The following is a 72,089-nucleotide window of genomic DNA, read 5'->3' on the forward strand; positions in this document are numbered from 1 at the left end:
GCAGCGTCCGGAGAGCCGACGACGGCGGCCTAGTAAGCTTGGAATGCGGGAGGGGGTATCTCCGCTTTGACAGTTGATAATGGGACGTAACTTCGTGGAAGGTGCCAAGTGGGTCCCTGAAGCTTCCCGCGAACCCGCCTCCGGACCCGCCGGCCGCGCTGTGTCATTTAGTATCAGCATCAACGTCAGCCTGACTAGACCCGCTGCTGGGCAAAGACCTCTCCCATGTTCCGCCGATCAACCCGGTCCTGTGCTTGCTGCTGCCACGTTATACCTGCAAACTTCTTAATCTCATCTGCCCACCTAACTTTCTGTCTCCCCCTCGCGTGTTTGCCTTCTCTTGGAATCCAGTTAGTTACTCTTAATGACCAGCGGTTGTCTTGCATACGCGCTATATGCCCTGCTCATGCCCATTTATTCTTCTTGATTTCCACTAAGATGTCCTTAACACCAGTTTCTTCTCTGACCCACTCTGCTCTCTTCCTGTCTCTTAAGGTTACACCTATCGTTTTCCTTTCCATTGCTCGCTGCGTCGTCTTCAATTTAAGTTGACCGTTCTGTGTAAGCCTGCAGGTTTCTGCTCCTTAGGTAAGGTAAGCGCGCTTTAGATCTACTATCGAGTGTCTAGACGTATTTTTGTGACTTTTGTAACTGTTGTAGCCGTAATTATTTTTGTAACCTATTTTTGTGATTCATCATCATTGTCGTCCCTTTTTAGTGCCCACCCTTCATGTAACGTCTCATTGGAATCCTTGAGGTATAAATAAATAAATAAATAAATAAATAAATAAATAAATAAATAAATAAATAAATAAATAAAAATTGCACTTATATCATTGGAGGTATCAGAGGCATGACCTCAACAAAAGTTCTGGTTCCATACGTTCTTTTTTTTTTATTGCGATATAGACCTTCCTTTAAGGCATAATGATGTGTGCATATGTGTATTTTATGCGTGCTGTAAAATTCGGAGCACATTTTTCAGGAGGCCGCATGGCCCCTAAAATGGCCTGCAAGGAGTCCTGACGCCCAGCCACTTGTTCCGCTATGGGTGGGCTAGAGAGATAGTTTATCGCAAAACACGAAAACCGTGTTAATGGATTCCAGGAGCGAATTCAGCAAGTTTTTGAAAACGCACCACATTATCGGCAGAAGTGTGCCGAAAACGCCTCCAATTGTTTACAAAAAGATTAGTGAATAACAGTGACGCTTACACGGAATTAAGCAATACATAACAATTCTTCGACCGTAAGGAACAAACTGCTTTATGTTTCATTTAAAATCGGTTAAGCATTACAAAAGTTATAAACAATTCTTAATGGGACGTTACCTTCCGCCCAACGTGTACATCTTGGTTTTGACGTGTAAGACCCCAGGATTTAGCTGCTTCAAAGACAGCTCAGTCTAAATCAGATTGCTGACGCGAACGTGAGATTCGCAAATTTTTAATCTTGCTTTCATTACTGTTCCACGTCTGTTTCAGTGCCGTTCCTCGTGGCGCTGTTCGTCAAGGCCGGCACGGCGTTCTTCAGCTGCTTTTCCTCCCTCGCCCTTTTCTTCGCCCTGTGTTCCGTACGTATAACTGCACGGGACGATGCCACTTCCGCATTCTATATACATGTATACTGCGAGGAGCGATCACGCGGTGCTCTTTTATCTACTTTGTTTGTTAGTATACCACCGCTCTACATATGCAGTAGCGAACAAAAGGGCAGAAAACTACGTAGCTATAATGAATATTCGCAGTGGAAGGCTCGTTACTTGCGTTTCTAAAGCATGACGAGCCTAATTCAAGGTAAACGGCTCGATCTCTTGAAACGAGAAAATGAAACAAAAGGAAATAACGAGTACAAGCATCGTTTTCATTGACTCCTATGTCGATTTCAAGAATAGCACATACCTCAGATTATGAAGAACCAAGTATAGCTCAAACATTGACATTACTAACTCAAAATGCGCTGTGTTTCTTTTTTTTTCTTTTTCTAAAAATCATATAAAACAGTGTGTACAGCGATGCAGACCAATACACCAGAAGCATAGCCACAATTATTTTCCTCTTGTTTTTTTGGGGGGGTGGGGGTGGTTAGGGAGGGAGGGGGTAACCAACCGCTATGTTCGTGCGTGTGTTTGTAGTTGTGCATGTATATGTACACATGCAAAATTTAAAATTTTCCTGGATTTCTGAATACCCCGAACCCCCTCCCTTGCTACGGCCACAGGTCGGCAAACTCGCTCATGAGTCGACTCATTCAGACTCAGATCGGCCGTGAGCCCGAGTGAGTCCGGCAGAGTAATATTTTGGCGAGTTTGAGTCAGAGTGAGTCCGGTTGAAGACAATATTAGTGAGTCTGAGTCCGAGCGAGTCCAGTTGAGGAAAATATTGGTGAGTCTGAGTCCGAGTGAGCCTTAAGCTCAAAATATATTTCTTGAGTAAGTCCGAGTGAGCTCCACCTTTTGTTGCCGAATTATGGTTCTATCTACTCATCTTCAGCATTACTATCAACCTTATATCGGCTTACGCTTATACTCAAGACATATCTCAGCACACTAGCATTCATGCGCCACCTCAATATTTATTGATCAGAAGTGCGAGTAAGGGGAAGGGGTGGCATGACCTCCCCCCGCAAACTCTTTCATGGTAAGTTTTTGACAAAACTATCTCGTGTGAGTCGTGTATTTTATAAAAATGTCCTTACTGGATTCATATATGATAATGACTATATATGATATATAATGATAACTCGTATTTGATGATACAAGGTCAAAAGGCGTATCGTAGATCACCGATTATGTGAGTATTGGCGTTAAAGAGGATTGACACCATGATCAAAAAAGCTACTTTTACGCCAACGGACTCATGAGTCGACTCACTCAGGCTCACTCAGACTCAGGTGAAGCCGTGAGTGTGAGTCTGAGTGAATCCGGCTGAGTAATATGTTTGTGAGTTTGAGTCTGAGTGGGTCCGGTTGAGCATAAGTTTAGTGAGTCTGAGTGAGTCCGGCTGAGGAAAGTTTTGGTGAGTCTGAGTCCGAGTGAGCCCTCAGAGAGAAATACATTTCTTGAGTGAGTCCGAGTGAGCTCCAATTTTTTAGCCGAGCTATGGCTACGGCTATGCAAAACACTATAAAGGGCTGCTTTAGATATTGCGCTAGGGTTCGCAAGTAGCCAAGCGTACAAAATAACTCGAACCGCTACAGGCGCCTTGTGCGGAGCAATCCACGGTTGACTGCGGCGCCACAACACATAGCAGTGAATGGTGGCAGGAAAATTGGACAGACTGTGGCGGTAGGCTCCAGAAGACGTGATGCACACTTATCGTGAGAGCTCAGATCGCTTAGCGCAAGGGAAGAGTTTCCAGTGCTTGAAGATTTTCCAAGGACGCATGCTCCGCATGACATTGGACAGGTTTCACGTCAATAGGAAGCGTGAACATCGCTAATCTTGAGCGTAGCAAAGCTCGGCGCGTAACGATTAGACGAGCGTTACCATAGCTCTCTATAGCGTGTTCAATGTCGATCCTCTGATACTATTATAGTGCCATGGATATAACAGTATATTCTAGGCACTATAATGTTATACTCTATTGCGGTCATGATGATGATGATGATGATGAATTGCAGTTTTGCCTCTTGTATCGGGCACGCAGGTTTCAAGCACGCTAACCAAAAATTAGAAAAGAAAAAGAATGAAGGGAAAAGGGGAAGACACACGCACACACGCACAGGCACACACGCACACACACGCACACACATCACACACACACACGAACGCGCACACACACGCACGCACGCACAAATTGTCTGCTCTTGACTGTCGGCCACTGTCTCCTTGTAGACAGATTACACTGTCTACACTGTCTGCGCGTAATGCGGCACCATTTCAAGATAAAAGCGTCGTAGCGCCGTCTATAGCTGGTGCAAAACGACTGTACTGAACAACGCAAGCACGCAGACGCAATGAACTGGGGCGCGATATATAGTTCTTGTATCAGCGGCAACGTCTTACCGTCAGACTGTCCGTTTCGTCTGTATGTTTTGTCGTTTGTATTCATTTTTGCATACTGCGGACGTGCTGGTCTTACAGAAGCTCGTGCAGATGCTTCATTTTCTTCTCGCATGACTGGTACAGAAGCTGCTGCTGCCCATGGAAATATTCTTGCTGTGGAACTTCATAACGGTATCCATCAGCATTCCCGCCAGCCTGATCATGTACGCGTTCAAGCTGCTGTACAAGGACATGGATGTCGATAAGTACCCGTGCATCAGGGGCGCGTACGTAAGTCAGTTTTCTCTCTCTCTCTCTCTTTCTTTTCTCTCTCTTTCTTTTGTTCGTGTTTCTGACAATTCAGTTCGTATGTGTTGGACTACGTTAGGCTATATACATTGCGCTAATTTTACAGCAGAGATGTTATTCTCGAGGTTTGCCGTGTGTCGTAGAGAGAAAATTATCATCATGAATCGGCCCGCGCTCAATCACCGCCCAAGCACTCTGTACAGATGGCTAACAATAGGAGCGGAAACGGGCGGTCCCTAATAGTATAGTATAGTATAGTATAGTATAGTATAGTATAGTATAGTATAGTATAGTATAGTATAGTATAGTATAGTATAGTATAGTATAGTATAGTAATGGGCCCGAAACGGTGAGGTGCTGGGCACCTATAGCTGGTCCTGGCCTGTCCAGGCCTATCCAGGCCACGACCAGCTAAGTGTTCACCAGCTCTGCTGTGACCCAGCCTGGCGCTGCTTAGTGCAAGCTGCGCTATTTTTTTTCTTTTTTTGCCTTTCAATTTGAAAAAAAATCACGGGGGTGAAAGGCCCGAGTGCAGACAAGTTCGAGCACATTGAACTTTTTGATGTATAAACGTCGGCGAAGCCTCGTGGTTATAACCAGTTTGCTGATTGGAAGGTGAATCGCTTACGTGAAATAAGAATCCTCAAAAATGCTGTCGGCCCGCTCGTCTCTGGACATAAGACTTCTATTCGTCGCCGTCAAATGCACAGAAATCAATTTGGATCTGGACGCCTATACACCGTGTGCCGTTCTTGTTTTACTGTTTTGCTGTTGCAAAAATAACGAGAATATCCGTTCTCTCTCTCTGAGAAGTCTTGAGCGAATAATCGATTCATTTTTCTTTAACGTTCGAATAGTCAATGCATTCCCGACAATAGGAGTGCGCACATGGGAGGAAGGGGGGGAGGAGGCACCCCCTGCACTTCTTACCCCCCCCCCCTCCAATGTGCGCTGCAGTGAAACATGGCCCACCTCAGTGGCGTAGCCCGGGGGGGGGGGGGAAGGCGCGTGCCCCCCCCCCCCCGAAATTTTTTTCTGCCATAGTATACAGAGCACAAAATGACACTCGACCACACTTACCTGCCCGGACCCCACGTCGGATCAAGGGTGTGCCCCCCCCCCCCCCAAAAAAAAAAAAAAAAAAAATTTATGCTTACGCCACTGGCCCACCTATGTTCCAGACTGATTGGAAACGAACGCGATAGTGTGTTAAACAATAATAATAATTGTCGAGGTTTCACGTCCCATATCCACGGTATAGTCATGAGAGACGCGATAGTGAAGGGCTCCGGAAATTTCGACCACCTGGGGTTCTTTAACGTGCACCTAATCTAAGCAAACGTGTCCTAGTAGCATTTTTCACTAGATTGAAATGCGGCTGCCGTGGCCAGGATTCGAATCCCGCGACTTTCTGTTCAGCAGTGCGATGCTGTGTTAGTTCAACACGGGCCAAGTGTCGCGCTGCTAAAATTTAGGAAGCCAGTTCGATTCCCGGCCACGACGATCGCGTTTCGATGAGGGCGCAAAATGCAAGAACTCCCGTGTACTTCGATTAATGTGCGTGTTAAACTGAACACCAGGCGTGCCTCATAATCGATTGCATCGCGGTTTTCCCACGTGAAAACTCCATAATAACGACACAAGGTGAATACACGAACACAATAAAATAATGCATACAACTGACACCAATCTTCCTGTCAACGAATAACTCACGTAGTTTATGATCGCTAACACGCGGTCGTCTACCTTTGCTTCTTACATTTTTGCGCACGTATGTGCGTGTGTCATGACCGAACTGACTCGCACAATTTTTTTTAAGAATCGGAACTAGGCATGCGTGAATGTCACTTTATTGGTTCGAAGTGGAAGCAACTTCGAATAGAATAATAATAATAATAATGTCTGGGGTTAAACCTCCCAAAACCACGATATGATTATGAGAGACGCCGTAGTGGAGGGCTCCGGCAATTTCGACCACCTGGGGTTCTTTAACGTGCACCAAAATCTAAGTACACGGGGATTCGATCCCGCGACCTTCGGGTCAGCAGTCAAGTGCCATAACCACTAGACCACCATGGCGGGGCCAACTTCGAATAGCGGTGGGGTGCAAGTTATTAGTGGTACAAGACGTTACATTTTAAATTTTACTATACTTCGCATACAAGCCCATATAACACATTTTTCAACTTTAAAAAATGACTGAGGTAAATGTACATAACATGTACACTTAACCTTCAAGTGTGGCATCCCGGGAGTGCTTATTTCCCCTGTATGGGTAGTTTCACGGCATGGCATTTTCATGGTGCAGTGAAACAGCCTTTACGGGGATGTTACATGCGGTTAACTATACATGCATTCGTTCACTTCGAACAACTTGTATTATTGTCGAAGCGAATTCGAATAGTGTAATATTCGTTCGAATATTCGAAGCGCTCGAATATTCGCCCATCCCTAATATATACATTTCATGGTGTCACGATGGCGCAGTTGTAATGCACGTTCTCTTAATAAATTTGAATATGAAAAGAACAGGTGTTGCCGCTCCCGCCGCAAAACCGTGTAGTTCCACTTGAAATTCCCTGAGTATCACCTCTGCAAGTTATTGCGATGCCTCAAATACAAGTCTAGTGCGAGTAATACAAATCTTTTCTACTTTTTTTCTTTCTTTTTTAACAGGCCATCGTCAGTCTCGCCGAGGGGGCAGCGATGAAGATGGGTGTAAGCAGAACAAGAAAAATTGAATTGAGTGATATCTTTGAACGCCGTAGAAAGTGTATGAAAACACAGATTTTAGAAACACCTCTAGGTGGTCTTTCAGTGTGCGATGTTAACCGTTGGTAGTATGTTTCTATGTATAGCTGCTAAGAGTTTGCATACGTCTGCTAAAGTTTTCTTTTTGTTATGGTTCGTTTCTGTCATTTTTTGTTATTGTTGCAGGGCTGTTATCGTAACCCATATGTAATGCAGAACTCAAACGGCCTAACAATTTTCGCCAATAATATGTAGTGGCGATAAGGGCTTCTTTCAGGAGCTCCTTAATAATTGGTTTTATCATCGAGCTCAACAATGCCATTCTATTAGCATGGTCGACTGCGGCGCAGTCTCGTTATTTTCAAGATAGACATTCGCGTTGGCTAAAATGGCTTTTCGGCTCGGTTACGTTTTATGACAACTGTTGGTGGCTTTGGAATATTATTGCCAGAGCGATTTCTACTGCGCCCGATGTCGAACCCATCAGTGTATACACGGAACACCTATATACTTGTCTAAAATTTAGCGAGCTTGCACTATAGTGGGGGTGAGCAGAGCGAAGCACAGAAGCGCGGAAGTACACAGGCAAGGAAGGACTGAGCAAGCGAAAGAGCGACGAACACGAGCACCCGTGTTCGAATCGAGACTGCTTCGCTTTCACAGTACTAGCTTCCTTGCCTGGACTTCCGCGCTTCAGTGCTTCGCGCTCCTCATCTTAACCCATATATGCCCAGTGTCCTACATATAATAGGATGCTTCTTTGATGCACTCTAACATCGTTATTTCTTTAGCTGATGACTAGCGCCACCTACAGCACATCAAGCAGGCATCATTCTCAACGCGTGCAAGCCTAGACATTGCTTGCTTTTCATGCTGCCACGTGCCGACCGCTTTCTCCGGGAAAACGCGTGCTTTGTGTGAAAGACGTCATGGAGAGGAAGAAGTGCAATGTCGGTGTGCATGTGAAATGTTTCAAGGCTTACCACACCCGCACATAGAACCCCTAATGCCCAGTGTCCTATATGTATAGGACGACTTGAAAAACAGTGTTGCGTTTACCTGGCAGTAAATAAAGAACTTGTGCTTTTTTTTAGGGTAGAAGTACAGTTTCTGTGAAAAAGAAATATTTGTTTCGTCATTTTTTCTGAGTTTTGGCATATACTTTCGGATTATTGCTTTAGATAAAAACACTGCTGTCGAGAACCCTAAAAAGAATATTGTGGTGCATGGGAATGCTTCAAATATATTTTTAATACCGCTGCCCCACTGCCTTAAAAAAACGCTTACGGTTTCCATATCGAGGGGGCGGCTTCTCAGTGACGTGTCATTGAAGTGTGACGTCACGGGGAGACAGTAACTCGCGACGTACTAGCGGCAGATCTGTCACCTGTTCGTGATGCACGCTATTTAGCAACGAAGAGTGAATTGCCGCGTCTAATTGCCGCGTCTATTTCTGTGATTTTGGCTGCATGCAGGGCGCAGAGTTCGCAAACTCAGTGGAACTTCTACTAGAAACTGTGTTGACTAACTTGACTCGTCGGGACAATGTCCATTGCGGCAAAGCCGGCTTGCAGAAGCATGCCCATTGACGAAAATATTAAAATCAAAGTAAAATATTATGTACGTGTTGTCTGACTCCGGTGTGCGGCGAGCGTTAACACTGCGTACTGAGGAAACGAAAAATGTCCCTTTTTCGATGTCTCAAAATCGTGTCAGTACTACTTTAACCACGAACTCGCCCGCATCGTTATTCTTGAACTATAGTTGTCAATCATTGCTCTAAATGTTTTACGGGTGTTACGCGGATGTGGAATAAATAGGCAGACAAATATACGCAGCCACCTGAACGATGTGACGATCGTCCAATATTGGACAATGTGGGAAGGCGTTTTCTTGCGCGGTCAACAGATGGACATACGAAAGCTCATCTAAAAAATGCAACAACCATTAAAAACTACTCTAGCCTTTTTGAGTTATCGCTTATGAAATAATATACACTCAAACCTCGATATAACGAACACGAATATAACTAATTATTGATTATAATGAAGTAAATGGAAAATAGTCTTGTCATAGATACAGTGTTACAGATAAACGTTTATAACGAATTTTCGGATATAACGAAGTTAATATCGTGGCAGATGTGACTTATAATGAGGTTTGAGTGTATACAGACAGCCGAGCTCCTTAGTGCGCATAAATGTTTGTCCGTGTTGGTGAACGTGTAACTTAAGGCTAACTGGACATGGTAAGCTAGATCATATGAAGGATCTTACATTTGACACAAGGGCGCCGCCACCTTGGACTGTTAAACGAATATTTTCTTATTTTGTATCTCGGGACGCGAAAGAATAGGTCATGAAACGTCGAACGCAGCAATCCAACCTTTTTCGTTCGTATGCGTCTGCTGTAGCACTGTGCATTTAGTTTTTTTTTTTTTTATCAGTTTCGCCGCAACGGCGAAGCAATGAATGCGATAGCAAGCTAGATCATATGAAGGATCTTACATTTGACACAAGGGCGCCGCCACCTTGGACTGTTAAACGAATATTTTCTTATTTTGTATCTCGGGACGCGAAAGAATAGGTCATGAAACGTCGAACGCAGCAATCCAACCTTTTTCGTTCGTATGCGTCTGCTGTAGCACTGTGCATTTAGTTTTTTTTTTTTTATCAGTTTCGCCGCAACGGCGAAGCAATGAATGCGATAGCAACAAACGGAGTGTTGTACGAAGTAAGGAGGGCAGGTAACGCTTAAGTTTTTGTATCCGATCTCATGTAACTCTACAAAACACTGGTTAAAGCTAATGCGGCCTCTCCAGCGAGCGAAGCGGTTTTCGTGCTGTCTGCCGTCTCAACAAAAGCGGTGACAGCACACCTTATTTATTTATTATTATTGACACATACTGCAATCACCATTCGGCGATTTCAGCAGGGTGGTACATAAGGTTAGTGTTGAACAAAATGGCGAGCACATGGACGTATAATATATACAGGTTATACAATGCATACGGCAATAAAAATACAATAAAAAGTGGAAGATTATATTTATACTAGCATGTGCAGTTGAATGCAATACATTTCAACTGGTAAGTGCACATTCTAATTCTGAGAAAAACAATGCCAATGAGGGTGCTGAAACAATTGCATTAGTTAGTTTATTCCAGTCGACTACATATGGGGCGAGGAAAGAACGAATACGAGCCTTCTAGCGGTGTATATCGAGATAGCGCGCGCTCGCGATCGCGCCCTTACGGCCAAAGTTCGCTGTTGCTGCTCGAGCGACGCGGCTCACCCTCCCCCAGCGGCACCGAAAGACGGGCGCGGCGTTTCCTATCTGCTTGACGAGCCATCGACGCCAGGCCTCGCACGCGGAGTGATGTTATCGCATGTGCCCTTCGTGCGACGGAGGCGGCCCGCTCGTGTCATTTCTGCTTCAGCCGCACTCGTCCGCAGCGCTCGCGCGCTTTTACTAGCGCGTAGAACATAGGATGCGCGGGCCGACGTTATCGATTTGGACTTTATAACGGAGCATGACGGCGACGGCGACGGCAGAAACCCACTGAGAGTGTCCATATAATTGCTATCGCAATAAAATACAAAACGTCAAGGTTACAGCGCAATATGGCTGTACCGAAATTCATGCGTAAGATAGTCTATAGCTGTGGTCGGAGGCGCAGATTTCCCCATCTGCCCAGAAGGGATGACACAGCCTGTATGGCAATGACTGAAGAGGCGGGGGTGGGGGTGGGGGTGAAGTCAAACCGGGCAAACTGCGTTGGGAGTGAGGCATACACGAAATTAAATGTGTCATTTTTGTGACCAAAATTTAGAAGCTTTTGCGTGGTTCATTGCGGCCGTACACAACATGTCTAGCACAAAATAAGGCCCCGATTAGGGTTGCTAAGGTATAGGTGAGACGCAAATTTCGTTCAGGGTTGTCATGAGCGCATGAGCTCATGCAACATCGTGTACTGTTGCAGAGGACCTTCTTCATCGCCAGGATGATATCTGCCGTGATCATAAGCCTGTCGCAGGTGAGAGTGAGCGGATGCATATGCGTTACATGTTAATTGGTTGGTTAATGTCACTCAGTTAATTATGTTGGCCTTGCTTAAATGGTAGGGTAGTCGAAAACACAAATCTTCACGAAGCTTCGTGTGCGGCGACGCCAGATGAAAACTGTCGACACTGGCATTGTCGGCTATCGTTAGGTTAAGCTGGTTAGACCTGAACTCTGTAGTGTAACGGTAAAAAAATCACCAGCTCGGTGATTGGCCATTAAATTATTACATTTATAAGACGCAATGTTTTCGCGGAAGATAGTGGTCAATTTTCTTAAGGACGTTCATTTTTAATACGCATATTTTGTCGACCTGACCCGTAACCCAGTCCTCCACGTTGAGGCATGGGTCAGCAGAAATTAAACTGTCGTCGTTGCAGCCTCGTGACACTTGTCAGGCAAGCATATATACACGAGGCTGTCCGACATGTCTATGCACACTCCACTATTGCTTTTATTTTACGTAAGTTTTTACCTAAGTTGTTAAACTTTGCCATGACCATCGAGGCTCTGCACTCCTATTTTACATTCATTAACCCCCTATACGATACAATCTCCCTTTCTAATTCCTTTTTAACCCTGCTCTATGGTACAAAGAAACTTCATGATAGTGTTTAATATCATATAAACACTCCCAGAGCATATGTTTTAGTGTAGCATTGCTTCCGTTAAATATATGGGGCATGTGGCATTGGGCAAGGCCCTTATACATGTAACAAAGCCTTTGTGCCATACAACACTATCAATCATCAAAAGTATTACTCATTAATTTCTATTTATTTATTTATTTATTATTATTTTATTTATTTGCACGCAGCTGGTGCTTATCAGGCGCATCAACGACTTGTACGAGAAGAGCCTGACAGACCTAATCAGAGAGTGCGAGCAGTCGTTCAAACACGTGAAGGGCGCCGTCAATATACCTGGCAACTCCGAGACGTTTCAGTCGTCGTCCATCCCGTCGGCTATTTCGACGTCCATTGCCCCATTGCCTGCTCCGTCGTCAGTGACGACGTGATACGTCTCGCAAATCTATTGACTGCGCAAAGATTTCTTGTAATAATTTACGACGCATTTTTCCCTCTTTACGTATAGATGTAAGAATTTATTGCCTTCCTAAAGGCTATTACGAATGTACTAAATCGCGCGGAGGTATTTTTTTGGGGGGGACATCATATTATCGACAAGCTCGTACGTATGGAAGACACAAACAGGTGCGCGTTCAACTTGCATACGCATGTGGTGTAGCAAAATAAAAACAATTATGCATCCAAAAAGCCTGTGAGGCGGCGAGGAGACAGGTTCTTCGGACTTCCTCGGGAGCGGCCTAAGCGCAGGCCACGAATTTGCCGGAGTTTCCAATAAAGTTGTTACCACCAGAACCAAAGGTGTTGCTCGAGCTACGTGGTCACACATACTTAGGCAAACATTAGGCGCGAAATAGACGAAGAACCATAGGCGTGCGTAAAAGATAGAGACTATTGTAACATCAATATTGTACTAATTCATTTGAACTCTATGGAATTGTTGAATTGCCCGCCACTATTTATCAGCAACTTGCTGCCATCCGAAGTGAGGAACGCGAAGGACGGCTTTTATAGCTTATTACGAAAAATCATAGATTCAAGGCTCATGTTCAAATGTTGGAGCCTTTGTGGAGCGAAGGCCTTCGTAAAACATGCAATTGTCTTTATTTAGGCGAATGCCTTAAGTGCCCCATCAGACGCTGGCCTTGAAAAAAGCAACATTCGGTACAAAAACTCGCGTGACGTTAGCGAGTTTAATAAAAATCGAGGATCGAGCCGGAATCGACTGCGTGGCAGTAAGGTATTCGACCAGAAAGCCACGCCACTGCTTGAAATCGCTTCGAAAAAATACCCTATACAGTCGCCATGTCGGGCATGAAGTCGCGTTAAAAGATGTAATATAGCGTAGCAGGAGCGTAAAATCGCGCATGGCGTCACGCCACGTAAATTACGTAACGATATTGGTATAGTTGAAAGTTGCAAACCCATCCCAAATGGCTGGGCTATAATTCATCATGATCATCATCCACAACATCAACAAGTGCGCATCTACTCACGTGACCTCTCAAGCTCCGATTACGATGATGATGACAAAATAGCCACACCGAAAGGCTTTTGCATTCCAGTCGTCATAGGCGCATGCATAAAGTACCCTGTGATTTTTTTTTTTAAATCCTATGCTGCGTGTCATATGCAGTGTTTATGAACCGCCCAGGCCGTGCGTATCATGCAATGTTTAAGTTCGTGCAGTTCATGCACAACTGCGCAGGGAAAGCTGTTCGAATTAAAAATACACACGTTGGCACTCGGTAGAGTTGCGCAAAAAAAAAGAGAAAAAGATTACCGTTTTCTGTGAAATGCACTAAGTATCGGAGAAAATAACAAAAAAAAAACATGAAGCGTCCTTAGCTTAATTGCAGGGCGATATGGTTGGAAGGAAGCAGAGAGAGGAGGCTCATATTTGAGCATATTTGCCAAAGTCGATATAGAAATGTGACAAGCACGGAGAATGTACACCTTGTTAAAGACCCGCTGCATATTTTCTACATCACATGGTATGGTATACTCTACTCTTCCTTGACAAACGCGATATTATTTAGAACTTACAGACAAGAATTTCAAGGAAAGCATAGGGGTTATTTGTAGTAATTATGATGTAAATGTGATGGAATGTGAAGATTTTAAAGCAGCCATGGCTACTAGCGGCGCTAACTAACACTCCTAGGTTTAAGTGCACATACAGGCTTGTTTTTTTTAGACAATACAAATTTTTTTATAAAAATTCTACGACAGTAAGGCTCCTGCCGTTTTCGCACACGCACTCCACGTCGGGGCGGAAAAACTTTGCCGCAGTGAAAATGACACTGTTACCACTAATTAACGAAAACTAGTTAATTAACTTTTAATTATTGACTTGAGGGCAGGTGTTTATATTAGAAAGTTGTAGTGCGCACCAATTTACGGCATACTTATTTTTTTACAAATCACAAAAGTTGCACGTATTTCGAGATATTCTTCACGCGACTGCTCATACGTCAGCCCGGAACTTTCCGTCACGTGGGAGGGAAGAAATTTGAATGAAGGCGCTCCGCGGCCGTATGTGTTCCTGAAAAGCTGCAAGTCATCTCACTTGTGCTCGCGCATCGCCTTATTTTCGCGCGCAGTGTTTGGTGCTTATCCGTTTCTTTCGAACTGTACAGTACTCACGAATTGAAACAGTACAATTTAGTGCTATAAGTAACGCGCATACGTCAATCTCCGCCGTCTTCAGTTCGGCTCATGTCGGCGTAATTTGGACTCGAACGCGTAGATCAGAGCAAACATTATCTTTAGAGACTACATTCGTCACGACGTGACGTGGTTATCTCGAGCAGTTGCCCATACCAGTCGTTATACTAAAAATTTCGATGTCTCATTTGAATCCGTGAGCACTGTACACAAGAAAACCGCGATATCAAGCTTGTATTGGGTAAGCATAAAACTCAGGGGCTGCCACTTCGGCGCTTCTTCTTGCAGACACGGGAAATAGTTATTCGCGTCGCTACATGGTTTAAGAATGAAACACATAAGCACCACCCATCGCACATAAGCATTAAGCTGTCTACTCGTGTATTTCAGAATGCTTGCCGATTTTTCTGGCCAGATTCTGCTTCTGCGCGCCTTCATTCGAACTTCGTCACTTCCCTGTCATGGCGTGTCGTCCCGGTGCTCCGCCGCGCTTTGTGCGCGCCGGGCGCGATCATTTTCGATTTCACCCTTCAATATCGATGACGAATATCTCGAACTGCGGGCAACTTTCGTGATTTTAAAAAAAGAATGGTGTGCCATAAATTAAACACCTGCCCTCAAGCCAATAATGAAAAAGTTAATTAACGAGTTTTTGTCAATTAGGGGCAACAGTGTCATTTTAACTGTGGCAAAGTTTTTCCGCTTCGACATATAGTTCACGTGCGAAAACGGCAAGCGGATTACTGTCATAGGATTTTTTATTAAAATGTGTATTGTCTACAAAAACACACTGTATATACCCCATAAAGTGGATCGGAGGATGTCCGCCGCCGTAGCTCAGTAGTAGAGCATTGGACGCGTCATTCGAAGGTCGCAGGTTCGGTCCCTGCCGGCGGCCCTTTCGTCCTCTTTACTTTCTTCGCACCTGCATCGTAATTACTACAAATAACATCCCCTATACATTCCTTAACTTTCTTGTCGGTTAGTTCTAACTAATATTGTGTATAGCAAAGAAAAACGAGCCCTTAATATTCCCCTTATTTCGTTGACAAATGCGAGAATGGTATACCTCTATAGCGGTAAAAAAAAATATTATGGAATATTCGCATAGTGATGCCAAGCCTGAAGGAAGTGCGGAGCTGGGAAGCCTTCCTTGCTTCACTTTATGTATCTCTTTCTTTCTTTTTCTCTCTGTTTTTTTCTATGTCCTTTTTGTCTCTGTTTATTCTAATTATTTCTATCTCCATCAGGCGGTGCACAACTGAATCAAATAATCTTGTGCGAATAATGTAGGGCAAAAAATGACAGCCGACGCTCAACGCTCATACAAGAAATTTTCGCTGACCGAGAAATAATGCGCGCGGTGTAGGAAAAAATATTTGCGCTCACTGATATAAAGCAATGTCGCCTTGTCGCTGGCTCATAGTACCTGGCCAACGCGGTAGGTAGCAAAGCACGGCCCTACGGAAGACCACGTTTGGTCACCCGAGCATTGGGTGCCGACTCTTTCCCTATCATTTGCCGACCGTTGGCTGAACGTCTTCGGCCAACTAATAGCCAGCGTAATTGGTTGCCAATCAGGGCCCCACTTTGGGCCGCCATTGGTCGGCCGACAATACCGGTTGCCGAGCGCTGCCCATTTGTTTGCCAACCATCGGCCGTCGGCCAATTTCAGTTGGGTCTTTCTTTCTATCTCTTTCTCTCTCTTTGATTCTTTCTCTCTCTCTCTCTCTCCGTATTCGTTCTCTCGCCCACCAGATTTGTTGCATCCCTAACCGGACAAATCAGTGCACGTGTTCTGGGAGCGAAGCAGATGAAGAAGAGAACGAAGAGGAAGAAGGAGGGCGAAGACAGCGCGTGCCGCTCCATGATAATTTTTGTTCGTGACTAAAGGAGTTTCTTCGAGCTTAATTCCCGTCTTCCTTCCATTTATTTCTCTCGTCTTCTTTTTTTTCTATTTCTTTCTCTCTCCCTTTCTTTTTCTCCCTCTTTACTTGTTCACATCGGCTATCAGTGTTATTGAATCCGACGACAAAGAACAAACGACGACAAAGGATAGTTCTCGCCCTTAACAAGCCTGCACAGAGTTCTTCAATAAGGGGGGAGGGGGAGGCGAAGTTTCACTACAGCAGCAACAAATAAGGAAGCGGATTTGCTTTGAACGGTGATTAAACTGATGATTGCCGTAAAGAAAGGACAAATGCCGTTCTTCGATCACGATCATGCCAGGAATATTGTGAAAAATTATATCGCCGAAGCACAGTTGAGCGAAAGCACAGGCGTGCACACGAGGAGCAGTGGCGTATCCCCCCCCCCCCCCCCCCCGATGGGAAACCCTGCGCACGCCGATGAGCAAAAGTGATACGTACTGTGGCATTTCAATGGAAAAGTGCGGCCTTCGTGCAGAAAAACATGTTTTAATGTAAAAAAGACTGGCTCGATCAGCGCTAACTTGTGTAGCTGGCACTTCAGGAACAACGGAATTGGAGCAGTTCGCAAAGTGCTCCGGCAGTAGTTCTTTTTTCTTTCTTTGTTTCTTTCCCGCTAATGTAGCTGTTAGTGTTACTTGGAATCCCTGGTTCCATTCGAAGTCTTTCACTTACATATATATACACGTCAAATGAGCTTATGTCGTACAGATTTTCTGCAGCAGCTAAATCCTCAAATGCCGAACTCAGTTATGGAGATATTACATTGAAGTTCTTTGATTTGGTCCCAAATATTTGCTAGATGCGTCTTGGCATCTTTTGATGATACTTTGATGTGACCATCTGATAGAGCTGCTATGAGTCTCTCTGTGCTACTTTTAAAATGAGCGCGCTTGAGCACTTCAGCCTCTTTGACTTGAGTCGTTGCAAGCCCGCAAGTACCGCAAGTGCCAGAGTTGCATGAATAATAAGAAGCTTGATGAAAAAAGAATTTTTTGGGAAGAGGATTTTGAATCGGGAATAAAAATAATTGTAGCCTTACTGTTCAGTTGTCCTAGCGTGCAGAAATGTCAAATATAAATAAAAAATGACGTGATAGTCCTCGTTGCTCACGTTGCTCACATAATAATTTGTTCGAGCCATTCCGCGGTCAAGCCAAGGCGGGAACGCGGCCAGTCGTCGGCGTGTTTGCGGAGCGCTTAAACAAGAAGCATGCCGAAGGATTCAAGAAGAAACTGTGGTCCCGAAACTGCCAAAAGTTACGTGCTTTATCAAAAGCGCGAGATTACATTGGTAAGAATGCTTATTGTCCGAATATTTTAAGGAGGTTTAAATTCTCCGGCAGTTTTGTGTTGTGTGGTGTGCTATCAGGGGTTGTCATCGGTATTGGTAGAGAAACCGCTTGATGCGTTCAAGCAGTGTAATTTATTTTGTTACTTTGCCATTGCAGTTAGATAAGTCGGGAAAGCGTCATGATGGACGGCAGTTCGGCGACGTGCGTCCAATTTGTGAGTTGCGAGCTCTGCGACTATTCCATACGTCAGTGCATCTGCTGTACCGTTGACTTGTGAACTTGATTTCATGTATCCCGCAGTTTTGAAAACGGGAGTGGTCAGCCAAGCCAAAGGGTCTGCCTACATCGAAATGGGCAATACAAAAGTTGTTTGCTCAGTGTGAGTAGAGCTTTCCTTCTGCTTATTTGCCAAGGCCCAGACGATTTCGGCCATGCATCTGATACCAGCGCACTGTGAAAGGCGAGCAGCCGCTTCCTGCACAAAAACACACTCTGTCAACCGTCTGTCGTCGCTGATCTGTGTTCTAAGCTGCTCTTAAAACGTACTGCTAACACATGATGGTGGTGCTGCTCTAACTGCTCCAAAAAGAGAAATGCTGCTCCATATTGTAATTTTGAATATATAGCTAATTTCACGGCGCATTCCATAACCAGCCATCGTTTTAATTGTTAATTTCTTGCAATTTACATTAATTGCTTTCTGTGAAATACCGTTCATAACAAATATTAATATTTATGAAACGCTCCGGCGATGCTTTGAACTCTAGGAGTTGTATGGCATATTTTGCCATCTGCTCCTGAAACACCAATAGCTACTACAAACTACCATTTTTTTTACTGCTCCGAAAACACTCATGGCTGCTCCAAAGCACTATTTTTTCTGCTTCGAAATCTGCTCCAAAAAGTAAAATGTGGTTTCTATCACTGCTAACGTCTCGGACGGAAAATGTCGAGCGTGGCTTATTACCCTATTAACCTTTTGCAGTCTGAAACCTTTACCCACCTTCTGTCCATTCCGGTCCGAAATGAAAGATATCAAAGATCAAGTAAAAAAAAATTGGCAGATCCCACTCATTTGGGGAGTCGATGTCATGCGAAGCGGTAGGCGATTAGTGGCTTATACCGAATATCTTTATTGCTTTGAGTAAAGCGTTGTGAGTTGGGCCGACTTCTTTGTGCATTTTGAGTAGTTATGGATATATCGTGAGCAGGCACGTAGAGAACAATTTTTTTCGGGGCGGTGGGTAGGGAGCACTTGCTGAAGAGCAAAGCACGTATTTTGAGGAATGTACAGTAACTATTTGAGGAAGCAACTATCTTGGGGGGAGGGGCCTCTTAGAGCCCACGTGACTGCCATGCAGAACGCCTGGGTTCAATTGCGGCTCTGTTACTTTCAATCTTTCTGTCCCCCTCATATTTCCCTCAATGAAAATGCTGCCGAAGCCTGGCCCGCATTTTCTGGGAAACAACCTCCATAACGCGATCACGTAAAGATTTTCGAAAGTCTGTTCTCGCTGTACCTGGGTTGATACAATTTGTAAGTCACTTGTGGCTCATACCCGCATTTCATGGGCCGTGCCATATGGGTATGTGCCATATGTGACAGAAGGAAAGGGTTTCACGGCGTACGCGATAAGTATTTCATGCTCTTCATGTAATGACAACAGACCGCAAAGGGTTAAGGTGGCCCATGATGGCTGTGCCTCAGATAACACACAATGTGAATAGCTTTGGTTTAGTTACAGTTGCTCATACCTTTTTGTCTAGATATGGCCCCAGAGAAATTGCTCGCCGGAAAGACTTCACCTTCAAGGGCCAGATCAACTGCGAGTTCAGATTTGCACAGTACTCATGCCCGATTCGCCGTCAGCACCTGAACGACGGTGAAGCGCTCCACTACTCACAACTTTTGGAGAAAGCGCTGGCTCCAGTTGTGTGCCTGGTGAGCGGATTGTTTTCTAAGGCTTTTATATATTTTTTTCTGCAGCCAGCAGACCTTTCAACCCTTTGTAAAGAAGAAGAGCATGCCTGATAAAAAATAACATTGTTTCTGTGAGAAACTTTAACACAGTTTCGTGATTCAATATGGTCCATCTTGTCGATGCTGATCATATGAATAGAGAGATAAGGATGAATGAAAGCAGGGAAATTAGCCAAAACTGAGACAGGTGGCCCAGTCTTGACATTGGCAGTACTGGCGTAAATCATGGGCCCCCCTTGTGTTCAGGCTGAGGGACATCCCTTGCAACAGTGTGTGTGTGTGTGTGTGTGCGCGCGCGCTTGTGTTTGTGTGTGTGTGTGTGTGTGTGTGTGTGTGTGTGTGTGTGTGTGTGTGTGTGTGTGTGTGTGTGTGTGTGTGTGTGAGAGAGAGAGAGAGAGGGAGAAGGGTTGACAGTTACATATAACGCACTCTTTATAAGACCAGCTCTTAAATCTGAAGCCCTTCCAAAGCTCACAAACGAAGTCCGAAAGTGAAAGATACTTTTCGTTTCAAAAGGTGCTCTAGACCACAAGCTTTCTGAAATGCTACTGGTTGACGTGCCACAAAGCTTTGATTATGCTGGGCTTCAAAACGTAAAGTCAATAAAGAATCCCCAATCATCTGCCATCATTTATTTATATCGACAGTTTGGTAGAAGCCACTGACAAGGAAGTACGAATCTGGTTACTCAACTGTGATCGTGTTATTTTAAAAGATAATGTTCATTTTTTATTTTATTTCAAAGTGCAATTTTAATTTTTGTATCATTAGAAATAAGACACATTTATAAAAACAAAATGACCGCCATAGCAGGATGTGTCCCCCCTTGTGATTTTCCTGGATTTATGCCACTGGTGGGCAGCATAGTGGTATTCTCTGCTTAGTACCACAGACCTTGTTTGCTGCGTTACCAGCCATTCCAGTCAAGAAGAATGAATATGCATTGTTTGTTGCATGAAAGGCCCAACTGTAAGCGATACAGCATTGTTTGTTCACTCCGTGAAAGATGTGGTAGCGGGCACATTTTCATAGTAGGGTTTAGTCAACACAGCTAACGGTGGGTGAGGTCAGACGTGGGCCATTTCTGGAGTGTCAAATAATAATCTAGCTTGTTTAGGTGCTGCACTGAACAATTTCTTGGGAAAAGTATCGAAACAAAGCTTATTTCTTCATGTACTTTTCTAGCAGCATTGTTGGTGAGGTTGTTGTCAGAATGATGTGGCAAACCCCGAAACATGATGTCGTGTTGTTCGTGGGACCCATGATGAATAGCTGACAAAAGACACTGTAGTCTTAGGATGTTAGTGTCAAAATATCACCAGACTGTCACCCACGGTCTCAGAATATCACCCATTCTTAGGCCAATCCCCAGAATGCAGGAAACCCCAACCACATTAATGCTGCAGGGAATTGAGCAGCACACTCAGTCACACTGCATAGTGATATCTTTTTCTACACTTACACTTGCGACATGGTGATTGGCGAGAACGGCACATGTTGGACGCACCCCACGTTGTCGTCCTCTTCTTCTTTTCCCAAGCCAACGCATGGAAAGAAGTAGGCGCTGCTGGGCCCTCCGCCTAGTGACGAAGCCTTGAGGCCGCTGAGCAGTACTAAGAAATGAAGTTCAATGGACACTGTACCTTCACGCCTGTTGATCAACACTGTAAAGTGCTTCGGTGTGCGATGTAGTACCCTGAAGGGGCCATCGTATGGTGGTTGTAGTGGAGCACAGACTGCGTCGCGGCGTATGAAGATTTGTGTGCATTCACTGAGGTGCTGGCTGACAAACGTCTTCTGACGAGTCGGGCGAATAGGTGGACGAACAACGGAGTCCATCATTGCTCGAAGCCGACTTGGGTAGTTGGTGATTTCGATGGGGGCAGGTGATGACTTTGTACAAAAGAACACTCCGGGCATGCGGAGTGTTGTACCAAAAACAAGTTCTGCCATAGAGCACTGCATGTCGCTCTTAACTGCAGTCCGGAGGCCAAGGAGGACAAGAGGAAGTCGTTCCGTCCATGTTGTAGGACATAACTTGCCTATGAATGAAGAACGTGGCCGAGGAATTGAAGTACGTGGTGCGGTCGCATGTCAGGTTGCAGTTCCAGGTCACCACTTGTAGGGAATTGAGTAACACACTCAGTCACACTACTACATAGTAATATATTTTTCTGCTCTCACACTTGTGACAACATGGCGATTGGTGAGAACGGCACACTTTACGCACGCGCCACTTAGTCGTCCTCTTCTTTCTTTGAGCCGATGCACAGAAAGAAGTAGGCGCTACAATGCGTTGACATGTGAAGTGTGTTTAACATCTTTAGCCACTGTACTTTCTGTGCCTGATATTACGAGACTTGAAAAATTCTGGCAGGGTAACACTACTGTAATGGAGTTGAACTGCAACAAAAACATCTTCCATGAGACTTGATGAGGCATTTAAAGGAAGTGTTCTAAAGAGGACTTGCTTGTTTATGAAACTAAGGCATCATACTGTCGACCAGTGTTGTCAGCTACGCAGTTTCACAAGAAATGTCTGACAATTGTTTTGTGTTGGTGCTCCTTCCTAAAGTCACATTGTGCAGCTAAGTGTTGAATGTGCGGGGTATCGATCCCCGTACCTCTCGTGATGTGAGCGTCAGCCACAGCAAACACTTTAGGGGGAGCGCGGTCGTCGAGGTCAGGGCACGCAGTCGATAGTGTAAGTTCAACATGTGCACAGTCTGCGAGGGCCTGATCGGTGGAAAGGAAATCTCATTCCAGGAGGATCGGGGAAGTACAACAAACTTGACGGCATACTTGACATTTTGAATAACAAGAGTTGTGAATAACAAGAGCTGTGAGTCGTAGGCTTGATATGATGCAAAGTCGTCGTACGCAGGGCAAGATTGGTAAGCGGCGTGGTTACTTTTCCCAAATTGCTGCACAGTTTTTCACTAATTACAGAAATGATGCCTCCTGTGTCGACAAGTGCATGTACAGCGATGCCTTCTACTAATAGATGATTTTTTTGTTGGTAGGGTGAAAATGAGGCCAGAGTTCAATGGCAACGCAATTCTAAAGATATTTATCTGGGCAGAGAAGTGAGCGAGTTTCGTTTCTTCATTTGTGACACTAGATCATGGCTTTCTGGTGGGCTCACAAATAATGATAGAGTCAATGACCAAATTTTATGATGGGCTTTGATAATTTGGAAACCTTCGCAGCATTTCCACATAGCCCACAGAGCCAGCATATAAGTCCATCTGAAATTGTTGACGCTGTAACTCATTGCCACATCGGACATTGTGACGTGATCACAGGTCTCAAATGGCCACCACAGCTGCCATGTTTATCAATTTGTGACCTCAATCCAGCGCTCTTGTGCACAAATTCGCTTTTTTGCCATTTGGAGTTCCCTTAAAGTCGGCTTCACTGCAATTCGGGGCTGTTATGCGGTCAAGCACATGGCAGTATTACAGTGAAGCATAACAACTACTGAAATAAGCCACTGTCATGGGACATAGTGTGTGTTCCTTAATAAGGGCAGTGGCAGTTGTTCAGAGTCATTTCAGACGTGAGAGCAGCAATCTTGAGCCCTTTGGGTGCAGTCAAAAGGCATGCATTCGTTGCTTCGAACTACCAGATTTTTTGGATGATTTTATGGTCTTTAAGTCCATAAATTGACGTTAACTGTAGTCGCCTCGCTGGTCATTCTGCACCCTTGCTTGCTGTTTGTTATTATTTAGGGCTTTGGAATTCAAAGTTTTAACATGACACTTAGATTACTTTTTCTTTCCTTTGTTTGACAGCACAAGTTCCCAAAATCAACGGTTGACGTGTTTGTCCTTGTGATTGAAAATGACGGTGGAGGTAAGGACCCAGCAATGAGGCCAGGGGTGGAATCTGGTATACATTCAGCCTTTGTTTGTTTTTCAGTTGTTTAGTTCCCACTCAAGCGACGACAGCTGGCTTCTGGTCAAGTGCGTCAGCTGAAACCAAACAAAGACCAAATATGTACATGATAATGCCCAGAGTTATGTAGCGCTCCCAACGAGTGTTATAGATGAAACCACATATATAAAACCCACATTATATTGAATTGTTCTGTATATAGAACAGTTGTAAAATTCCCTTGAGTAAATTTCTTTATACAGGGTCTGTTTGTAAAGGAATGAGACAAGGTCTGGTAAAAAGAATTTATTGATCCAATCAGTGCATATTACATTAGGACTGATGCAGCCCTAATGCGACCCCGGCAGACTTCGTCCTGTTCCCATATCTTAAGAGAAGTCAGAAAGGTCACCGTTTTGATGGTGTTCCCACCTTTCAACGGGCTGTCACGGAGTCTCTGAAAGAGGTCATGGCAGCCGACTTTCAGGGATCCTTTGCAGTGTGGGAATTGCGTTGTAATCGGTGTCTTGGCGCCTGAGAAAACAATTTTGAGGAATTTAAGTAATGTTTACTGATCAGTTCTTTTTGCCAGACCTAGTCTCAATACTTTATAGGCAAAACTTGTATAAAATATTTTATATATGGAATAACCTCTATATAAGACTTCATTATGATCCCCTTCAGATTCAATATATTCATGTTCAACTGTATTTGAAGGCGTTGTGGCCTCAAGTTAACTTGCACTACCTTCTCCCTCTCCATGCAGCCCTGGCTTGTGCAATAACAACAGCTGGACTTGCCCTGGCAGACGCTGGTATCGACATGTACGATGTTGTTGTGGGCTGCAGCTTGGTGAGTAGTTTTACTTGCTCTACTTTACTTTGCAGTTGTTTTCTTGTTGTGTTTGGGCTTCATACTCGAAAGAGACAATAAAGGGAAAACGATTTCTTTTGTATTAGTAGGTAACCCATAAAAAGCCATAAAAAGTGAAAAAATAAAATACAGGTGGTGACGCCACCGCGAAGTTCCCACACCAGCTCAACGTGACGTCATAGACTTCATTGGTGTTTGCTATGGCCTGCTTATTTTTTTATCAGTAAAAAGGAATGACATCGTGTTCCAAGAGAGCTAGTGTCATAGCTAGTGTCAGGAAGTCTTATTGAGCCAAATTGGCCAGCATACAAAAAATCTTTAAAGTTCGTGATTTGAAATTCTATACAATGTAGTCATATGAATACAGAGCTGAAACATGGTGATGCTGCACATAAACGGCCAACGAACAAAATAGATGTTTGAGCCACCAGAACAGCGCTCTGTAGATATTGAGAGAGAGAATCACACTTTATTTTACGACCAGAGGTGGGTGATTTCCTTATTTTATATATATATTGAAACAACACTTAATTCATTTGGGTGTCTATAGATGTGCTTACCTAAAATTTTGGGGAATTAGTGCACGCAAACTGAGTGTGGTACACATTTCCACTGCTAGATGTATCTATACTCCATCTCACCACTACCGTTTGGCACTACCAAAGCTACGGGGGGCAAGCAAGCCACATGCTCGCGCAGCAGAACATACTTCCTGATATAATTACCTTACAATGGGTCTTTTTCGGGTAGGTAGTCTGCGCATGTGCGCCGGCGTTCACGAGGCACTCGCCCGTGATTTTTGGTGGCCAAAGCGCGACAGCAGGTGCGGCTCAAGCGACATCTGGGCACAAAGTTGCAAATCTTTCTCCCCAAGAAGGGCACGAATCCAGGACTCGGAGATTTCCTACCAACGTGCGGCGGACAATTTCGGAGGCCCATGGCCACCAGTTTTGATTTCGACAATCTCCACTGGAGGCGCTGTTTGGACACGGGAAAGGCCCATTGGCAGAGTTGAAACATTTACACTTGTTTGGCGCGTGTTACGTCACATCGATGCGTGATATATTTATTCTTCTTCATATTTACTTCATATGCCTTTAACTGCTGTATGAGTAACCGCTGGTAACTGTGGTTACAAATCATCATGTCAGCGCCCATGCAGACACGACCGTCCACTTCGATCCGAACTTGCGCTTGGTACTCGCCCACTGCTCTGACGGCAACAAATAAATGGTGAAATGAGCTATTGCATTGTGCATTGTCACGCTGAGGGCAAAGCATCAGGTACATTTTGCCGTTATTTGCAAGATGAACTGTTTGTTTATCCACACCTAATACGCTGAGAATTTTATAACGGTTCTTGGAAACGATGCGATATAGTCACGAATACATTGCTGTTGAAGTGCCAACACATTAATCTAAAGCGAACACAAGCGTCAGTTTGTAACTTACAGATCACAGAGCACACAATGACAGCTTGATAAATTCGAGGCGGAGGGCACCAGCTACGATGTGTGCAGCCATGTTCTTTTTTTTTTTTTTTTTTGGCGATGCCGGTTGTTCGATTTACTCACCTGAAGCATGCGTGCATACGCCAGGGAGACGCCGAGCAGACGCAACATGGATGAATACATGTGGAGAGGCTAATTGCCCTTCCTGTTGGCTAAGGGGCCCTGTAGCCTTCCCAGTGTTGGAAGGAACTTCTGAGATGGAGTATAGCAGTATGCTTTGAGGTTCAGTGTGCTGAACAACTTGCATCTGGGAAGAAATACTTTTTTGCAAAGTGAAATCCGCAAACAGGGTATCTGTGCTGAAGCCAACATTTCGACAAGTGGACTTGTCTTCTTCAAGGCTTGAACTGATTTCCTTAGCGCTTGTGTGTATTATGTATATGCTTCGTACCTTCTCCTGCAATCCAAACAAAGGAGGAAGAGAGTGCACCTGCGAAAGCGAGGATGGGGGTGAGGGAGAGGCTGCCGTGACAAACCGGGTGAGTCTAAAGGAAAGAGGTATTCTGTGAAGAATGAAATAGAAAAGAAATAAAAAGGGGGAAAACGGTGGGGGAGGGGGAGAGGGGTACACATTTCGCTGAATTATGGTTGTCAGACAAAGCATCATTTAACAACGGCTCCTAGAAGAAGGGCTTAACTCTCATTGGTTTTCGTTGTGTATGTACCATATCAGATGGATTCAAGAGCCCCCTTAGAAATGTTTATACCTGCTGGCTGAAGTGTATTGAACCTGTGAATAAGGTATGACTGTATATTTTCTGTCTCATGGGGACCGGAAGTTTGCCTTAAGTAGTATGTAAATTTTCAGATTGTCAAAGTTGTGGCCGGCTACATTAAAATGCTGTGTCACTGCTTTTGGTAATTTCTTCTCTCCCCCACCCTCTCCCAGTATTTCTTTTCTTTTTTCTTTCCTTTCTTTCTCCATCGAATACCTCTTTCCTTTTGACTCACCCAATTTGTAACAGCGACCTCTCCCCCATCCCCGCTTTCGCAGTTGGCCTCTCTTCCTCCTTTGTTTGGATTAGAGGAGAGGATGCGAAGCATATACACACAAGTGCTAAGGCAATCAGTTCCAGCCTTGAAGAAGACAAGTCCACTTATCGAAACATCGGCTCGAGCACACACCCCCTGTTTACAGACTTTTCATCCCAAGCTTCCATCTTCTGTTTTCTGCCGTTTTTCGTTCTGTGAAGTGTTTGTAACACAATGTTTCACTGATATTGTGCATTTCTTAGCAACCAATATGACAAACTGCAAATAGCAAAGGATTTGCTTCAAGTTTAGTATTAAATTTGGCAAGGCTGCGGCAGAAACTCGTAGTATGCTATAGGACACTATTGGAGTCATCAGCATGACCGAAACTAGGACATTTTTATGGCTTAAACGCCTCAAAGAGTGTCGAATGTGTGTTGACAATGATGAACGTTCTGGACCCCTGTCAATAGCACAACCCCTGAAATAGAAGTTTCTAAAGCTATCCTTGGAAATCGCAGGCTAACATTAAAGAACGTCTGCAACATTGTAGGACTATCGTAAGGCACAATTCAGCGAATTTTGTTGGATGTTTTGAACATGAGATGCGTTTCTGCAAAAATTCATGCCAGGACTGCTCACTGATGAACAGAAGCTGCACCGTGTTTCTACCTGTAAGAACTGAAGCAACAAGTCAGCAACAATCCCACATTTCTCTCCAGCGTAACAAGCAGGGATGAGATGTGGGTTTTTGACTGCGTTTCTGAAACCAAACAGTAGTCGTCACAGTAGAAGTCTCCAAATTCCTCGCAGCCGAAAAAGGCATGCCAAGTTTGTGGCAATGTGATGTACATGCCGATAGTTTTTCTTTTTTACCCACGTGGAATTGTTCACAAGGAGTTCGTGCCTCTATAACGGACTGTGGACAGCAAGCTTTATTGTGAAGTTTTGAGGCACTTAAGAGAGAGCATTTCTTGCAAACATCCGGAGCAGTGGAAGAGAAACAGCTGGCTTCCTTGTCACTATGACGCGCTCTCTCACACATTACTTGTGGTTCGGCTGTTTCTGACTTCCAAACAAATCACAGTGCTTCTGTATCCACCTATTCACCTGTCATCACCCCTTGCGAATGTTTCTTGTTCCCAAAGTTGAAGTTGGAGCTAAAAGTACATTGCTTTGACACTGTTGAAGAGATTAGTCAGAATCACAGGGTCGCCAGTAGACTTCCACAAATGCATGGATTCGTGGCAGAAATGCCGGGATTGGTGCGTACTGTACATGCTCAAGAGGACTGCTTTGAAGGAGGCAGTGCTGATTAGGTCTTATGGTGAACATATTTATTTTTAAGTGCGAATGCACTTTATAAGCGACCCTGAATCCGCCGTCATCCGCGCTCCTCCTCCTCCCCCTAGCAACGGCGCGAGGAGGAGCGTCTGTAGCAACGGCGCAGCGACGTCACACCCCACGTGACTGCGCGCGCTCCGCCCCCTCACCGCGGTTTGCGCGGGCGCGCGCCGCTCCCCGCACCGCTCTTCTAGGTGGCATTGGGTGCAGTGCTTCGCCGCTCCTTCTCTCGCCGTTCGCTCTCTCTCCTCCCTGCGCCCCACTCTGCCGTCCGCTGGCTGGGCACCTCTCAAGAAGAAATGTGTGCTCGAGACGCCGCTGTGAAACGCCAACGGCGACCACAAGGCTGATATTATGGCCGTCAGGTACAATGACAACACAAACAGGTGCTGATGAATGTGTAAATAAATGGTTACGGTACAAATCCTCGTCTCGTCATTAATTTACGCCATTAAAATTACTGCGCCGTGTACTCTCGGCGCAAGAAATGCATTCGCATTTCCTCACGATTTCCTTCGGGGAGGTGGAGGCATTTTTTTACGACTGGATTCCCAGAGTTTATGGATAGCACCTCATACATGCCTGGCACTGCAAAGGAGGAAATTTTTCTTCATTTCTTCAACTCAGTAGAATTTGCACATTTTCTCTCCCTTTAAGTGATCCACCGTGGTAGTGTAGCAGCTACCTTATTGCACTGCTAAATTCGAGCATGAGGGTTTGATTCTCAGCCACGGTGGCATCATCTAAATGGGAGGAGAATATTCCCATGCTCTTAGATTTGTGTACACACTAAAGACTCTAGGGGGTCGAAATTAATTCGAAGTTCCCCATTATGGTGTCGTGCCTCATAATCTTGTGATCTTGGCACGTTAGACTCCAGAATATTGTTTTTAATTTTAATTCTTTGCTGACAAGCACTATGTATCAAAACTGCATTAGAAAAATAGGTCATTATAACGAGAGAAAAAATACACGCATTGTAATGGAAGCAATACACGGAAATGGGGAAAAATGTTTGTTGCGTAGCGAACTTCACTATATTGAGGTTTGTCTGTAATTTGCAATCTGTTGCCCGGCCATTTATTTAACCAGATACTATTACAGAATGGGATATTAATACCTTTTAAAACACACCTTGTTGTGTTTTTGTAAGTGCCATTTTCTGTAAATGCTTTCAACTAAGGAACTATGTAGTGACGCTTCACTGTGCTGTTCATAATTGGGCCTTTCCTTCCTATATATGGGTTGCAGTCATATTAGTGCTTGTTAGAGTATTCTCACTGCATATGCTGCAGTGCATTTAACACAATAAACAGTGAGAATGGTTCTTGAAGTTTGCACGCCTTTAGGTCTCCTTGCAGCTGGTTTTTGTGAAGGTGCTCTTTACAGTTGTCTGCCTGTCTTGACTTGTAATCAGAGGTTTTTGACAGAGTGTTCACTGGTGCCATATGGCTCCATATTTACCTAATTTGTTTATTGGAGAACCGAGCCTGGCATCTAAGTTGGGTCAAAATGGCTCAGCCAAGTTATTTTTTTTATGGCCGCAGCGTCAAGATGGTGGCACGTGCCTGATTGATCCCACTTACAATGAGGAGGTGGCTCCTCTGGTGAGTTACATCCAATTTTTAGTTAGAACTTTGGTGTGTGTACATACAGTGGAAACCCGATTATACGACCTTGAGGGTACCACACAAAAACATCGTATAATCCAGGCGTTGTGTAATTGAAAGACTAAGAATATATAGGCAGTGACGCTCAGTCTTTTCCGAAAAATGAGCGCAGACTGCCTGAATAAGCCTGCGGCATGAACTTGCGCTGTTCCAAGGAAGGTATATTCAATTTATTTTTTAGAAATGACACCCAAGCATTTAATTGGAAAGGTAGGGAGTGAATCATTATTCTCACCTTTAACCCTTTATATTCCACAGCCAATCTAGTTGCGTAAGTAAATATTTTTTTTGTGTATATGCAATAACAATATATACGAAAGTGAGAATAAACCAAAAATCTGGAAAATTTAGCATTAGTTCTAGAAGAAAACGTGTCCACATATGAGGACGCTGGGAACCACCAGTTACACTAGGTCCATCATACTTCTTCATCGTAGATGGAAACTTTGGTTCCCGACAGCTCTGTTTCAATGCATTAATCATTATCATCATCATTTACCATAGTAAACGCCTTCGTCATCAGTTCAATGCATTCATCATTATTAGCATCATCATCATCATAAACTTTCACGTGGCCACCTGCTAATGGCTCTAATTCAACACTTCCATCATTATCGTTTATTGTCGCCATTATCAATGCGTTAATCCTCATGTTCAACAATTTCATCATCACCATCACTGTCGCCATTCCAGGCCCATTTTCTTGCCCACAGCTCTACTTCAACATGTTCGTCATCATCTTTATCATCGTTCATCATCATTAACAGTGCGTTCATGACTATGTTCAAACTGAATGCTTTCATCATCAGTAGTAGCATTGTTCAAGAAGGCTTTGCTTGTAAGTGGTTCTGCTTCAACGCTGTATAATTATCGATGCTCACCAAATCTGCACATTCGCTTCCGCTAGTCAGCTCGAAAATTATGGCAATTATGTCTTCATCACTTAATCCATGTCCCGAATAAAGCAAATAAATTCTAACTATAACTTCTAAAAGGCATATTTAGCTATATTACTGATAATGTTTTGTGCATAGCTGCACGGCAACTGAAGCGGGTCCTACTACCATGTGGCATTCTATCGGCTTCTTACACGAACTCGGTATGACACCGCAGCGACAACACAACTTACAAAACTTTGGTCACTGACAATGCAACAAACTCCCACAAAAACAAGATAAACCCTTCCTTTTCTCGAGTAAAGCCAAATAATTTAAAAACTCTTACAAATTTAGAGTGAACTTGGAAAAAAAATGCAGGCATGCACCTCTATAGGTAACTTGAAAAGAATGCCATTGTTCTGTGCGCACTTACCGCTGTTTGTTCGCAGAAGTGGACAGTATATGGATGTTTTTATAAAATGCTGAAGTAATGCCAACACCTCAAATCGATTTTTAAGACAATGCATTGGCTAGTCTTATCCCACTTCACTGATATGTTTTTTTCTACATATGTGGACGCTGGGTACAAAGGGTTAAAGAAAATCTAATCAAATGCGCGCCATCTTTCCAATAAAACTAGTACGTAGTCCAAAATTTGCCAGCTTGTTAGAATCGAGCTCAAAACCAAAATCGCATTGGCAACAGCCTCCCATCAGACAGGTCAGATACGGTGTTATCACCATCACAAAAAAGGCGATGAAGCACATCTTGTTGCAAGTATGTTGCCTTAGTTGTAAGTGCACAACTGCGACCTGTGTGCATAGTGTCTGTTTCCAATGAAGTGCAACTGCTGGTGTTGCACTTTCATTACAAAAGTTCACATCAAGGAAAAGGAATTTCTGTAGGCTGAATTTTTGCATGCTCCAGTCCTGTGACAGCAGTGAAAACAAAGGCAGATCTTAAGCTGCATATCAGCTGGGAAAAATTTCTGCGGACCAAAAACAGGAAAATATCCAGACTTGAAAGACTAAAATTTAAAAACAGTGCTAGGGCGGGATACAGAAAAGAGGTGACAAGATAGGGCACCCTGTCTTGGTGCCTCTTTTCTGTGCGCTGTTATCAAATATCAGTATGTACCAACAAGCCAGGAAAACTGGATCACAGAAGTAAATGAACTGACAGGAGAATAAATTTTCCGTTCTATGATGTTAGCTTGCACTTGTCTGTCTCTTCCTCTCTCCTTTTCTAATCGTCGATATAGGGACACACCAGTTATATATTACGAAGCCCGTATTACATTCAGGTACACTTTTATTTTGAAGCTGCGAAAATTGGGAGGAGCTTTAGATTCAAATAAATACGGCATTTTTTTTTTCTCGGACGATGCCAGATAGGTGTTGTACAAGCCAGACTCGGTGTCAAATTGCGTTGTATAATCAAGGCTTTCATTGCATTATTTCTGTGGGGTTGTTGCTGGGACCACACCGAATTGTCGTAAAATGCGGGTCGTCACATGATAGCGGGCCGTAAAGTAGACGTTCCAGCGTACCAGTAAACCAAATGGGGAACCCTAACTGTGCTAACACTAGGCAGGGATAAAAGAAACAAATGTGATAACATGGCCAACACTGCCAGCTGAATTATTTCAAGGACAAAGCTAAGAATAATTACAGTAGAACCTCGTTGATACGTTCCCACTTAGTACGATTTCCCGGCTCCTACGGTCGAAATCGCAAAAATTAAAAATAACCCAATACAGCTGTGTGTAATACGTTACGGTTAATACGTTCCTGGAAAATACGATTATTCGGCAGCAACGTTCAGCACCGCGGAAAACTGCGGTCGTATGATACGTTTTGTACTCAGAAACTCTTATTCAGGCGCGCAAAAAGGGCCCTCTCGTGTACTTGTGAACCGCGAAGTGGCAGACAGCCGCCGCGCGGCGACGGCAGCTTCTCTGCAGTGCCTTTCCCCCTCCGCGCTTTCTCTGCTTTGCACAATTGTCCCCTCCTCGTCTCTTCCGAATTGCTCGATCGTCCCCTCCGTGTCTTCTCCGAATTGCCCGATTGCCGCTCTCTGTCAACCACACACCGACCCGAAGGCAGGCGGCGACGCTGGCCGTCAAAATCTTGAAACGGCTTGCCGCGGAAACGCACATGCCGCCGCCGCATCGCCACCGCTGCACAACACGCCGCAACCCGTAACCATAGAACGCCGCCATTGTGCCTAGTGAATATGGCCGATAATTTCCCCCACACTTTTCTCCCGGAGCGCATTCGTTTTTGGGTTGCTGCGCCCGGCGCAATTCCAGTTGGCGTACCTTTCTCTGGCTGGGCAATTCTGCCTACCAGCGGGTTGTCAGAAGCTGCCAGAAAAGATTTGTTCTGGAAGATATCTGGAAAGGTTTTGGTTATCACACGCCAAAACGAGACGATGCGCGCTTGCCGCCATCTTTTTGAAGACTCGGCAGATTAAAGTGCGGGTGCATGGGGACTTCACCTTCGGTTGCCATTACGCCGGGCGTTATCTTTTAAAGCCCGTTCCGCCGTGCGAGATGGTGCGATTACGAGTGGAGGCGAACATAGCACAGGTCTGAAGTTAAGACAGAACGCAAACTGATCAGCACGAGGATGCGACGTAGTACGCGATTGCCGCGAACAGCTGTCGCTTTCGGGGACGCTTATCACTTTTGCGAGATTTCGCATATCGTGTTGTACCACGATTGTTACGTGCACTGCGAAGAGTTGAGCTTGTTAAGCCTTTAGCGGGGTGGATTTTTCTTCACGGATGGGGCAAGTCACGCGTGATCTTGCGAACCTACGTTATCGTACCTCAAATGCGTATGCTCGAGAATATCACTTCTGCTCTTCGGCAAACCTAGCCCCATATTTCCAAGCGGCAATGCAGAAAGAACAGACGCTCATGCGGCGCAAAGTTTCGTCTGTTGACACGGCGGTAGCGTTTCTTTACGTTTACGCTGGTTGTCACAGAGTTCGATTTTGCAATATTCAGGTTGTCTCGGGATTTCAATACACGTGACCACGACTTTATTTTCGGTCACGACCGGAACTAGCTGGCTGACCTCTGGCTGCCAGCGAGGTGCCAAGAGCTCGAAAATCGAAGAGTCCCTCCATGTCTTTTGAGAAATAAACGTTTTTTGCCCTTGCACCCCAATATGGCCTTGTCAGCCTCAATTTTTACTGGATTCGGATCGTTCGTTTTCCCGGATCATACGTTTGTTTTCTGCGTTTTTTTTTTCGGAAACGTATCAACGAGGTTCTACTGTATATGTTTTTAATTGCACACGCAGAGTGATGCATTGCCAGTCACACCCCCACAGTCGTTAGTCCCATGTGCACAGGGTGTCCTTGGCTCTTGACTATCAGTGTTATGGTTTGATGTGTGTTGAACACAAATCTATTTAAAGAACCTATACAGCACTCAGTCAAAAAATTCTTCTCATAAATGGAAGAAAACATACAGGAAAGCCTCAGTGGTTTGACTTTGTTCACATTCGTTATTCTTACTATTTCATGTGCATAGATCATGTCTAAAATAGTTCGCCATGCACCTTTGGTGTCTGAAACTGGTACTGTATTTATTACTTTATTGTAACGTGAAGGGCGACTTTTCATTGTGTTCACAAGGATAAAGCCGGCAATGTATCACAAGGCTCTATGGCTAAAAAGCATTGCCTTTATTGGTGAAATACCACAACTGAAGAAGTCCACTTTTTGAACAGCCAAATCGCTTCACTGGTCTTCACCAGAAGCTGAGCGCTTGGCAAAATTTTCCTCGTTACTGTCTACTTCCGAGATATCATCTTCAGTTCCATCGCATACCTGCCAAGTCTCTCGATTGGCCTGGAGGACTCCCAAATTTGGGCAATCCTCCCGACTGTACGGGCGCAGTAATAGTATATCTCTAGAAACAGCCCTAACCTCACTACACAAAGAAAATAAATACAACAAAGGAGAGCAGTTCTAAGATTTTCGGGCCTTGGTCTATCGTGTGTCGGATGCTTGTTAGGTCACTTTCGCTGCACTACAGTGCTGTCGTGCGGAAAAGCATACAAAGGTTGGGAAGGGGCTACTAGCTGTCGAAGGAACACAGCGCACCATGTCCATTAATTACACATGCGTGCACATGCTGTATAATTACAAGTTCGAATAGGATCGCTGACATCTGAGAACTTCACTGGTGATCATTCATAACCGTCGATGACATTGCTGTGGCCCTAAGAAACACATAAAGACGTACGCCAGTTTTATCTTTAATTTAGCTGAAGTTCCTGTAATCAGCAGTGGTACAAGTGGCTGTTAGCTGTGGCCTGTAACACTAGCTTTTTTTGTTTTTTCCACATTACAGGAAGCAAAGGATGACCTCAGTTTTGGTCGTATGACTCTGGGATTCATGCCTGCACTCCAGCAAGTCAGTGCTTTAGTGCAGGATGGTGAACTTGATGCTGCCTCCGTAGTATCGGTAAGTGTAGTATCATCCAGCAATTCGACGATGTTGTTCTGTCTTCTGAACAGCATCCTCTGCTCAGTGTTGCTCCCTTGTCACCACCAGGTTTACAGCAAAGTGAAAATATTATGCGAGCATTTTATAAAAATATTAAAGCTAGTTCTCATAGGTATTTCGAACTAAGTTGTTTTCTTTTTTCTTGCACTTGGTGCAAGCCTTACAAGTGGATTAATGCAATTCCTGTACAGGCTAAATTCAAGGCTCTGTTATTGAGTGTTCTACGCAGTGCACCCACTGATCCCTCACAAAAGTAATTTTCCTCTCTTTTGAAGCTGACGGACGTAAACGTTATAAGTAAGCTAAGCAGTGCTGGCACTTCATTTCGTTTCTTCATTTGCTTCCCATTCTAGGGTTTCCAGATTCAGACCTTTACAGGTCTGCAAAATGGAATCTTAGACAAATTAGTTGATACCCTTTTCATAAGTCAAAGCCCTAAAGTGGAAAATTCACCACACGTTCACAACCCGGCCCAAAACACGAAAGTTCCCAACCATGTTCCGCAAAAAAAGCAATCGAAAAAAAATACAAGCAGCTCAGTGAAACAATAATGTGCAGTCCAAAGTATGATGGCAACTCGTCTGGCTGGGGAAGAACATATTGAAGAATCACGAAACTGTACAGTGACCAAAAACTTGAAGGACGCTTGAGCTTCGCCTTCAAGAGCAGAATGCAATAGCGTAATCGGGCCCCGTGCACATTGCCTTCACAATTTCTAGCCTGGCTTTGGTTCTCGGTGCATGCCTCAACCGTGCCGTAAGGAAACAAACGACTGTGCGCGTAACATTGGCCGTCTCAAAGTATCTTGGAATGCCTACTGCAAGTACAGTTTTTAAGTGCTCACTATGTCATAATTATTCCTTTCGCAAATCAGCGAAGGGCCCACTACGCGTGCAGAAGGCAACACGCGAACTTATGCAGCTGTTCACTTTGTTGATGCTTTTGCTGATGTTGATGAATAAATATATGTCTGAGCGTATTGTAATGTGTGGGCCTTTAAAACACCCACTCGTTGCACAATTAACATGCTTTGATGCCTGGCACAATTCTACGCTTCTGCCACGCAATATAACATGTTTAGGAGACTCCTTCCACTGCATAACATTCTTATAGTGCTTTTTTTTTCCGAAGTAGCTTCAAGAAATGGCGTGACTCTGTGGTAGAACACCTGCTTGCCATGCAGACGGCCTGGGTTCGATTCTCACTCTAACCCAAAGATTTTTATTATTTATTTTATTTACATCTTTCTCAGTTTTTTGGTCACGGGCAGGATGATGATTTTTCACTCACAAAAAATGACGCCATCGCCGACGCTAACAGCAGAATTTCTGCAAAACGAGCTCTTTAACGCTATCGCTTTAAAAGAAATGATATTTCAGTGACGTTTCAGCTTCCCATGTGAGAGCCTTGTCCACTATAAAAACCCATGAAAGATAACAGTGTGTTTAAGTACGCTTCAGTACGCGATGCAAGCAGCACGTTAACATCATCAATAGTTTCCCATCATTTCTATTCAGCGTGTGTGCCATGGTCTGAATGTACAATGATTCTAGATGCAAGCATGATGCAAGCTTCTTTCCCCTGGCTAAAACACATCCACCTGCCGAGTCAATACTGTGGCCTGTAGATTTCACATGTTCCTCAAGGGCATTCAAAGCAAAGTGCCATTTCTGGACGTCATACTTGTGCTGTTTAACAGATTCCTTGAAGTCGCCAGTTTCACCAATATACACTCTTGTAGTCACAGTCATTGCAAGTTATGATATAGACAACACCAGGGAAATTTTCATGTGACAGCTTATTCTTTACGTTGGCTCAAACATTCCTTAATTGCATGTTAATTCATGTGCAATTTTGATGTCGTACCTGTGCTTGATGCAAGCATGGTCTCACTTGTGCCATGCACATAGGGAATGGCAGCCTGCTTCTTCAGAGATGATCTAGAATGCAAACAGTTTTTGCTTTCTGAAAAAGGTCTCTTGTTGCTGTACTGCTCCAGCGAGCAAGAACTGTTTGCACAAGGCAAGAAGACCACGAGCTTGATACTGTGAGCATTTGCAAAGATTAAAAATCCTCCGGCTAGATTCCGTCTTTTCTGTACACTGTGCAGAAAAAACTCTTGCATCCAGCCACGTAGCATTCTAGGTCACCTCTGAAGAAGCAGGCTGCAATTCCACATGTGCATGGCACAAGTGAGACCATCACTTGCATCATGCACTGGTACAGCGTCAAAATTGCACATGTGCCAACATGCAAACTACAGAACGTTTCAGTCAATGTAAAAGAAAAGCTACCGCATGAAAATTTCCCTGGTGTTGTTTATGTTATAACTTGTGGTGACCGTGACTACAAATATGTCGGTAAGACCGGTGATTTCAGGAAATGTGTCAAACAGCATGAGTGTGACGTTCGGAAATAGTACATGGCCTCGAATGCCCTTGTGGAACATGCAGAAACTACAGGCCACAACACGACTGGGCAAGTATATATATTTTAGCCAAGGAAGAGAAGCTTATGTCACGCGTGCATCTAGAGTCATTGCACATTCATACCATGGTGCACACGTTGAATAGAAGTAATGGAGCACCTTCGGCGATGTAAATACGCTGTGCATCTTTCGTGGGTTTCTATTGTGAACAAAGTTCCCTCCCGTATGGGGAGCCAAAGTGTCGTTAAACTTTCACTTCCTCTTTTGGTCGGTGTACAGTGTCGCGTCTTCGAAACAATAATGTAATGGGTCATAGGCATGTGTATATTATTTAATGGCATCAAACTTGTTAATTCAGTCATATTTGGCCGCAACTCGGTTAATCTGGACGATCCTTGCAGCGTCAAGCGCGAAGTGCTGCAAATGTGCACCTCAAAAGAGCAAAACGGCATTCGTGAAACCAGAATGGCCACGAGCCTTCAGAAAGGGCTTGGTCGCCATCCACAATCTTACAGCAATCGCATTGTTGGTGACCAAGGCTTCAGCAGCTGCAGCAAAGTTTTTTGTTTTAGATTGTACTTGGCACACGCAAAACAGCGTGGGCACTATCTATGACTGCGTCGATAGCGACTGAGGTCAAATCTGCAACAACCAGTAGTTTCATTTTTGCCACATGCCTTCAGAACTATTTAGTCGCCATCCATGATTGGGCCTTAGCAAGGCAGGTTTATTCAGCAGCAGATGCAGTGCACAGCAGTTTCATTTCCACTCTGGATGTAGGCCGCACGCGTGCCTTCAGAACTGCGTGTACACTATGATCGTGTCTTTAGTGACCACAGTTTTGTCCACAGTGGATGCGGCACTCAGTAGCTTCGTTTTGACTTCGAGTAGTGCGCGCGCAATGTCGCAGAACTGAAACGTGCAAGCTGTTGATGAAGAGCGCCGTGGTCTGCATGCTGGCATAAAACTCGCATGCTACATTGTGATGGACGAACAATCAGTTGCCATTTTTCAGACTAAAAAATTATCGTGACGTGCGCGTGGCGGCGTTGGTTGTGGCGGTACGTAATAAGGGGCGGGTTCAGAGCACGTTTCAGCCTATGAGATGGGAACCTTGAGCTGCGGTTACATTGAGAGCAAATTCGCAAATGACGAAGATAGCGGCTTTTACAGTACTCTTATGCAAAATAAGTGCGGGATTTACGTAGTAATCAAGAAAATAAAGTGCATTGATGTAATAGACACTTGTGTATTGTTTTCTTGATACTTTCGTCATTCTGTTAATTCGGACATTTTTTCCGGTCCCGTGAAATCTGAATCCTAACAGGCTTTTTGCTGCACAAACTTGCATTTGTCAGTTTTTTCTTTCATAAGACACCTTGCGGGATTCCACAGCACTGATTTGCTATTTTCAACGTCCGTTGCTGCAAGTTGTTGATTAATTAACCCTCACACCGCCACTTGATAGCATCGTGGTTAGCTCATTTAGTAAACAATTGTCACAGAAAGGCATTGGTCCAGGGTTAGATCCCTGGACCAGGACCAATGCTTCGTCAACTAAACAGCTTTCCTTCTTAGAAAGCTATACGGATTTCCTGGTAGCTTTGTGCTACAAACTCGTGGTTGTCGATTTTCCCTTTCACGTACTGCCTGTGCGACAGAAACTAGAGTCTGTGTAGTATACAAGCAAAGCCTAAGAGGCTGTCAGTAAATAATTTAGCAAATTTTCTGACTGCAAACTTATGGCTTTGGCCGTGCATGGCCAGGCTAAAGGGGCAACGACACATGCATTGCTTCTTACGGCCTGCACTTTGGCGCTAGTTCCCGTCTTTCACTGCCACTTGTTCGTGGCACTGTTACCCTACCCTAGCCAGTTGAGTTGTCTGTGGCCTCCACGATTAGCTTCGGCAGCGTGCCGTTAATTGTATATAGGGCCAAACAGCATTACATTATCTTTGAGGAGTTTCGAATCGTGAAATTTGGAAGAAACAATTCAATGCAAGTGATGCGAATTACTCAGTATGTATTTGTTATTTATTTACAAGGCTTATGCTGATTTTAGAATAAAGCTGTAAGCGGGTTGTTTGCCATACAAATATGGCAAACTGTAAAAGTATTAGCATTACACAATAAATGCTGCACATTATGAACACTGTTGAGAAAGCACTCTTAGTGAAAATGTAAATAAAGTGACAAAGCAGTTAACATATAATTGCACAGTGCATAACATACATTGAAAGAGGTACCGACATCACATAAAAAACAAAGACATGCCAATGTCAGGGAAAAAAGAAAGGAAAGGAAAAGAAGACGACATATGGTGGAAAAGTTTATGGCAGTTTCTTTAGCTCCGCTAGAAATGAGAGCACTGTCGCTACTTTAATTGAATAATACATGCTGCATTTTAAACATCGATTTCAGCAAAGTTTGGTACCAACTGAATCTGTGCGGTGCCTCCAAGACCTGTACGGTGAACCCAGTTTGTCTGTGTTTACCGGCCAGAGATGAGGCATCAAACGAGAAGTAGGGTTGGGTCGAAATGCTCCCACTCATCAAGCGAGGCAACTACTCATCAAGAATGCAACACATTATCCTCCGGAAGGAAGTGCAGGCTGTATTTGTGCATGCGTCGCTTCCCCCCTTTAGCCCGGCCATGGGCAGGGCTGGTGCACATACGGTGGACATTCTCAACTCATGACCGGTAACTTACCCGGAGGGTATACAACCATTGTATACTACCAGCACCATGCCCACTCTATCTCCCCCTTTTGGAGCAGCCTGCCAATTTGCCTCCCGAACTAAAGAGCGCGCGTGAAAGGGGAAGTTGACTGACTGGCCACAACGGGAGGTGAGGGCGCTGCATGTCGGTGGAGTAATCACTAGTGCACCTGCTTGCACCGTCTCACACAAAGGTGCAATCCCACTAGTCCTCCCTATTTTTTGACAATCGTATCCTGCCATCGTGCGGTCAGCATGTGATGACAGTTTGTTTTTCTGGACTGACGTTAGGTATAAAAGTTCGAGCTCATTGTCAAGAAGCTGCCGACTCTCGGCCAACTGGGCTGGAGATCTAAAGCTCACTAGAAAACGTACTCAGACTTTTTCGGAAATCACTTTCCCACAATGTCCTCCTTTTGTGAAATCTTGCGACTACAGTGGAACTTCGATTATACGACTTTCAGGGGACCGCGCAAAATCGTCGTATAATCCGGGCGTCGTATAATCGAAAAACCGAGAATATAGGCAGTGACGGTCATTGTTGCCTCACAACAGCGGGCACATAATGCCTAAGAAAGTCCGCGGCACAAACCTACGCTGCTCCGAGGAACGTAGATTAAATTAATTGAAAAAATGACAACCACGCATTTTATCGGAGGTGTGAACGAACCTTTATTTCTCACCTTTTAAAAAAATCTGTGATTTTCTTCTGAGAGTTTGCCCAGCCATGACGCATCAGCTTTCTTTCGATAGCTGCAACATCTGGCAGCAAGTCGCCGATCTCGTCGCGTGCGCAAGCAAACCGCCGAATGTGGTCAACGTAGCACAACACGTCCGCGTAAGTCGGAACGGACGCGCTAGCCTCTGCAGCGTCGTCCATCTCTTCCTCGTCGGAAGTTCCCGCAGTGTCGGGACGCACAGTTTCGATAATGTCATCCAGCGACACTTCACTGCACACTGCAACGTCATCGTCGGCACTAACATAGTCCGCGAAAGATCCAGGCAGCTCCAGGCTGCCGAACTCTGGTTCGTCATCAACAGGCACTGCAGCTTCACTGGTAGAACAAGCACCACTTCTATTAAAGCCGCAGTGCCTGAAGGAGTTGGCGATGGTTTCTGGTGTGACTGCGTCCCATGCACTAGCAATGTAGTGCATTGCATCAAGCACAGAAAGCTTTTTATCCAACTGCTTGCGTTCCATGCCCGCCAGCCGACGCTGCACCAGAAACTTCCGATATTTCTGTTTCATGCACTTGATGACGCCAGCGTCAAGTGGCTGCAGCTGGCTAGTGCAATTGGGGGGCAGAAATACAACTTTCACATTTCTCAAATGCGACATATCTGATGGATGGCATGGCGCATTGTCAAGCAGAAGAAGAATCTTTCTGTTCTTAGCCCCCATTTTGGAGTCCAGCTGCTGCAGATATGTACAAAACATAGAAGCCATCATCCAGGCTTTCCGGTTGAACATGTACTGGCACGGCAGCCTTTTCAAATTCTTGAAGCATCGCGGCTTCTCAAACTTGCCGATCACGAGGGCAGGAAGCTTTTCAGAGCCGTCTTCATTAGCGCAAAGCAATACGATAAGACGCTGTTTGCTTCGCTTGCCCCCGTGACAGCTCTCTCCTTTGAATGCCAATGTCTGTTCTGGCTGCATATTATAAAATAATCCAGTTTCGTCCGTGTTGAACACGTCGGATGGCTTGTATTCCCGTATCAATTCCGGCAGCAATGCAGTCCACTTTTCTACAGTGTCGGAGCTGACTGACGCGCTCTCTCCACAGCAGCGGCTGTACACAACTCCACTGCGTTTTTTAAAGCGATCCAACCAGCCATTGGAGGCTTTAAAGTCGTCAATGCCGCAGCGCAATGCAACTGTCTCAGCCTTCTCCTTCAAAATTGCGCCATCCACGGCAATTCCTGAACTGCGGGCCTGACGCAACCACTCAACGAGGGCCTTCTCCATGGCAGCATATTTGCCACCTTTCGCGGCCTTCCTGTTCAGGCCGAACTTTGCCACATTTAGTAGGATGCTGTCCTTCTTCGCGAGGATCGTTTTCAGCGACGACTCGGGAATGTTCAGGTCGCGGGCAATGCTGGCCTTTGTTGCTCCGTTCCGCTTCTCCGCCTCCTCGATTATGCGAAGCTTTTCTCCGAGCGTCAGCGGTTTTCGGTTCCGCGACATTGCGAGACGCAGCACTCGCAACCAAGAATTCGAAAGCTTCCTCGCACACCAATGTCCGAACACAGAAAATTTTGCACGTGGACACAGCAGCTGCGGCGCAGCACAACCAACCGATGAGGCAAACACGTGAAGGAATGGCTGAATGGCAGCACGGCAGTAGGCCTATTCGATTTGCAAGCTTCGACCAATCGCGAGCGGCTAAAACGCCCCAGCCCTCTGGTAGCATGGAGGAAGGAATACTAAGGAGAGGCCCTGACGTCACACTCGTGAAGCCGCCACATCGCAAACACCCGCATCGCCTCCTAGCGAAGGCGCAGCGAAACTTTTCGCGACTTCCGTTGCGACGTTCGCAAGCGCATGCGCGCATCGCGAAACTGTGCAGCTTTTTTTTTGTTTGTTGTTTTTTCGCCGTGCTAGCGGTGTAGTCGATTCACGCATGCTGCTCTTTGTGTGTGTTCTTTAGGAAAGCTACGCAATGCCCAGCTGTTGCGTATACCCTGTGCAAATCGCGTGTATACTGCGAGCAGTACCGGGTGTCACTTTTCATGTGTACGTATACGTTCGTTTGATTACTGATCACTAAGGCATGGTATTTGCATGCGGAGCACTCGGATGTGCGCTCTGTTGCTTCTTACTCGTTGCGTCAACTCGGAACACACGTGAAATTTTGTTTTTGGCGTCTGACGCGCCGTACATACCATGCGCTGAAGACATCGTACGTTTTAGAGGCTGTGTCGTTCAAACGAAAGCACAATAAACTTTTGTTGTTATCGGACTACGTGATGTATGTATCGTGCGGTGTGCGCTCGCTGCGTGCTTGTGTTGTGTGCGCACTGGAATTACAAATTTTATGTGCACGATCGCGTATACAATACGGCGGTGTCTTCTTTTCGACGTGAAGTTACGTCAACTATAGGTTGGCGTTGCGCCGAATAGCTACTGCGCTCACTCCATATACACGAACAAAGAACCGCTAATCGGGCAATAGATCAGGAAATCGGGCTACAAGAAAGGAAAAGAAAGGCCTAACGCTCAGCAGAACGCGTAAGTCACTGCTAGGTGAGTTCGAATACGATGTGGCAGGGGCAGAATGTTTTTGATTACGGCACGTACCGGTAATTTCTGTACTGTTGCACAAAAACGCTCCTCGAAGAACTTCAGCACGCAACGCTCGGGCCTGCCGCGCACGAACAGCCAGGTAAACGTCTGCTTGCAACATTTTACTGCGTGCGAACCGCACAATACGCGCTAAGTTTACGCCGGGACTACAAATCCGAACAGAAGCGAACCACCGCGGAGAGCACGCCGCGGGGCGTCTGCTGTTTTGTTTGCCCCATATCGGCTTGTTTGCCCCATAAATCTGACGTCACTTCCGCCACACTTTTCGCAATGCATTGGGATACGATAGGGCCTCTCCTTAGTTTTTCCTTCCTCCATGTCTGGTAGCTAGACAGCGGCGAGTTCCGGTTCCCGCGGCTGTCGCAAACGTTGGCTCAACAATCGCCGTTCAACACGTCCGGTATAACGACACGAAATCTAGTGAAAGTTATCGCATACTAGAAAGCGAGCTCGAAATTATCTGCCATGTTATCTGCTCACAACGGTCACTACAAAACCACCCAAAAGAAGAGAGAAAAAAAAGGCGACAAACGGAAGTGCGCAGTGCAATGCAACAAAACGAATGTGCTCCGGCTGGCTCCGGCCAACGTTGGCTCTGGCTAGCTATGGCCGACCGCGTGTCGAAAAATTGAAGAGGCCCTGTGGTGGCGGCGCGGATACGAACTCGGTTCCTCGGTTCCCCGACTTTTTTTGCCCGGCCGCAGTGTGTTTGCGTGCCAGCCCGCGTCATCGTAGGTCTTTTTATTTCTCGGACAGTCCAGCGAAGCGTCGTACGAGGCGGGGCCGGTGTAAAGTTGCGTCGTACAATTGAGGTTTTTAATACATTATTTCTATGGGGGTTTTGCCGGGACCAAGCCAATTCGTCGTAAAACGCGGGTCGTCGCAGGACCGGGGGACGTATAATCGAAGTTCCACTGTATGTACATTTGAGTAATAGATCATGCGTACCTTAGACTATTTATGAAGAATCATTGCTGATAATTGTCTGATTCATATTGTCTTCAGATGTACGTCACGGCAATAAATAAGTGACGGCACGGAAATAAATGCACTCAGTATCTTTATAAATAAAATATACCTAAACCTTGGCTATTTAGTTGACAATAAAGTCGGAGTCGCTACATTTAATCATTCACAATAATATTAGTATTACAATGTTGAGTTGCCGTACAAGCGAGAGCAAGACAAGGATCATGTAGTTCATTGTTGCCTGAATAGGACAGCTTAAACTCGCTGCGTGCATCTACTTGAGCACACTTGTAAAGAATCATCTACCTCTAAAAGAATTAATTGTTGGGCTAGTTAGTCATGCATAACTGGCTTAGAAATATTACCGCAAGCATATTAGACCCTGTTTCACTTCATATAGTACAACGCTCGTCTAACAGCGCACATCTGATACACATTTACAAGCAAAATATTATGCCCTAAAGGCAAGTCTATGTCTCAATAAAAAAAGGGAGGACGACGAAGAAAAGCTTTACTCACAGCTGTTTATTAGTAGGGAAGGGTTCCACATTTATATCCTTTTGTCACGCATGTGCATACGGGAATAAAGCAACACGTGGCCATCATAGGCGGTTGCGCATTATAATTCAAATTAGTGGAAAGCGAGCCAAATTATAAGCGAGCTGTCTATCGCTTTGTTGTACCCCGAGTTCATAATTTATGCACAACCGCCTCTGATGTATACGTCTTATTTTATTCCTTTATGTGCTTGCATACCAAAAGGATATGTATGTGGAACCCTTTCTTGCTGATAAACAGTTGTGGGCAGTCCTTGCCTTCGTCTTCTTTCCTGTCTTCGTCGTTTTATTCCTCGTGCTAATATGTCTCAGTCAGTCGTCTGCCTCCATTCCAGCTAAAGTAACTGCAGCCTATTCATGAGAGCGTCTCAAGTGAAGCATGGCAGAACACTGAGCAGAACCATATGAAACTGCCCGTGCAGATACAGTAAAACCTTGGTGATACGAATCTCGCGGGGTTACCAAAAATATTCGTATCATCCGAAACTCGTATCACCAGAAAACATGGAAAATTAGTATGTGACAAAAGAAAGTTGGCTTACGTTTTTATTCAGTGTTTCTCAGGGCCGCAGCGACGTCGTGAACAGCTCTGAATGATTGCCAGCAAAGCTTTTAGACATCAACGATCATACTTGTACTCCTAAATATACAGTGCATGCGCGTGTGTGTATAATTAATGAACCAGATGTGTTGTGACCGTGACCGCTAGTAGCCCATTCCTAATCTTACTACGCTTTTCTTCCCCCTCCCCCCTTCCCCAGTGCAGGGTAGCCTACCGGGCTCAGCCCTGGTTAACCTCCCCGCCTTTCTTTTATTCTTATTCGCTCTCTCTCTGCATGACACCAGAGTACTGTGACGAATGTGACTTAAGAAGCGCTTTGCACGCGATAGATAGAGGCCAAGCTCCTTCGCCAAGACCGTCCGCTTCGTCTCTTTTGGTCTTCGTCCACCTTTAATGGGACTGCTGCCTCGAGCACAGGAGCACGTGTCAACGCGTCGGGTAAAAAAAGCGCGACGTCATCGTCATCTGTAATCTAAACGCGAAGGCGCCTAAAGGTCTCCAAGATTCGTGCGCCGCATCTTCCACGACAGCGCGGGCAGCACCTGTTCGTACCTGTGCGTTAGCGTACGTTCATATCAAACGTCGCGGGGTGCAAGTCGGTTGCAACAACCGTACTCCGATACATTGCAGGCTAATGAGCCTTGGACAGGACCACAGAAAAATTCGTATCACCCCGAAATTCGTACGAGCCGTGATCGTGTCACCGAGGTTTTACTGTAGCTCACTGTGGCTGAAGGAAGCTTTGGGACAAATCCTCACGTCGCCGATAGTGAGCGCCATAGCCGACGCAGCAGGTTGAATGGGAACTACTGCTCTCACAGGCGGAGAGGAGCACTCAGTGGGCCACACCAAAGAGAAAGATTGAGCGGCTGTGCCAGTACTAACATATAGGGCAGAAAGTTTGACAGTAACAAAGAAAGTTGAGAAACATGTAGATGGGAATGAATAAATATATGGATGGAGCAATGTCAGGGGTATCCCCTTTGAATCTGGCCAATGGCTACTGCCACCAAGCTGTCTATTAGATATCTTTATGATGGTTAGTTCGCACTAGTGAACTGCTGGTTCTAACCCCTCCCCCCTTCCCTAATGATATTATAAAATTGGTCAATTCCACGTGGTTCTGAGTTTTCCACCACCGATTTTTCAGCCTTCTCTTACTAGTCTAAAGCCCGGATTCATTCATGTTCCCCGAACTGCCATTGAAGAAACAATGTTTCGGGGATACTTAATGCTTCCTCGATTATTCGATGAATACTTTGACATTCGGTTACAGTAAGCTGAGTGGTACCTGCACCCTTCCCACACTCTAAGTACGAAACCCTAGTGGCACTAGTGGAGATTCAGCAATGATAGTAATTTTGTCGGCACATGCGAGATTGAAAAGATTGTACAGGTTCCTGCTTGAAATATCTGTTCCTTGCTTTTGAGAAAATAAACAGTTGGCATTCTGCGCTCGTGGTGTTCTGAATGTTTCCTTACTTGTGTCTTCGTCTTCTCGTGCAGTTTAAGAAAGTTTATCGCAATGAACCAACTAGCCTGCCAGAACGTATCACTAGTGAAGCACTGGCCAAACACACATGATCATTGCCTTCTCGATGCTGGAGCAGTTTGTTCGCTGCATTCCGAACACCTGTGTTGGTGCTTCCGCCACTCCCGCCGCTGCACCCAGGCTGGTGTCGCACACAGTGTTTCGAATAATTGCGGGATGCCAAGTGGATGGTTTGGGGCAATCAATAAAAATCATTAAGCAACCTGCACTTGCCTTAAGCCAGTAATTTTGCATAAATGAAGTGCGCAAAGGAACCAGCAAATTTTATTGAGCTGCATTGACCTAAGAAAATCACGTATCAAGAGCCAACTTCTTGCACAAAATATGGCTAATATGCAGAAGCACGGCCAGACAGCAAGCCAGTACCATCACATGGATGTGGAGTTTGGTCTTGCAGTTGGAGCAAATTTCACGATTGAACAAAAAGCCAGCTTAGCAGTACACGTTAAGTAAACTAGTGAATTGAAAGTCCGTGGGTGATTTGGGTCATGTTCTCAACCTTTTGTTTTGCTATTGCATGCAAGTCTGTTCTAATGTGCGACTTGTGCACTGTTTTATGATGATGGGTCTTAATAACCCATTTCTTGTGGCTATTAATTAGCCATGACTTGCAACTGGAAGTGCGAATTGTGCGTTATTACATAAGGCTTGACAATGAAAAGACTTAAACATATTTCTCATTCTTGCAGGATATGAAAGCATTAATAGCTGCATGTCATCAGATTTACCCTCTGGTCCAAGATGTACTGCTCAAGGAAGTTGAGGAGAAACTGAATGGAGAAATGAAGAAGATGGAATTGTCAGCAGAAGAGGACGGTGTTGCAGCGTGACACAATGGAAAATTTTAAGCTCTTCACTGCAGCACGGGAATTACAGAAGCCACTCTCATTTTACTGTAAATAGTCCATGAATACAGAAATGTTTTCATCACTGGTTTATTATTAACTGACTGTGTTTCCGTAATGGTGTTCCAGGTGTTCAAGTGGTGTTGACATACTACTTCCTTCAAAGCTCCTTGAAAAGTCTTTGCACACACATATCATAAGGAGCATTGGCTGTGGAGTTTCCTTGTACAGTTAGTATCAATCAATTTTGAATTATCTGATGTTTTAATCAAATGAGAACTTCAACATTTCCAGCAAAATGAACTTTTTTACTTGGAAATTTTGTGATTGTGGTGGGCACTGTGAGGGCTCTTCGGTGTACTTATCATGATGAAATAAAGCTCAAGGAAGGTAAGGCTCACTGGAACATGTTTTTTTTCTCTTTTTCATTCATGCTTTTATCATTTCAAGCAATAGCATGATTTCGACTTGTATATTAAAAAAAATGAGGTTGCCTAGGCATGAGATGGTTAGGTAGGTTTCTACCGCAGTAAAGCACCTCAGGTCTTGATGAGCTTAGAGAACTTATAATAAAATAAGTATCATCAGAGTTCATATACTCATGGTGCCGCTAGGAGTGAGCAGCAAGCTGATAGAACGTAACAGTAACAACATTGCCCAGTTTGTACCCTGCGTCATCATAACACAATACCGTTAAGGGCCCCATGTTGCAGAAAATTTGGTGTTCTCGTCATTGTCAGTGGCTTTGTAAGCAAACAGTCATCCTGATGGATGCCATGTTTATCTGGGCAGCCCTTGCGAATGAAGTTAAGTAATCGAGTTGAAAAGAAAATTGGGTAAATTTAGCTTGGGATGGCAATCGAACCCAGGGCTTCCTGATGCGATATGAGCATGCTTCCCAAGTGCCTCGGCGACTTAGTTGTGCAAGCTGAACAAAGGGAGACCTAATGAGTGCATTGTTGTCTTTAACTTAATGAAGTGTATTAGAGACATTTACTGAATAATTATGACTATTCTAATTATAAATGAGGTAATTATACAAAATTGAAGGCAATTGTGATAGTTCACTGTACTTGGAACCATTGGATGCATTTGTATAGCATAGGAATGGAATTTTGGAGGAAAGGAAATACGAAGTAACCACCTTGCTTCTAGGTGGACACCTCAGTCATGCCGCAAAAGGAGGAATGCCTGTTTGCATGACATTGAGACAGGAGCGGAAAGTTTCCACTGCTCGCAGAGGCTGCTGGGAGCAGTGATGACGTCAGTGCTAGGGCGTCGTGAGAATTGCGTCACTGTGTGACTAAAGAGCATGAGAAGTGACTGAGAAGGCAATGTGACCGGGACTCGATAATACTATCATGTTCGACTCTTAAGGGACACTAAAGACACGAACATTTTTTCTCGTATCAGTGAATCACTCTTTCACAACACCAAAATCACGACGCTTGCCGCGAGAAGACACTCCGTTAGCAAGTAAACACGCGAAAATAAAATGCGGGTGGCGACGCCACTTTGAAGTTCCCACACCAATCACCGTGATGTCGTAGATATTGACGTCATCTACTACGGCCTGTGTAGTTCCTAAATGGTAAAAAATGAAGTACATTGTCCTCCGAGTTTGCCAGATAATTAACCTACAGAGTTTTCAGGAAACTTCCTTGAGCTAATGTCGCCAAAATACAAAAAAGTCACAGTTTCGCCGCAACGGCGAAGCAATGAATGCGATAGCAATAAATTGGAATGTAACGCGAAGAACGGAAAGCAGCTCGAAATTGCCAGCGCGTCGCTCGAGCCCAAAGGACGCACGAAAAGAACGCACACAGCACCAGCGCGAACTATTATGCGTCACAGCTCGACACTGGAAGCGCACTGCTCAAACATAAAGCAGGACGCACGAAATGAACGAACAGGTACATACATACAGGACGAACGGGAACTAACTGACCCAGTCGTTACTTATTTCTGTTCGAACAGCGCGCCCCTTGCGCAAACGCGGCCGCTGCAGCGTCGAAGCGACCTTCGTATGCTCTGTGACTTCAGCGCAGACATCGCGAGGAAAGCACAAGACATACAACCCCCTTCCCCCCCCCCCCCCCCGCCCGCGAGCCGCCCCCTTCTTTCCTCGAGATAAGCGCACGAAGGAGACCATGCCCTGTAAGCGAAGAGCAACATTCGCAAGAACGGGGCGACGATCTTTAAAGCGCACCACGCGTGGACATCGCGCCATCTATGTGGTAACTCAGAAAGCAAGCTGATGTAAGTGGTGTATATAAATAGCTCGCCGTTAGCAGGCTGAAAGACGGAGCTGTTCGTGGCCTAACCGTCAACGCCACCCGTTCGATTCCACGCGTCGGAAAGTTTTTCTGAATATTATTTTTCTTTGTGGATTTGATATATATATATATATATATATATACATATACATACGGTGCATGACGGCAGCGACGGCGACGGCAAAAATCAGCCGAGACTGTCCATATAATTGCTATCGCAATAAAAAGTACACATCGAAATTCGTGACGCCACGCGCAGAGATTTAAAAATGGAACTTTGACCTTGATTTCTTTGTCTATTAATAAACCTATTACGGTAAAATTAGCGTCATTGGAGTTTTCGGAATTTATGAGTCTAAACCAGTTCATGATTTAGTGTCCCTTTAACTTAAAGTGGCCCTGCAACACTTTTTTAAGCATGGTCAGAAAACGCTGTCGATCGGTAGTCGAGGCTCCTGGGAACACACAAGGCGCAGCGCACGACCTCGAATTTACAATTAATTCTCAAAACCCGCTAGAAATCGCTTTCTCTTCTTTCGACAAATGATGCCATATACCCAACGTATCCGCATTACATGCGCAAAGTCCACAGACATTGGCTGATTTGAGCCTCATGAGCTGCATACTAGTTACCGTGGCCGCCGTGGGATGCCACCACGTACCCGCGTGCGCTCTCGCGATCACTCTGAAAGTAAGCCGCGCGTTCCATGAAGAAAGAAGAAAAGAAAGTGCTCTAGGTCATTATGCGTGCTGACAAAGGGACGCATCATCTTGCCCCCTTGTCATCCTCCTCCCTGCGTAGCTTTGAGCACGCTCGCTCGTACGAAAGGAGAGAGAAAGCGCTGGAAGCGTGCAACAAATCCCTGTAACTCCGCTCATACTTGACGGATTCTAAAAAATTTCGCGGCAGTCGATTCGTGAAAGAAAAGCTCTTTTAATGAAGCCATTCGATGATTAAATGGAAAAGTGTTGCAAGGGCGCTTTATGTGTCCCCCAAGTTTCTCCTACAAGATACACAAGAGCACATTATTTCACTCATAATTTATTGTTTGGGGAAGACGTCCGGGTTAAATATAGCTTAACTGCTTCGTTCAGTTTACCATAGACTCTGCTAAAACTGAACTGTTATGAAATAACAAACGAATAGGATGACACATTTTTTAGCGAATAACTGTGGCTTGCAGTAAAATAAATGCGGCCTTGTCTCATCATTAGACTGCAAGAAATCGTAAAACGCTCGTTTCTCCTAATTTGTGAGTTAACCTTGACCTCATTGTATATCGCGCACTGGAGATGAATGAAAACTGCCATCCCGCACCTCTGATGGCTAGTAATAATGTTTTTTTTTGTGTGTGTGTTTCTGCACCTCCCGGTGTTGTTTTTTTTTATTTGGCTTAGCTTACAGCTGCTCCGTTAGCTTCATGTCTCGTGAAATAAAACCAGCCAGGCTTATTGGATCACGTAGTGTATAGAATTTTCACGGGTGTGATCATATTCTCAGATATTAAAAGATAAAAAAACCTACCTCTGATTAGTGGCATGTTACAAGTGAACAAATTGAATGGTCTGAATTCAACTCTGTCACGTAAGATGGGTCAGAGACCTTATCACATAACCGAGAAGAAACAAGTGCATCGTTGTGTGACAGCATGCACGCTCTCGCATGCTCTTTAAAATTCACAAAACTCAAAGCATTGTATAGTTCAAGCGTCTTTAAGCAGTCTGTTAGCGTGCAGAAAAAAAAGGATATGAAGTCAGCTGTTGATTTAAGATCTGTTCTGTACGCAAGGCAGGTGTAAGAAAATATTTAGATAACTTCCAGTTGCAGCAGCAACTAAGGAAAGCATGCTCCGCAAGCTGTGAAACTCGACAAAGGGGAGGTGCCTGTTAGATTCGAGGACGTATTCTGATCAGGGCCAAATACAACCACTGAGTCGGTGGTGTGTTTCTTCATTATTCTTCTTGCTTAATTCGACACACTGGATAATTCGGCCAGTTTCTTTGGTCTTGTCAAGGTGGAGTTAATGAAAATGAACTAGACCCCTTACGTCACAGTACAGACATAAGAGTGCAATAAGGCCTGTGTGACAGTGACACATATATATTGACCAAAACCAAATGAATCAGATAGAGAGTTAGGCCAGGGAAAGCATGTTTAGTTGTGGTGAACTCTAGTGTTTTTAGTGTGGTGTTAACTGAAATGAGGTAGGCGAAATATCGCCCGTCTCGTCAGTGGGATCCCACTGACGGAACGGGTGATTTTTCGTCCATTTCATTCTACGCCACAATTAGTATGCTACAGTTAATTAACGTCCTATATGCTTCCTCTGGCCTAATTGTCTGTTCGATTCATTTGGTTGTGGCTTAACTATAAAGGATCCTCTGGAAATAATTCCCTTTCTTGTGTACATACATATTGAGGAGGATTGGCCAGGAATGATTGCCGCACATGAAGTGCCAGAGAATGGGGATGTATCAAGCATAGAAAACTTCAAGGAAACTGTTGCATGACATGTGCTATGTTCATTGGCGTAACCGGGGGGGGGGGGTCAACCCTCCCTGAAATTTTTACATTTTGTATGTGTATATTTAGATGCACACATACAAACGCATGACCCAGCATTGATAAAGGGACCCTCCCTCCCGAAAACAATTTCTGCCTTGCCGTTGGCTATTTTGTAAACGACTCTTTGTGCATTAGATGATTGTTGCAATCGTTTCGACAAGTTAACTTGTATTTGTCAAGGCAGCAACTGCCTTCCTTAGCAGCGTGTGTGTTTGTTTTGCTCACTGTCTCCCAACCACTAAAGTGGACCACTAAACCCCTAAAATAGTGGACCCAACCACTAAAATATACATGCACAGGTGAACCTCGTTGTAACGAAGGAGCATCAGTATTATAAATTGGTTCGTTATATATATCCGATATTCGTTGTAACAGTAGTGATAGAAATTGGTTGCCAGACAGGTAACCGAAATTGAAGTGTTGCTGCGCTTGCCCTTCTTCAGTGCTGGACAAGTGGCGCCACCTTTCGTCGTCACATGAGCTTCCAAGTATTCCAAGTGTTCCCGTTTTGTCTATACATTTTAAGTGGCGCACTGGGTGCGCAAGATCTCCACACCTTTTGAGCACGTCTTTTACAAACTTTTTAATGTCACATCAATATTTTTTTAAATGTGGTTGTCAATTGTCTCTCAATATTTATTTTGCTTTTTATGCTACCTTTAGACTTTTGAGCCTCTCTCGAACTGAATATTTGATTGTAGCAGTAAATATCGTGGCGGGTCTCGCGTTTTTGTTATAAGAGCTGACGCCACTGAAATGAAACGTGACCAACCAAAGCAGCTGTTTAGTTCGCCATAACCGACGATTCGCTGTATCAGTGTTAGTCATAACAAGGTTCTGTTGTACTCGTTTTATTCTGTAATTTATTGTGCTCACACTGGCACTACCTTGAAGGTCAGCAAGCAGCGTTTATATGGTGACACATCCCTGATACAGATGATCGTCGTTATAACGAACATTGATATAGTGAATTATTGGTTATAGCGAACTAAGTACTAACTTTGGCTGGTCGCGCTTCATTGCAGTGGTATTTATTCTTTTTATAACAAAATCGAAAACACGTGAGTTGCCGCGATATCTGGTGTAACGAAGAAATGTTTGGTTCGCGCGAGGCTCAAAGCTCGAAAGGTAGCATAAAAAACGTAATAAATATGCAGATAATTCACAGTCACAATTTTTTCAATCGTGTGAAAAAATTGAGGAAATTTTGGTCATCCAGCGCTAAAGAGCAGAAAAAGAAAGGTGCATTTCACTGGTTGCATCGCCGTATATGAACTGAAGTTTGAAATGCTGAAAGAGGTAGGTAAGGATTACCTCGTTTAAAGTGGTTTTGGAGCCTAGAATAATGCGTTTCTGTATATAGGATTTTTCGCCAGGCAGGTTGCCGATTTGTAGGAGCCCACTTTTATCTCTACTGTTACAAGGAATATCGGATATAACGAACTAACTTATGGTCCCGACGCTACTTCATTATACCTTGGCTCAAGTGTATTCGTCCACGACATGATGACTTGCATATCGCGATGTTCAATGCTGTTGGCAAAATCAACGAAGTTATCGGCATGCGAGGTGATTCCGCACATGAAATATCCAGCGGTAGTCCAGCACTATACCGTCCCACGTTTTCATGGGCGGTTTTGGGGAATGCGTAGTGGCACGTGAAACGTTCGTTTCTATAAGCAAAACATAAGGGGCGTGTGCCATGTGTGCCATGGCCGTTCCTGGTGCCTGAGAATTCCCTGGCACCAGTCGGGCCTGCTGCCGATTCTTCCTTTGCATATATCTGCCACTTCGTCACACATTCGCGCGTCTCTCGGAAGCCCGGCTCCCCCGATGACAGACAGCGCGACCTAAATAAACATGTTGACATTGACGCGCACGTGTTTTCCCTACTGTGTAGCCCACTCGTTGCACACATATGCCCTCCATTGGCTTTGACTCCATTTGGCCTGCGCATGGGCTCCTCGCCTGCGCATTTGTCCTGCGCACTGGCATTGGCCTGCGCGTACCCCGTGCCCCATGCTTGAGAACTGCGTGAAACTTGCCAATCATTATAATTTCTGGCGTTATTGGCTTTTCGTTGTTGAGCACCCCCCCCCTCTTTTTTTTCCAAGTCATGGTCGCCGTTCTATGGAAGGACGCAAGACGACCTTTTTTCGCGCGAGCTGTGGACCGGAAAATTCGGCAATTTCGCCGTGGAAGCAAGGGTGGTGACGGCTGTAGTTGCGGAGCAGCGAAGAAAGAGGAAATAGAAACGCCTGGAAACTTGTGAGAAAAATGAACTCGCAGCCTTTTCCGTGTTTTTAGCAGCGCGTTTTAGCGCAGTTAGCGCTCGCTCTCCTCCTCTTTCTCTCTCTCTCTCTCTTTGACGTTCACCGTAATAGATCCTGAACAATCAAGTGAACGCCAGTTTCAAGCTTCTTTTTTGCCATCTTTCCGTTTCATCCCGTCCTCATTAAGTTCACTAGAGAATTCTTCTTTTCGACACGGAGATGTTTTTAGGAAGCGATGCTTCGCTGATCTTCAAAGTGGTAAAAAAAAAACCCGCGCACTTTTCTCTGGAGCCGCAATCTTCTCTGTACTATTCGTATTATTATTTGTTGCTTCATCCTTTTATTATTTTTACTAGCTTTAGGGCTCATGGTGTTTCCGGACGTTTGGCGCCCGAGTCTCTCTTCAACGCGCGGTGGTTTGGTTTAGGCGTGGATGCGCGCTTCCTTTTAGCATCTCGCGTGCAGTGTAGTGGTTCCCCTTGAGAACAGCGAACGCCCAGGAAGAGGAGGAGGATGGAAGAAAACGGCCGTGGAAGAATGAAGCGTGACCGCTTGTAGCCACGCTTGAGCAAGCCCGGGGCTCCGAAGAGCAGGAACAGCGAGCAAGCGCGTGCCCGAGCACGCCTATACGCCGTCTGGCCTGCAGCCCGTACGTTTTTCGTCGGAGTGGCCGAACTTGCTCCAGTTCTTTCTTTTGCGTGGCTCAGACAGAGGGCCACAGATGGATTTCTTTTTATTTGTTTTTCTGTGCCCAAGATTGCAACGTTTTCTGCTTCTCGTACGGCTGCCAGATCCGTACACAGTTGCAAAAGTAGACAGGCGCTGATCCAGGCTTTCTTAAAGTGGGGTGGAGAGGGGGAAGGGACATCGTAATGGTTATATTGATGATGATGATTGCCCGAATGCTTACGATTGGTCATAGTAGGAGGAGGAGGAATAAACGTTTACTGAACGAAACGGTATCGCGGTGCTAGTCCCGCGTCTACCCTAGGTGGGAGGTCTCCTCGTTCCAGGAACCCTCTGGCCTTCGCTGCTTCCTTGGCCCTGGCGACGAGACGTCGTAATAATAAATTTATTCCCAGTTAGCGCTCTAGGGAAAAAGGGCTTCATGAGTTCGTCGCGTGCCGTGCGCTGGCACAGTGGCACTACGCATTATAAACTTCGGTAATCGTGGAAAGAGTAAAAACATCCGGACCCCCCCCCCCTACCCCTCCTTGGATCCGTAGTTATATCGCTGATTATGTGACCCTGACAGGCAGCAGTAGATAAAATATGGTCCCTCTCTCTTTCGTCTTCTTTTTTTTTTTGTAGGACAGAAGCTCCTGCTAGCGTGTGTACGTTGGGCATGTTAAGCAAGTGCATAGATTCTAGGCAGGAATGTGGACAAATGCACTGGGCTATTCACAGAAGCACAACAGATATTAATTTGATTAATTTGCATACTTAGCATAATAAACAGAGAGGAGAAAGGTCGTAGCTATTCCTTCCTCATAAATCCTTTACTTTGTATCGGTTATCTTTTTCTATTTGCTTTTTTTTCTTTTGCTTCATCATGGGGCAAGCAGGCGTGCCCCACGTGATAGAAGTTGACAGCAAACACTTTGTCGTTGCATGATGACGCATCGTTTAGCAAACATCACCTTCACTATCACGTATCATTTCATATCGAGAACGATGCTTCTGGAACGCGGTATACGTACTTGCAGTAAAATCCCACTCTTAGTAACGTAACTGTGCGGGTGTGTACACGCGGGCATCTTGTGCACTTTATGTCATGTTATCACCGAAGCCCGTATTGACAAAGGTGTGCCTACATATACCAGAAGTGACCGCAGAGCAGATGCCAGCCAATCGTGGTATCTCGCTTTCACCTTTCAAGAAATTATTATGTAAGCAAGCGAGACGTTTGTACGAGCGTTACGCGTGCGGCCCTGAGCAGCAATAAGACTTGCACGTAACGAACTATACATACACAGACTGTTCAACGCAGAAATTTGGGCTAGTCGGTGGTAACTTAACTTGTGCATTTCAACAAGCGCAAAGCGACAATCACAGAAGGAAGAGACACGTACGTAAACAGGACGGGCGCTATAGACATCAACTGAAAGTTTACTCACGTAAAACGATGGCAATGCACATGCACGCGCATGACCCACAAAGAGGTGCAGACGGTGCTGCTAACACAGATATTTGCAATGTCGCTTCAAAAAAAAAAAGCTTTTTCCTTGACATGCAAAGCCAGTGATAGGGTACCCGTAACTTCAGGGGCGCCCGTATCTTACGCAGCTTGCTGCTCAGTAGGCTCGCGAAATCTGTGAGGCTTTCTGCATCAGTCTAGAAGCATATAAATCTGTGAGCACACCTTCATTGGCTTTGTTTGCCAAGCAAAACGCTTATCTGAAGCGACATTGCAGATTTCAGGGTTAGCATGCGCCGTCTGTACCTCTTTGTGGGTTCTGCGCATGTATGTGCACTGCCATCGTTTTACGCTTTCAGTTGATATCTAGCGCCCATCCTGTTCACGTGTCGCTTCCTTTATGATTGTTGCACAGAGCACTCTCGTTGGCGCAATATTCACAGGAGCCAGGAATGGAAACGTATCATCGGGAAATCGTATTATCCGAGGCACTTTCTAGACAGTCTGAAAATAGGCGTTCTGAGTGACGAACTCAATAGCATTAATTAGAACTAACAGACAAACTAAAGCTAAGGAAATTATAGGGAACGTTATTTGCAGTAATTGTGATGTAAATGTGAAGAAAGTAAAGCGGACGAAAAGGTAACTTGCCGCCGGTAGGGACCGAACCTGCGACCTTCGAATAACGCGTCCGATGCTCTACCACTGAGCTACGACGGCGGTCATCTTCCCATCCACTTTATGGGGTGTATATGTGCATTTAAACCTATAGGTGTTAGTCAGCATCGGACGCGTTATTCGAAGATCGCAGGTTCGGTCCCTGCCGGCGGCAAGTTATCTTTTCGTCCGCTTTACCTTCTTCACATTTATATTGTAATTACTACAAATAACATCCCCTATACCTTCCTTGGTTGTCATGTCCGTTAGTTATAATTTATGTTGTGTCCAGCAAATAAAAACGAGCCCTTAAAATTCCTCTTCTTTCGTTCATTCATAGCGAGGGTCTCGTTCTGGCAGACTGGAAGCTATCGGTATGAGAAATACGTAGCAGTAAAATGCCACTTCTCTAGTCGTATAACCCAATTACATATTTGAAAGTGGTGGTTGGGATATTTTTTTTTTCTTTTCGTAACGTGTAAAAGTGTGGTAGCAACGAACACCAGCAGATGTTCGAGTGCATGCAAAAATAAAGCACGTATTTTGTCAACTTCATTTCCGTGGCTATCTGGTCGGATTTATATAGGTGCGCCCAGGGGCGTAGCCAGAAATTTTTTTCGGGGGGGGGGGGGGTTCAACCATACTTTATGCATGTTCGTGCGTGCGTTTGTATGTGTGAGTGTATATATACACAAGCAAAACTGAAAAATTTCGGGGGGGGGGGGGTTGAACCTCCAACCCCCCCCTTGGCTACGCCCCTGGGTGCGCCGCAAACGCATTCGCGCACCTGCACGGTGTCACCTGCTTTAAAAAGTACATGTCTGTGACCAGGCGCACGAATCTCTGCAAACTCTCATGAACAAAAGCGACCTGACCTCCCCTTTATTTTGTCCCCGTTATTTGTTAACTTTCCTATTTTCTCTCCTCCTGTTTTCCTTTCCTCTCTCTGTCTCCTCCCTAATAATAGGAAGAAGAAGAAAAATTTTCTGAAACCCTCAGTGACGTTCTTTCCTGTCCAGTCGCGTCCTTCCAACATTATATGAACAGCCCAGCTACAAATATAGATGATGACACTTGATAAAATGAATGCTGCGTCCATAAAAATACAAACTATTAAGTAGTCGGCATTACTAACTTTATGACTGCGCGGATGACGTCATCGTGGCGACATTGCCACGTCACCTCTGTAGAATGGCACCGTGACTGCGTTATGCGTGAAGAAGACAATGCACCAAAGAGGAGGAGCGCGGATGGGGCGTGTGGGTTCAGTTAAAAGAGGTTTAATAATAATAATAATAATAATAATAATAATAATAATAATAATAATAATAATAATAATAATAATAATAATAATAATAATAATAATAATTGCTAGGGGTTTTACGTGCCAAAAACCATGGCATGATTACGAGGAACGCCGTAGTGGAGGGCTCCGGATATTTCTACCACTTGGGGTCGTGCACCTAAGTCTGAGAACGCGGACCTCGAGCGTTTCGCCTCCATCAAAATGTGACCGCCGCGACCGGGTCGAACCCTCGTCTTTCGAGTCACCAGCCGGGCACCGTACAGGAAGTCTCAGTGCCTCGGTTACATCAGTGTTTTCTGAAAACCCCTCGTCTCTGCAGCTTACGTAACTTTCTTCGTTAAGACCGGCTAACGCGCCGCGCACATTGCTTCGGCACAGCCGCTTCGACTTCGCGTAGCGATGCGCGGAGAAGAGCGCGCGTCCGCAGTGCTAAGAGCTCGACACGGGCTGCTTGTTTTACATGGGCGCCAAGCGAGGGACCGGGTTGCCCGATTCCGGCAACAAGGGCGCAACGCGATACGCTTGATTAGTAGACGGTGCCGAGGCAAGCTTTGCCGACCCCGTGCCGGCAGCATAGCTATACACGTTGTATACTATACGGTCTGGCCGACACGCTCCGATGGCTGTGGTGGAGGATTACTGAACTCTCCTGGAAGCCCGGGCACTGTGAAAGCGCTTTTGGGGCGGGGTACGTGGACGCAACATTAGGCAGTGCGCCAAATTAAAAGAGGAGCGTATAATGGCTCTAACCGAGTTCGTGAGCGTTCGGTGGAAGCTGCGAAAAAAAGTGGGACGCGCACGACGCGGCCGATTTTGTTTTGTAAGTGAGAAAGGTGACTTTTATTATGCAGAGTCGACGGCTTATTACCTGTAATCCTATTTCAGTCGTAAGGACTTTGCAACGTTAGGATTGCTTGCCTTTCGCAGGGTGATCTAGGGCTTTATGCGAAGATCTCACTTCGAATGTCGCATTCAGAAAGTAGAATGTACTTGATCCGTATATTTAGAGGAAGTTGCAGTAGAAGCGAGGTTTGCCTTCGTTCTTGCGTGCCTTTTTTGGTCTCGGTCGCGTGTAGCATGAATAGCGTCTCACGTCATTGTTTGCCAGGTATTTCGGCATTCCTGGTGAATGTTTTGGTTGCTCTTTGAATGAGTAATCGCTCTTGTTTTCAATGCAAGGTTCGCTTCACGAAATTTCACAAAGAGAAGAAGGGAACGAAAGAGGAGTGTGGGGGATAATGATGATAGGGGTACAGTTAATAGTGACCCTAGGCACAGCAGCTTACTTGAGTGACAAAGGCACAAGTTCACTCCGGTGCGTTGCAGATACTGTATCGTGGCTCGTGCACTGTATACAGCGTACAACGATGATGCGGTTCAAAGATTGATGCAATACAAATTCGGCGGATCGCACGCATTGTGGGCATCGATGTCATACGAAACAGTCAACAACAGTGGCGTAGGCAGAAATTTTTCTCGGGAGGGGGGCGGGGGCCCGGGCCCGTTGTGCCACCCCCTGGTTACGTCATTGGTCAACAAGGAACCGGCTATGGCACGTGGTTTGACATTGAGCTAACTGTTAAGGGGCTGATCGACGATCTTGTGTAAATCAAGCATTTGAGTGCATGACGTGCGCTTACCAGGCGCGTCGACTGCATTGGACTGTAGGGTAATTTATGGTCCGACCTAACGTCGGCATTTGTGATGGCGCGCAGACGACAGTTTCTCTTAAGAGATATGTGCACTTCGCGCGGTGGCGCACTGATTTGGTGTGAGCAACTCCAGACTAAGTGCAAAGAGAGAGAGAGAGAGATAAAAGCAAAGGAAAGGCAGGGAGGTTAACCAGGTTGTACCCGGTTTGCTACCCTACACAGGGGAGGGGGAAGGGGAGAAAAAAGAATAGAGATAGCGAGGAGGAAAGAGGGAACAAGTAATACGCGCACACACATCAGTGTTCACCGCATACACACAGACAGTCACAACGGAGAAATATTTAACATCGGTTCCTCTGCGAGATGTTAAAAAAGGCTTGCAAGGACTGGCTCCAAGGAATCGAGAACTTGCAGAGCGCATTGAGCTGACGGAGTTGTCATTCCGTTGAGGAGGGTGCGCATCGTGGTCATGAGAGACCTCAATACAGCGAGGACTTGTAGGTTCTTGTCGTGGCAGTCATCCGTGGACGATGAAGCACACTGCGGGGCATTCTGCATCGGCTCTTTATGAGTGCGCAGTGGTGGCAGCGAGGGCCACGCGATATCCGCCGCCGCTTTCAAAGCTTCTGCGTCTTTCCGGCTCTCCAATTGTGATGCATTGGGCGGTGGTGGTGGCGGCAGTGGTGGTAGCTGTCGCTTAGTCTGACGATCTGTCGGAGTAGGAGATCGCGTTGTCCGTCCAGATTGGGTAGCAGTAGTCTTAGACCTTCGTCGCCGACGCGAGCGTCGTTGTCTATTTCTGACCACGTCAGCAGCCTCCTTGTGCGTCGAGCCGTCCCGCACCATCTGTCTCATGACACTCCATTCTTTTTTCACTAATGGACAGTCCCTTGATGAGGCTTCGTGTGATCCATGGCAGTTGGCACACTTCAGGGCAGTTGCTCGGCAGGATTCCGCATTGTGTGGCTCTGCACAGCGGGGGCAAATCGCCCCGTTCCTGCAAACTCCGCTGACATGGCCCATTTTTTGACATTTACGGCACTGGAGTGGTCGTGGTGTAAACGGACGGACCACGTGACGAAAGTGTCCCACCTTCACGTGGGATGGCATTATGTCACCTTTGAAGACAATCTTTACGCAACGCGAGTTGCCGAGACGTGAGACTTGGACGATGTTGCTATGGTCACTAACTTCCTTGATGAGCATTGCAAGGTCGCCACAAGGAATAGAGATGTCGACATCGCATATTACACCTACCACCATGTCCTTGTTAAGTGGAAGGTGAGCTCGAACCTTGATACCGTCACAGTCTGTGATCCTGGTCAGAGCAAGCAGAGATGCCTGGTGTATAACGTCGATAGCCAAGACATTCTTGCGGGGGTTGACTCGAACATCCTTGATTTCGTTTGGAGCCAGAGACTCGAGTTTCCTCGAGATGGTCTGCCGATTCAAGTGTCTCAGATTGTCCGATGGCGAAACAGGCACAAATAAGACGGTGTAGTTCATTGAAGCCTCCTTCGGCTTAACAGTAGATGCGGTTGAAGCTGGTGAAGCACCCATAGATCGTCGTTTTGGTTTACGACTGTAAACAGGCGTGAATTCATCGTCGGAATCGTCACTGCTTGCCGAATACAGTTCGGTGGACTCACTGTCGGCGTCGCCGAGTTCGCTGTTCCGTTTACTCGAAGTGCAAAGTCATATTAGTATAAACGTGACACTAGAGCGAAAGCTTTACTACGCCATGTCTCTCAAGGTCATTCATTGCGTCGCAATGACCTTGAGCCGCCGGAGCGCAAGTGTGACAGACGTGACGTCACGCCACGTCGTGCACTGCGGAGAGACGTCGCAGATGCAGCACCACGTGACCAGGCGAACGTTTAATGAAGCACTGTGTGCAAAAAACGGAAGACTAAAATCTATCGTTCCTGCGCGTAATGCTGTACGGACGCAGAATGTATATATATATATATATATATATATATAATATATATATATATTAATATATATATATATATATATATATATATATATATACATATATATATATATATATATATATATATTATAATAATATATATATATATATAATATATATATATATATATATATATATATATATATATATATACGCAGACGACTACGTATACCAACGGACTGTGCGCTCAGAGATCTACGTCCTTCGTGTTTTCCTCCTCTCTTTCTGTGCCATTGGCCTCTCCATCCCTGTAGCATAGCCAATCAAGTACATCTTGTTAAGCTCCGTGTCTTTCTATCAATCCCTTATCTTTCCTTACCCAAGCTCCTCCGCTGTCGATAGAAGTGTGTAGATCCTGCGCACCCGCCGTGTTGACTTAGCAGTCACGGCGTAGCTCTGCTAAGCACCAGGGCGCGGGCTGGATTCCGGGCCACTGCGGGGTTGTTCCGACGGGTACTAAATACAGGAGTGATCGTGTACTTTGATTCAAGTGCACGTTAAAGAAATCCATGTGCTCAAAGTTAATCTGGAGTCCCTCACTAGACGCGCCTCATAATCATATCGGGGTTTAGGCACGGAAATTCGAAGCGTTTACTTTCTTTATTGAATACCGGAACTTTGTTTCAAAACCTTGTCGTTGAGCTGCCAGGCGCACGTTTCATTCACCCATCTTCTTGAACTGCAACGTGTCTGCAACGTTGTGTCCTCTGCGCCGGAGGCACTCGACCCCTGCTTTTTGCTTCGATGTAGGCAGGCCGGCCGTGACAGGGCGAGGATATAACCAGCCGAACTCGGCGGCTGACCCCGACACGAGCAACGACCCTCGGCCGTTGTCGGGCATGCCCGGCTCCTCCGCCGGACACTCCACTCGACACAGGATGCACGGGCGCCCTCTTATTCGGCACCCAATGGGTGGCCCTGACAAAACACGCCTTCATTCGTTCGCGTTCCTTGGACCTGAAATCGTGTGCAGCACGGCCAACGCTGTGCGTACAAGACGTCAAGTGCCCGTGAGAGCGCTGGAGTACAGTACGCGAAGACGAAGGAAAGAAGGTAGTTTCTTGCGCTGCTATTACGTCTCAACTGGTTTGAAAGACAAAGCATTTGAGCGACGGTAGTATTCCAGGGACTTAAAGTTTTCTGCGTGATATCCTAAACCAGCTTGGCGACATAACGCTCTAACTGTAAGAAAAAGTTTGGATGCGTGTGCACGTATGATCTGTACACACGCACAGTAGCACATACGACATGTGACAGTCGGGTGCTTTTCTGAGTATTCTCGCTTACACGCAATAATGTTGCTAGTACGATAGCTCAGTTTCTTGATAAATAAAAAGGTAGAGGACGCGTGTGACGGCGTCAGAGAAGGGCAAGGCACCAACGGGTGGTGCGCCTTTCTTACCCTCATTTCTAGGTGCTTCCCAGCCAGCTTTCGGGGTCTCCACATGATGATCCATAACGGTATAGTTGGTGGCTCCCTGGGATGCTGTTGAAAGATTGGTCTAGGCACCGCTGGGGCTGTCGTCATTGCCCTGTTGTGGTGATGGTATGGGCCTTCCTGGCTTTGTCTGGAAGAGGTCCGTATTCTGGCCGTAGTCCCTGCAACCTGCGGCTGACTAGATGGTCTAGGTTCGTGTCGGCGTCTTCTTCGCAGTGTGGGCTTTCTCGACGGCTTGTCGATAGCATTCGGCACATTAACACATAAAGCACGTCCAACAGAACTAACGTAGTTGTGACTGTGAATAACGCAGCAGCCAAACCGGTAAAAGACCGAACTCAGTGAACGAGCCTGTGCCTAGACGTGGCCTACACAAAGAACTCGCAGTACGATCATAGCGGCGAGTGGGCACCGTCATCGATCGTGGAGAATCTGCCCCATCGGTGAAACCCGTCTGCTTTTATGCATGCGTCATCGTACGCTCCAGCCGCCAAGACCCAAGATCTGACCGCCGCCTGGGGAAGGAGGGCTCCGGTAGGGCTAGTCTCCCGGGCTCCGCCTCCCTTGACCCCAGCAAGGACACAAATAAAGTTATCTCTCTCTCTCTCTCTCAATTACAGGGCTCTCCGTGTTGCGCAGGCACTAGAATGAAATCGTCGAGAACATTCCTGAACGATCCGGTGGATTCGGCCGCGGTTTGCGCGGAGTGATAACACAGGTTACAGTTTTAGTCTTCGAAAACCGGTCACGTATTAAAAGAAAAAAAATTCCGTGCCTGGCCTGTATGTACTGTCGCGCTCAATATGACTTGCAACACGAGAGCGCGTGGCCTCACGAGCTAAACGAATGCGCATATGGCTTCGATTTGCCCCTATTTCCACAACTAAATATTATTTCTTACTGGGGATCATCCCCAAGTGACACAACATCATTTAGTTGTGGAAGTAAAGGCTAGTGGAAGCCATGAGCAATCTTTGAGCTTGTGAGGCCACGCGCTCCCGTGTTGCAAGTCATATTCAGCGCGACTGTACATCGTGGCCGCAACATTGGACCGTTAAAAAAGTACTCAATCTGCAGAGCACACAACGCACGTAATACCACTTGTAAACCGCCATAATATCAACGCCCACTAAACAATTGCGAAAGGATATTATTGTGCTCTTCTGCTTATCAGGGCATTATCATAATAATATCTGGGGTTTTAAGTGCCAATTAAAATTTCGACCATCTGGTGTTCTTTTGTCGTGCACTGACATCGCCCACTACACGGGCCTTTAGTATTTCGCCTCCATCGAAATGCGGTCGCCGTGGTCGGGACCGAACCCGCGACATTCGGGTCAGCAGTCGAAGAGCAATATCATGGTATAATCACTTAGTTCACCATGTGTATATGTAGGTCAAGGAAGTTCAAACGGACTTGCACTACGAACCCGCTGCTCGTCATATTCGGAACATCTACGATGAAATGATCCACTGCATTGTAAAAGTTGTGGAAGGTGGGGACGTCTTTTTGATGCGATGGAATAAGTGAGGCGTCTGGTCTGCAACGACGGAGGAGCGTGTCGAACGTGTGGCCCGCGAGCTTCGTCTGACATATATAAGGTGACATAGGTGTCAGTGTACTTTATCTGTGTTCTCTCTCGCAGCTGATCAGAACCGTATAAGGTCAATGGACAATGAAGTCTAGGAAAGCATATGAGAAATTATTCGATATGTTTAATTAAAGTGTAGGAGTTCGCGATAGAGTCTGCATGGACCCACACCCGCGTACTGCCATCTGCGCTGCTTTATATAACGACTGTTCCAACGTCCACATTATTAAGTACGTGTCTTCCACTTCACTTACTACTCCTATGACATGTGGCTTGGTAGTTCCTGGAAAAAAAAGAAATGATGACCAGCAAGTGGATCACTGGCCGAAGTTTTCATAACTTTGGAGGCTGTGGAGTCACGTACACAGAAATTAATATTTCTTTAATTACTCTAAGAGCTCTTCTACACGTCTATAATTTATATGTAGGAATATGAAAACCTGCAATCGAGCTTTCATTTGACGTAGATTACGACCTTACGTTCTCATGCTCCTGTTTACCAAACCCTTGCGACCTTGATATTGATACGCTATCATTCTACTCCCCGCAACTCATATGATGACACTATGTACTATTTACATATGATGCATCATCTACTTTGAAATACATATCAACTGCAGCTATTATTACACACCATGTGCTATCAACAGTCCACGAGTTAGTGCAAGAGCACTGTAACTGCTGTTAAACAGCGCCATTATATTGTCACGGTGTGGTTGTCGCCATATAACCCCCGCGAAAACGGACATCATGCAGTATTATCATAATCAGGTCATGCATCCGCGCCTTTGATACTCAGACTCCGGGGTCGACGCGCCTGACTTGGAGACCAAACCAAGTGCGGCGACAGCCCTGTGCAATGTTATCGCATTAAGAGAACAAACATCACACCACGTACAGAAGGGTACACTTGATCTGTGGCTTGCACAAGCATTTTTGTATACGAGCAAGCCAAATCTGCGTGACGAGAGCAACTTCGCAGTTTATATACGAAGAGCAACGTGTGAGTGGCAACTATAGATGCGATATTTCAAGAACGAGTAGGCAGGAAGGAAGGAAACGGAAATTCAGAAAGCGTGGAGATTAACCTGAAAAGCTTCCGGTTGGCTACCATTAAAGCAGGATTGGGGAATAATAATAATAATAATATCTGGGGTTTAACGTCCCAAAACCACGATATGATTATGAGAGACGCCGTAGTGGAGGGCTCCGGAAATTTTGACCACCTGGGGTTCTTTAACGTGCACCTAAATCTAAGTACACGGGCCTCAAACATTTTCGCCTCCATCGAAAATGCAGCCGCCACGGCCGGGATTCGATCCCGCGACCTTCGGGTCAGCAGTCGAGCGCCATAACCACTAGACCACCATGGCGGGAAGGGGAAGGGGATTGGGGAAGGGGAATTGAAGGTTGAGAGAGAGAGAGAGAGGAGAAGAAAAAAAAAAGGCAGGGTATTCATTGACGCGTGCGGAAATCCACCACAAATCAGAGGAGCTCTCACAAGCCCGTCGTCCTCAAAAAGCACAAGAGTGCCTTTTGGACCGATGAAAGATGAGGACGGTGCTTGTTACTGCATGGAAGTATGGTGAAACATTACGAGCTCGCGTTTCACGCCGGCGCACGTTCCGATGCTCCGAGTGGACAAATTCTGCGCATTGTGGGCTGTTCTACACTTGGGCAAGTTTTTGTATTTGTCGACTCTCCTCCGTTCTGCCGTGCTGGTTCATTCATCATCCTTGTCTGCGTTTATCGCGCCTGGAGTGCCGTCGAGGTGCGAGGCCCTTAGACGAAGTTCAACAGACTCTGCGTATCTCCAGCTCGTGCTGGCCCCGCCGAACCCCCCACCAGGCGAGCCCTTTTATTTGTCCGGGCGTTGATTGATTTCACTATCACTCGGCGAGAGTCCAGCGGCGCTGGGTGCGGACTTTGATTGCCACAGTGTAATGCGCTAACACAGAGTCCCCGTCGGATCTCCCGCACCGCCCCATGCACGCACGCTGGTTTCCTCATTTCTTCTTCTTCTTCTTCTTCTTCTTCTTCTTCTTCTTCTTCTACTACTTTTGTCTGACTGCGCTCGCGTCTTGATCCATTTACCTTGCGATCTCTTTCGTATGCTGGTAGTAATGCGTTTGGTGTTGCTTTTGTTTTCGCCACCTCCTGAGCGCCTCTGGTCCGAAGCCGGAGGTGCCCGGATGTCAGACGGAAGCGCGTCTGTCTGTGCGAACTTTGCCCATTTCTTCGCAATTTTATTTTCTTTACCGTTCGCTGACATCAGACGAAGCAATTATGTACCAACTCCCCGAGCAAGCCACCCTTATGCGTGATCAAAGTTAGCGTCTTGAGGTGGCGCCCATATACAGGTAGGCGATGCCTGACCGTCGCTCTTGTCATTCAAGCGTCAAGTGCCGCGATCGCGAATTACGGGTAACTGGAACGGGCACTACGAACATTACGGGGCGCGGTGAGTGCTCTAGATCGATTATTTCATTGGTGCACACCTATATAGAGGGCGGTGAAAGATATACGATGCAAAAAGAAAGGTGAAGGTAAGAAGTGACGAAGTAAGCTGCAAGTCGATCTTGAGAAAAAGAACTCGACACGTGCACACACACATAAAAAAAAGCAAGAAGAAACGAAAGTGTCATATGCAGAGCATAGTTCGCGCTGAACACCACAAGTTCACAAGTTCACAGAGTATAACAGCGTGTGGTGTTGGGCTGAGTTGGCGCATAGCTCAAAATTAAGGGTGTACCGCGCGAAGGCTAAAGAAAGAGCGCCAAATCTTTGTCCTTTTCTTCCATGTAGTTTAACCCTCGCGCCTTACACCTTTAATATTGAACGTGGAAGTATGATCAATATTAAAGATGTTAATTCCTACAACCCCTCACCCTCCCCCCAAACACACACACACACACACACAAAATACTGGCTACGCCCCTGAGCAAAGTAGTAGCCACTGCATTCACATCTTGAACGAAGGTCATTTAGAACCGTTTATGGGATTTTAATTTATTCATTTATGCCTTGCGGAAAATCTTCCCAAATAACAATAAAATAACGGCGTATATGCATAACTGAGGATGACCGAGTGATCCCAATCGCATTTTCTCATAGCTCCAATGTCAGTTCGTGATTGTCAAAGATCATCCGGCCACAGTGCACATTACATTTGAGGTGCTTAGGAGCTCACATTAGGCACCTTGCTCGGGCCCCTGCCCACCACCTTGCTTCGCTTCCAGAAGATCGACCGAGTGCGTCCTTCTGTAAGAGAATATTGACTTACCGAGAGTGCCTTCCAAGAGCCTACACGCCTCCGGAACGGATTCTAACACCCCCTTGGTGCTTGGACCGACCAAAACTACGCTTGACAGTGCCGGGAATTCGCAAGAAGGCGGAGCTCTCGTCGCCAGCTTTGAAGCAGATGACTCTACTCATGCTGCACGAAGAATACAAAGATCATGTTAAACTTTACACGGATGGCTCGACAACTGTTGGAGGATCTGCAGGAGCTGTGATCTTCCCAGCAAGAGCCGAAAACATCCAGTTTCGAACGTCACACAAGACAGCATCGACAGCCGTGGAGCTCGCGGCACTCTGCAGCGCACTCCGCAGGATTTATCGAGAAGCACCGCAAAAATGGAGCATTTTTACTGACTCGAAACCAGCTCTGCAATGTCTTCGAACTGCTCTACGTCGTGGGGCTCAAGACCAATTGGTGTTGGAAATAATACAACTGTACCATCAACTAATAGACGAAGGACATGCTGTAACGTTTCAGTGGTTGCCAGGCCACTGTGGCATCATTGGTAACGAGCATGCCGACGATGCAGCTAAGAATGCTCACGAAAATGGCGTGATGGAAGCTATCCCACTATCAAGAAGCGACGCAGCAGCAAAGATTAATACGCTTGCGCATGATGTCGCAAGGTCTATGTGGAACACGCCCGGTTTTCTCCACACCCGTCTTCACCGCCTGGACCCATGCCTACGACTCACTATTCCATCTGGCCTACCCCGATCCGAGACGACCCTTCTCTGCCGCATGTGGCTTGGGGTGTCTTTTACGAACGCCTTTGCTTGTCGCATCGGAATGACAGACAGTGCTGCATGTGACCATTGCGGTAATGACGAAACCATTGAACATATTTTATGTCATTGCCCTCAATACAGCTCTGAGAGACAGTCCCTCTCATCAGTGTTGGCTCGCCTCGGCGGCCAGCCGCTTTCTAAGCAGTCAATCATGGAATGTCGGAAAGATCGAGCTTCACGCCAGAAAGCAACGAAGGCGCTGATGAAGTTTCTGCGAGCGACCCGCCTCGTTGAACGATTGTGACACTCCTGTGTGTGTGTGTTTGTGCTTCCCTCCCTCCCTATCCCATCCTCCTCTTTCTTACTTTTCTGTCTTCCCTTACCCCTTCCCCGGTGCAGGGTAGCAAACCAGATATGTTTTCTGGTTAACCTCCCTGCCTTTCCGCATTACATCTCTCTCTCTCGTGATGTTAAACCTTGTGAATCAAGTTACTAAATCGCGAGGCTACACCGTTTCGCAGTTGCTTCTGGTGAAAAGTTGATTATAAGTGTAAATTTCGCGTCGTCGCCACACCCGCCGCCGTTGTCGAGTGGTTATGGTGCTTGACTGCTGACCCGAAAGTCATGGGTTCGAATCCGAGCCGCGGCGGCCTCATTTCGATGGAGGCGAAATGCTAAGGGCCCGTGTGCTTAGATTTAGCTGCACAGTTAAGAGAACCCCGGGTGGTCGGAATTTCCGGTGCCCTCCACTAAGGCGTCTTTCATAACCACATCGTGGTTTTGTGACGTAAAACCACAACAATTATTATTATTATCGTGTCATCGCTTTTGCTGCGCAGCACTTTGAACGGTCGTGTGCCTCACAGCCGCTAGGCACTGGCGACGTTACGGCGCGGCGAGAATTTTCGCAGCAGGTGAGTGGTCCCGAATTCGATACACTGTGTTGCAAGAGCGATTAGGATAATTGCGTTCTGTCGACATCACATTTGTCCGATCGCCGATGAGAAACACCCAGTACAAGCGGAAGCTTTGTTGGTGTCGCCACATGTGTTTGTTGCAACCATTGTCGGCTGTTATCGTACAATGAGGAGATAAGGTTACCGAGAAGTCAGCGCAGAATCTATAATTTCGAAATTTCAAATCTCGTGCCGGAGTTGTGCGTTTCGAACGCGTTTTTTCAACGCGTACTGAGTGACATTTCGTAAGCAGATTTGACAGAAACATCGAAATAGGAAGATTTTTCTCTGTACCGCATCGATTTACGAGCGCCTCCGCCGAGAGTCGAACCCTCAATTTAGAGCCCACTTTGCCCGGGAATGCCGTAGTCACTGAACTACAGCGGTAGTTGCGCAGCAACCTAACACTCACTCACTCACTCACTCACTCACTCACTCACTCACTCACTCACTCACTCACTCACTCACTCACTCACTCACTCACTCACTCACTCACTCACTCACTCACTCACTCACTCACTCACTCACTCACTCACACACACACACACACACACACACACACACACACACACACACACACACACACACACACACACACACACACACACACACACACACACACACACACACACACACACACACACACACACACACACAATCTGACAGACGAGCAACTCGACCATCAAGCCACTTTGCTGACTATACGAATAATAATACGATAGGTGTGGAATGAGGTGACGGAGAATTCGAAGTACAACAGTGCAGTAAGCGGGTGACACTAATCGCATCTATACATTCATTTCCTTGACGAGTGACTCCACTCGAATAACTTCTCGCTAAACTTCGATGCATGGTGTAGGTCATCCGAGCCCTACTTCGGTTTTCACATGCCACGGGAAATAGAATTGAAGTATAGTGTTTATTGATTCTGTTCTTCATTATCTTACAGGGTAGTAAATCTACTGAATTGAAATGCGCAGGCAAAGAAAACAGCATACGTCATCGGCGGGACTTGTATGAAACTTGCGGAAAGCGAAGCGTTCCGACGAAACAAATCGCCGAATACGCCGTCTTTCTTGCCTCGTC

General features: G+C 45.6%; 1 protein-coding gene across 1 annotated transcript; it reads left to right on the forward strand.

Annotated features, from left to right (window-relative positions):
• The first annotated feature begins 17,449 nt into the window (after positions 1-17,449).
• LOC119383609 (exosome complex component MTR3) lies at positions 17,450-48,533 on the forward strand. The gene is made up of 9 exons (XM_037651859.2): positions 17,450-17,581; positions 17,739-17,796; positions 17,883-17,961; positions 19,350-19,524; positions 23,358-23,418; positions 24,206-24,291; positions 29,687-29,746; positions 35,056-35,169; positions 47,991-48,533. Exons 1-9 carry the CDS (start codon positions 17,501-17,503, stop codon positions 48,129-48,131), a joined length of 855 nt encoding a protein of 284 aa, XP_037507787.1. The 5' UTR covers positions 17,450-17,500; the 3' UTR covers positions 48,132-48,533.
• Positions 48,534-72,089: the final 23,556 nt, after the last annotated feature.

The sequence above is a fragment of the Rhipicephalus sanguineus genome, chromosome 2 (assembly GCF_013339695.2).
Source record: "Rhipicephalus sanguineus isolate Rsan-2018 chromosome 2, BIME_Rsan_1.4, whole genome shotgun sequence".
NCBI lineage: Eukaryota > Metazoa > Arthropoda > Arachnida > Ixodida > Ixodidae > Rhipicephalus > Rhipicephalus sanguineus.

Coding starts and splice junctions, on each gene's coding strand:
- LOC119383609 (XM_037651859.2), top strand. CDS start 17,501: ATGCCGAAGGATTCAAGAAGAAACTGTGGTCCCGAAACTGCCAAAAGT. Junction 24,292..29,686: donor TTGTTGTGGGCTGCAGCTTG/GTGAGTAGTTTT, acceptor TTATGGCCGCAG/CGTCAAGATGGTGGCACGTG. Junction 29,747..35,055: donor ATGAGGAGGTGGCTCCTCTG/GTGAGTTACATC, acceptor TCCACATTACAG/GAAGCAAAGGATGACCTCAG.